Source organism: Eutrigla gurnardus, assembly GCF_963514095.1.
Source record: "Eutrigla gurnardus genome assembly, chromosome: 13".
In the NCBI taxonomy this organism is placed as follows: domain Eukaryota; kingdom Metazoa; phylum Chordata; class Actinopteri; order Perciformes; family Triglidae; genus Eutrigla; species Eutrigla gurnardus.
The window spans coordinates 2,690,088-2,751,102 of record NC_139936.1 but is presented as its reverse complement, the minus strand read 5'-3'; the positions used below and the strand labels follow the sequence as shown (position 1 = coordinate 2,751,102).

The window sequence follows — 61,015 nt, the reverse complement described above, 5'->3', positions numbered from 1 at the left end:
GTGTGGGGAAAAAACAAACAAAGCCCAACATGGAACCCATTCATTACATTCACCTAAATATGGGAAAAAAATCTAATTCCAAGATTTTTTTTAAATATATGTAAAAAAAAAAAAACCTCAATGTAGAAATGCTTTTAATATTTTAATGTTCCACTTTTCTGAAGCACGAAGAGAGATCAGTCGTAATGTTTAAATGGATTGGCTGTGTTCGGTTGGTTGCTACGGTAACATTAAGCTCAGACAACATTATTTCCTTCCTACATATCTGACCCGTTTCTCATTTCACCGTCTTTGATTTAATAATGCACCCAAACTCTGAAACCAGGAACGCCGCTGCTCGCTTTTTAACTTTTAACAGCCCTACCCAAACTTACCCCCCCCCCCCCCCCCCACTCTAAAGCCCATCACCACACGTCTTCGGTGCCGGAGAGACTCGGGTGCACCGAGTTGTCCACGCTCACCCGAGCGTCGTGGACCTCCGATGTGGTTGGTGGGGGGGGGGGAACCTGCACGAAATTAAATTCTCCACTTGGCTGACTGGGGTGACTCGTCCTGGTCCGCCGGCCCGCGCCTTCATTATTCCCGGGCTGATAACGGAGTGAACGGGATGTCTTGTCTGTTTAATGCCAGCTCAGCTGCTTCATGGGAGGAACGGGCTTGTCACTCTCTCCGCTACAACACACTGTATTACCATCTCCACTTCATTTATCTGGCCTCGGATTCCACAGACGCCCGTCAAGCCCCCCGCGCCACCACCCCCCCCTCCCCCCAAAGACACTCGCAATTCACCACCACTCAACCTTCTGCATCTTTTTAGGGGAACTATTCAAAATAACCTGTCTGAAATTTTCATTAAAATGTCATTTAGATGTCACAGCGGCGATCCAGAGTGGAAACAATAAAGGTGACCTTAATTGTAGTATTTCATACCTCATCCTGTTCTCTGTGGATGGAATCTCCATGAATGTGCAGGAAAAACAACCCTAACACGCCATCTTCATGCACCACACACACACTGACCACAACACACACACACACACAGAGAGAGAGAGGGAGAGAGAGCATGGCTTCCTGCATTCATGAGCATTGAGTTAAAGGTTTCTGCATGAGGGCACCGCATGATTGAACGTTGTGATATGGAAACACAGGCAGGCAGCCACCGTCAAAGACACGACTCGCACTTGACCTCGCAAACCACTCAGCCCCCCCCCAACACCCCTCTAACACCCCCACCCACTTTAGCGTCTCTAGAAGTGGCTTCCTCTCCTCAGCTTATTTTGCTTTGTGGCATTCACACACAATTAGAATGAATACATCCCTTTTCCCCCCCGAATGTGGCGGCGTGTAGCGTACGCATCATAATTCATACCCCCCCCCTAATGCAATGCTTTTAAGTGCGTGTGATGGTGCCGAGCCTTTTCGCCGCTCATTAAAGCTAATCAATAACAAACGGCGTTGTCTTATTGGCGCGCGGCGGCGGCTCGACGTTAGAGCATCAAACGTGATCGAAAGGCTTCGAAAACCGTCTCAGAGAGAGAGAGACAGAGAGAGAGAGAGAGAGGGAGACAGAGAGAGAGGGAGAGGGGGAGAGGGAGAGAGAGAGGGAGAGAGAGAGAGAGAGAGAGGGAGACAGAGAGACAGAGAGGGAGAGAGAGGGAGAGAGGGAGAAAACAATATTTGGAAGTCATTAAAGATCCAACGCCCACTCCTTCTTTGTAACCACAAAGCCAATAGCATTGTGGGACAAAATGCTTTCCAATGTGACAATTGATTGCTTTTTGAGGTAGTTGTTGGTTGATTTCATAATTGGTATAATTTTTCACGAGTACATGAGTGTCATGGCGTGATGGGCTTTAGATCCCTGGTAATGCAGTGGCCCGTACTTCAACCTTAAGATCAATAATGTATTAAAACCCAGAGCTTATTGAAATCATAGAAGGGTTGTTGTTCGTTTGGTTTCTTCGTGGGGGGAAAAGAGAAAAATGGCCCGATGAGAGGCGTTTTCGGCCTTGGCTGTGGAGTGCTGTTTTTCCCTCCGGAGAAGTCTCGGCGATGTGAAAACTCAGGACTCGGCGTTATTGACAGTTGCAGCACTTGATAACTCGGGAGTCACTAAATGAACTGTGAACACAAACTGTTCATTTCTTCTCATTTTGGGGCGGGATGAAGTCAACGATCCTACGCTGGTCATTATTCGCGGCGCCTGATCAGCGTATGACATCCGGCGGCTCGGCGGCGGCGGCGGCGGCTCCCCGCTGCCATCTCCTCCTGTTGGATCTCCCTGTTTTGACAGCGTTGGAGAGAGGAAACACTCTGTGAGGTGTCAGGTGAAGACTCCATGTGACAGATTTGGAGGGGAAATCAAGGGAAAGACAAACAGGCAGCTAAATGCCTGGGAAACGTCTCGGCGCTCAGACGGGAGGCGATAAGTGCTGTTGACGTGGACATGACAAGCTAGCAACAGTAAACCTCAGGACACGCAGTCCCACCGGAGGGCCCCGCGAGTGGACACCATCCTCCACCGCCGCCGAAACGTGCTTAACAGCTCTCATGAAGAGAATTAACAGGAAGTGGAAGCCGCCGCCGCCGCCGCCACACAAGCAGCCCTGCCTTTCTACTTCAAGCTCTTTGATGTTTCCCTTGTTTCTTCCCCGACAGTCAGCTTCGGGTTTGATCACGGTTTGATTTCCGGTGACATATCTGATACATATTATGAAAGCAATACAAGCCCCTCGTGGAGCGCCGGCGTCTCTCTAAACTTTTAACTGTTGCAGAGCGATATTTACTTTACATCTCCTTTTCCACCAAAAAGTTTCCTCTCAGCGACGTCGGTCTCTTTTCAAAGTGCTTGATGGCTGAACGCCGTCGTCTGACAGAGGAACGGGAATATTGTGCTTTCATTTCAATAACGTAACAGTAATCAGTATCACATAAAAGATAGATAAAAAATAAGCTCATATTGTGTCCATTGTCTTTAGTTTTGCTTGCTTTACACCCACGTTATGCTACTTTATCACCTACTCAACGTTTTGCTCACTTTATTTGACAATAATTATTGAAATTGACTTTGCATGTGAGGACTTAACACACAAAACATACCACGGGCTCATAAAATATGCATTTTTATTGATTGAACTTCCCGGCAGTTTGTTGGAGAGGTTAAAAAGGTGCTTCGACATTAATATGCTGACAAGTTAATGCATCCATGGTGATAATAAAAACAGTATAATGTGCAATTTAATAATGCATAATTACGTTTGATGCTTTTAAGTACACTTCTCTGTTGCTGAAACAAACACAGCGCTGACATGTTATCACCTTTAGAGTGGATGTGGCTAACGTGTTAGCAAACAGATTCTTCCATCGGTGGCCTGTGTGGCGTTAAACATAAACGCATAAACAGGATGCAGAAATAACTCCATCATGATGGTGATCAGTTAAAAAGTCCAAAGTCATGCTTTGTTAGGTCTGTCTGCAAGATTATAAGATAACTACTGTTAAAACGCTTGTTTCTGAATGGAGTCTGGTTGATGGTGCTAGGCTACGCTAACATTGTAGCTGCTTCCTCAACACTCCAAATAAGGTCATCTAGACATAAATACAGCAGAGACCTTGTTGTTTGGACCACAGACAGTCTCTGGTTCCTCCACATAGTCTGGTCTGGTCTCTGGACTAATGTGAGCTACTATCTAGACCTCTGCGGGACCACAGACGGTCTTTGGTTCCTCCACATAGTCTGGTCTGGTCTCTGGACTAATGTGAGCTACTATCTAGACCTCTGGGGGACCACAGACAGTCTCTGGTTTCTCCACATCGTCTGGTCTGGTCTCTGGACTCTGGGGGAACACAGACGGTCTCTGGTTTCTCCACATGGTCTGGTCTGGTCTCTGGACTCTGGGGGACCACAGACGGTCTCTGGTTTCTCCACATGGTCTGGTCTGGTCTCTGGACTCTGGGGGACCACAGACGGTCTCTGATGAGCGTATTTGGACTCTGCTCAAACAGACGATGGACAAAGTTCCCCTGATGTTGGATGTTTTACCGTTACGATGTCATGATGTCATGATGTCATGATGTCATGATGTCATCTGCCCGACGACAGTTGGTCGCTGACTGTTTACATTCCTCTAGATTGTCATGTCTTTCTTGTGCAGCAAACGAGCAACGCCTGCGTTTCCTGGTTGCATCCCCGTGTTGAACACTGACAACAAATGATCCTTGAATCCTCTCTAATCTGTGAGCACCCCGGGGCCTTTTCAACAGCACCCACGTCACCCAGCGTTCACCTCAGACGCCACCGGCCCATTCCAATGGATAAAAGACAATAAAGCACACTCCTTCGTCCACGCCACGGAATCGTACGGCGAATCAAAATTGGGATAAAAAAAAAAAACATTTGAATTACAGAACACAACTGTGATGTCTGCCCTCCTGGACCGCCACATCATGAATATATATTGCATTATGAAGATGTGATGACATTTAGAGCAATCACATTTAACCCTCTCCTCTTGTGCCTCTGTTTCTCCTTCTCTCTCCACTAATGCATTTTGCAGCCAGGGATGCATCTTAAAAGATTCAGGGAGAAATGTCAGCCGGAGCCTGAGAGCTGTGAGGTCATTTCAGACTGGATTCTGGAGAGCTCACACACACACACACACACACACACACACACATATATATATATATTTATATATAGCTATATATATATATAAGGCTGCTCTACCCCCCCTTCTCCATTTCTTCTCCTCTTCCATCCTGCCTCCTTCCACTCTAAACATTCCTGTTGGTTTACGTTTGACCATGTGACTCTGTTGGAGGTAACACACACACACACACACACAGAGAGAGAGAGAGAGAGAGGCTTGACCAGTTGGGCGCCGTCTCCCACCTCATTACCAGATGCAAATGAAACGGGTACACATGTTTAATATTTAGTGGCAGCAGAAATGTCAGGCTGGCACGAGATGGAATTAAACAGCACTGTCAGCGCAAGTGAACTCAAGGCTTTCTCAGCTATTTCACTTCATATTGAGTTACTGTCACAATTTATTTCACGGCGGCGGGACGACTCGTGTGAAAATGTTCTGCGATGCCTTTTAAGGATGGAAAGGGGGGGGATCGAGGAGGAAGTGTGAAGGGTATTGTTCAGATGAGGCGACAAAAAAAAAAAGAAGCTTTATTGTCTTAACAAAAGCTCCACTTTTCATCAGCTCCTCTTTTTTATTTAGATTGTAGTTCTGTTTTATTACCGATAACAGGCAGAAGCCAGAGCGGCGAACTCGCAGCGTTGCTAATATTATGCACATTGGACTACTGAGCCTACAGACCTCCCAAGAGAAGGCTTTGGTTTAACTAATCCTGATGATCCATAACCATATCAAATGTGTCATCCAGGCCACACCGAGGAGGCATGAAGGATTTAAAAGCAGTGTGGCTCTGCCGGCTGCTCGCATGAAAGTCAGATTTCCAGGAGCTCAAAGAAACGCTGAGAAACAGTAGAATATGTTGTCTGCAACACACAAAAAAGATCGGATGTTTTTGCAGTCTTGTCACCACACACGGATGCATATTATCAGATTCAGGGCGAAAGCGAGTTAATGTTGGTTCTAATCAGCATGGCAGATAACACCGGGACCCACAGGGACCTAATTAAAGATACTGTACATGAGAGGTTTATCTCCACGGCTCTGGGAGGAAAAGTCCCCACATCAGTTTATTGTGAGGAGGAGGAGGAGGACGAGGAGGACGAGGAGGAGGAGGAGGAGGAGGAGAATTAAGTGTATGTTCGGTTGTTGTCGTGGATGATATTGGATTTTATCGTGAATCGCTTTAAAACAAAAAAAAAAGGATTTCCATGATTGGGATAATCGTTGATATGGTTATGAGTGAATTAAAGGAAATTAATTTTACTTATATATTTTTATATATGGCCTTTTATGATCTCCTTCTATCTGATGTTTCTTGACAAAACGGTGATGTAAAGCAATATTTTGTTTTTTTATTCAGTTGTTGGGATAATCGTTAATATCGTGAATTAAAGCATTCAGTCTCTCACGTTGTTGCTATTTTATTTTTACATTTTATTTATATATTTTCTTTATATTTGTCATTTATGTAGTTTTTTTTTTTTTAGGGGAAAAAAAGAAGCAGAGAGAGGGGGGCAATATTCAGAGAAGAAAAGTCGCAGATTTGCTACTTTGTGCTAACAACCGGCATCTATGCTAGCTAACTTCCTATGAATATATGTTCATTTATTTGTCTAATGAATAATCCCAACATGTGACAACGCCTCGTTAAGGTCCTTAGGGTGACGATGTTGATGCTTATTGCTGGTTTTATTTATATGAGGACATGTTGTCATCTTATGTGTGTTTATTGATCGGGGTGATTGGGCTAAGATGCTAGCGGTAGCTTTCACTCGTTGTCATAGCAACGGCAAACATCCGGTCAAGCAACGTGTTTACTTCCTCTATGACAAGTCAAAGTCGCATCGTAATGAAGTACGATCTTCTAGCTGTGATGTAATTAAACTAGTTTCTTGACAAAGTGATGTTTTTTTTACGTTTAGCGCGATAATATCGCACATCGCAATTCTATTTGTAGAGGATTAGACTTTCATGCGTTCCCTCGTCGGCGGGTTGTTATTTCATGAAGAGCTGCGTTCTTGGGCGTTGCGTTCAAAGCCGTTCTCCTTTCATCGTGTTGTATTTAAAAGGCTCAGCGAGAGCCGAGGTGGGCTGACGGGAGGTCACATCAAAGACAAAGGAGACCTTGAAGGGAAAAAAAGTTGTGTTTTTTAATTAATTAAAAGTATTATCATGCGATATTGTGTGAGTGAATGGAAAATGAGAAAGTTTTGGCCGTGGACAGGCAGTCAATGAACTCCCACTGCCTTCTTTAAAAAAAAATAAAGTAGAAGAGCTTCATTATTCCAAGGTGAGGGCTTTAAAACAGCATTTTAAATGTTACCCCGCTGTTCAAGATCATGAAAACCTTTAATTTCATGCAAATGAACCGCAAGGAGCATGGAGCTTAATGTAAACGAATGCTTCTTTTGTACTGCTGTAGGAGTGAGCTGCAGAGAGAGAGAGGGAGAGAGAGAGAGGCCTGGATGAAAATTCCCAAGGATTCCTTAATTGCTATCTGAAATTATGTAAATCCCTCTGCTAGGCTGAGTGCAATTATCCAGCGCCTCTCGCTGCCAGCTTTACTAATGTCTAACAAAATATCGGTGGCTGACATTTAGACGTGGTAATGCAAATGAGAATTAATTTTTCTTCCAAGACAAAGGGCAGTGGAAAGATCACACCATTTTATACAATAAAGGCTGCGGGGGAAAAAAGTAGGGTTTGCAAGATGACAAAAAAAAAAAAACGTTGATCAAGAAAGTGAGCCAAGCATTGAGGGTCCATTTTGTATATCGGTGCGGCGTTGCTAGCGAATGAGATTATTTTCCCCTCATTCGGCACTATTAATCTATTTCTATTGCCAGGGAGAGGCATGCTGCAAGCAGCAGACATTCATTTAGGGTTAGAATTAATTGCAGAGCGTGCCTCATTTCTTAGTAATGATGTGGGGAAGCCTCCCCGCTCTCCTTTGTTAGAACACGCTGCTGCCACGGCTGTGATGTTGGACTGTTTGGGTCACACATTTCCATTTGTCTCCCCCAGGTACAGAGATGGATGTAGGCCAGGCACCGCGGCCCGGTGAGACCCCCCCTCCCTCCGAACACCTGTCCCGCTGTGCGTCGGCACCCCCAATCTTTACCAGGCCAAGGAGGAGCACCATCTCTCTCCGTAACGCCTCCCTCCCGCGGGACACCCAAAGGAGCCAGATGAGGAGGGAACCTGGGGACCCCATGTTAGCGGGGACAGGCGGGGGCTCGGAAACTGCATTTCTTAAACCAGAAAATCAAATTACAAACTGCTGACGTGGAGGGAAAAGAACTTGGCTATTAATATTTCAGTGTGAATACTGTGTGCAAGACGGCCCCAAGCTGTGAGAGCATTCTCAGATGACGGCAAGAACAACATTGGGATACGCCAACAAGTGCCTGTCTGCAGCGCTGCTACCACACACCAGCATGTTGGAACAAAGCTGCTCATGTGCTAGCAAACACGCCAGCAGACTACTGATGCACTCTGGGAGGAACCGGGATGGGATGAAGAGCCACAACGGTTCGTTTTTTATCTCCAATTTGTGATTTCATGTGTTTCTTTGGAATATGGGTTTACTGAACAATTATTTGTCACAAAGCAGAAAATGAGGCTGTTTTCTTTGCTCATGAAGGAAGTGACCATATTTGGACGGTGGCGGAGCGACGGGTGGATCTGCCCGAACACAAGCGTAAGAGCAGTACCCTTACTGGATCTGGATCCATCTGGATTCTGGTGTGAAGCCAAAGTAAGTTTAATAAAAATGTCATCAAGAACTAGTCGTCTAACAACATTGGTAGCAACCTGTCAATCAGCAGGTAAGCCCCGCCCCCTAAAGCATCCCCTGCTTTCTGGTCTGGTGGACTCTAAATGGACCATAATGTACTAAATGAACATCATGCTGGATTGAAGAAGACTTGAAACTAGAGATTGAGACCATAAACTCATGTTTACAATGTTTACTGAGATAATACATCAAGAGAGAAGTAGGACCATTTTCTCATAGACTTCTATACAACCAGAGAGGAGTCGCCCCCTGGTGGCCAGCAGAGAGAAGTAGGACCATTTTCTCATAGACTTCTATACAACCAGAGAGGAGTCGCCCCCTGGTGGCCAGCAGAGAGAAGTAGGACCATTTTCTCATAGACTTCTATACAACCAGAGAGGAGTCGCCCCCTGGTGGCCAGCAGAGAGAAGTAGGACCATTTTCTCATAGACTTCTATACAACCAGAGAGGAGTCGCCCCCTGGTGGCCAGCAGAGAGAATGACAGTTTAAGGCACTTCAGCGTTGGCTTCACTTCTCAGACCTGGAGGTTTCCCCCTGCTACCATCTGACTACAGGTGATGAAACAAAAGAGGTGTTTGTGAAGATAATGTGCAGTAATGTCTTCATGTGCAGAGAAGGAAGTCACTGTCCCTCAGTGTGTGTTGTTATCGGAGCGTCACCTTGCTTTGTTGACGTAGCTGTGTGTTTAATTAAACTACCATTAAGCACACAGGATAACACAATCCGCTTCCTTTCCCCAAATCAGCTAGCAGACGGATTTTTGTTTCCTATGATGTCAAATTTCTATACGGCGCTGCGTAACGTGTCTGATGTGCAGATATTCTGATTCCCTATAAATCATATTCAAATGGGCCGTTATCATCAGTCTGTTTCATATAGAGAAGAAATCATCGCGGGTCACGATGAATAAGGGTTTGGTGATTCACCACGGAGGGCCTTTACTTCGTTTCGGAGACGGCCTGTCCAATCGAGAGCTTCTACCTCGCATGCTAATGTTATCTCGCCTTCTCCACCTACTGCTAATGCGCTGCATTTGTAGGTATTTACTTTTGTATATAACCCTCCACGCCACCTCATATCGCCCTCCTCCTCCTCCTCCTCCTCCTCTCCGGGGCTCTCTAACCTCCATCTTCCCCCCTGCCCCGCCACCACCTGTACATCCATCAGAGGGCTGTCATGGCAGAGGGGCTTCAATGCTCCTCCGTGATGCGGCCATCAAGGCCCTCCATCTAACACAAGCCGACACATCATAATAACAGTAAGAGGCCTTTCCTGTCCAGTGTCATGCTTGGAGAGATTAGTTCCCCTCCACAAAACCCAGGTAATTTGCTTTTGCTGAAACACATTTGTAGATCGTATTCTTTCAGGTTAACTAGTTCATGAGAGGAGACGAGACACTTGCTGCTGCACAGTGTTTGCTTCTTCATGCCATTATTCCTCTCCGCCGTTTTAAGTACAAACCCAGCAGCTTTTCTTGCATTTGCATGTGTGCGTGTGTGTGTGTGTGTGTGTGTGTGTGTGTGTGTGTTTGCAGAGGTGGATACATGTAGTGGCTAAAAACGTAAGGAAATCTCTGCTTTACATGCATATTGTAGCCATCGGTCGATATAACGAAGCCAAATCATGACGCCCAAATATGGTTAATGTGCTTACTTCAGCATTACCTGATGTCTGTTTTACTTAATCTCATGCATGTTAATTAATATATAAATAATAATAATATTCATGTTAAATCCAATGCAATCAAGGAGATGAACTGAGGGACAAGTGGCTCCACTTTAGAATTATTGCTGAATTAATTGGACATTAATCCATATATTACGGTGATGTAAATATAAATAATAAATAGTAAAAAATATATATAAAATGTCTTAATAGCCTAAAAAATAAATGAATAATAATAATAACAAATATGATCATTTTTAGTGTTATTATTATTACTACTACTACAATTAATATCTTAATCATTATATATATATAATATCATGAGTATTATAATAATAATAATAATAGTAATAATAATAATAATAATAATAATGATACTTTTCGGAGTAAGCGGAGGGAAAACCAAAAGTCTTTGAGCAGGAGTTAATTTCCTTCTTTATTAATCACAGAGGGCTGCTCTAAATCCCCTCTGTGTGTGAATGGGCTGTGCTCCGTGTCTTCTCACATTTGCTGCATGATCATATTTCATAAACACTGCATTTGAATTTTTATGTACAGAGTATGCAATATTCATGATAAACTGAATATGTAAATAGGTAACCTTTATTTATGAGGCCCTGCCAGACTCGTACTCTTAAGTATTACTTTGGATGAGAAGACGGATAGAAAAGGCAGCGTTCGTTAGGGGGAAACACTGGTGTGGTCCTGGACTGATTGATAATTAACAGCTTAATCCATACAGGTTGGAGGTCCCTAAATATAGAAATGATCATATTTGTAGTTCTAAACAATAGTAAAATCTTCTTTGAATCCTGCCAGAGAAACAAAAGGATGTGCTTCTGCTGCTTGCTGACTTCTATTAGGATGTATAGCAGCGCTGCACGGAGCTGAGGATATCTACAAATACATTTGAATGAATCACCCACCAAAGGGCCCAAAACTAGTCAAGTCTGTATCTTTTAGTCACACATTTAATCCTAATGCTACATTCCATTACATTTCCTGGCCGTAAGTGCCTCGGAATTACCCGTCCCATCCTGAAGGAGTCCTTTTTCTTATTGTTTAGAGAGTGGTTAGCATGCCGGGGATGCTCCAAATACGATTTTACATCCACTTATGGAAATCCATTGTTCTTGAACATTTCCACATACAAACCAATATATGCTTTTTCTAAGAGGTCTAAGACCTCAATTACATCAAAGGCAGTTTGTCCTGCTGCCGGCTGCCTGCTAAAGGGCTTAAACAACTGTGTCAATGCTACCCCCTTGTGACCGCACTGCAGCAGGAGCATTTCCTCACAGCCATCCTTTATTGCAAGGAAAACTGGAGAAACGGTCCACTCCAATAACATAGAAAACACTGTTTTAACACACACACACACACACAAAAAGCGGACTTATTTAATGCAAACAATGTCAGCCTGGCTGACATGTTTCTGTGTGTTTAACACGCCTTCATCACAGCCGAGCCCGTGTGCTTTCTCCTCGCTCTGAAGGCCGATTGTCTCGGTTTGAACTGCGAAGCGAAGACTCCAAAAAGTCTGGAGAGATTTTGTTGTGCACAATGGAAGTGAAATGTGTCATCAGAGCAACTGATTGCCGGATCTCTTTCATTTACAGAAAAAAAGCAGAGACGTGTTGAGGGAAACGCTGACGTGCAGACAGATGTGCATGTCGGAGGCATGAGAGGGAATATTTAGGGGGGCAGTCGTGCTGCTGTCCTCGCTCAGGCAATAAAGCAAATACAAAGGCATGCAGGCTTTTATTGTATGCACTTGAAAGGAAATAATTAGACACAGATACATATATAATTCTGCAAAGCTGCATGGCTCACCTGTCACACGTTGCAGACAGAAAGTGTAGTTTGCTATAAGTTTGCTCTTCCTGCAGAGATGCACTGATGTTTTATTCTTTGTTATTGTAGCGGAGTCTTCACAAATATTCATATTTTCATTTGAAAATGAGTAACATTCAAACCTGGGATGTCCTCGTTGGCCAGAATGGCGTTAAAGTATCGAACATGTGCACATCACCAGTCTAAATCTGTGCCTCGTGATGGATGTAAAAAAACACCACGCCAATAATCTAATGATCCTTTTACCATGAGTTTCTGTTGCAAACTGAGATCCTAGTTGAGCATTTCTGAGGAGTAATTGAGATGACATTTCCCATCAACCTCACCAAAAAAAGTGGGAGGAAGAAGATCATCAATCAGAATGGATGTGCCGATACTAATAAGCGTGGAGGGCTCGCCGGCCGAGGCGTTGGCGGTCTGAAAGCAGGCGAGGTCAACGTGGAGCTCCAGAATGAATACACTGAAATGAAACAAACCCACCTGATGGAGAGGGGAGCGTATGCATAGTCAAAGAGATGCAGGTCACGTCACATGACCCAGAGCCTCGGCCCATAACTCACTGGGCGCCTACGAGTCCGTGTCGGGGGGGGAGGAGCCCCCCAGGTTAGGACCTGTCAATCACAGGACATGTGATTGCAGGAGTCCCCGCCTGCCCTCCCATTGACACCTCCCATTGACACCTCCCATTGACTTTCCTTCACGTAGATCAGTGAGCCTAAACCATTTCATTCAGGTTGACCCCCCCCCCCCCCCCCTCTCCTCCACACACACACACACACACTCTCACACACACACACACACACACACACACACACACACACACACACACACACACACACACACTCACACACACACACACACACACACACACACACACACACACACTCACACACACACACACACACACACACACACACTCACACACACACACACACACACACACACTCACTCACACACACACTCACACAATGGTGATTTGTGTCCCACTGGCAGGCTTCAACACACCTTTATCCGCTTTAGTGTATATTTCAGCCATCTCCCATTAATACTGGGAAGGCGTCTCCCATTAATACTGGGAAGGCGTCTCCCAGTACCAACGCCACCAAAAACAACAAGAAGAGGGAGAAACCAGTGTTTTGAGTTATTCTCCTCCCTGACCCTCAGGTTCCACGTACGTAAACACGTGACCTCATATCACGCCACGGCGCCAGTTATTTATGTCATGTAATCATTCCAACTCCCTCAGGATGCAGTCGGCACACAAACATGACCAAAATACATATTTAGATTTATTTGTCTGCAACTGTCCAATAAAACATATCCTTTTGCATTTCCATCTCTGGGCTCTGGTCCCAGTGGGAGTTGCTGGCTGAGAAATGTTGTGCTTTCAAGCTTCAGGGAACAGCGATGTGAGCAATGTTCAGGGTTGGGGAAAGAAAGGAGGGAAAAAAGAGAAGTGGTGCGCTGCCTAAGTGTTGTACTATAAAGAGAGAAGAAGTAGGCTTTCACGTCCCCGAAGCCTCCGAGGGTTTTAACTCTGCAGCGGAATGTGGGTGCAATCATCACACTCATCTCAGGAGACTCTCCACCGCTCACTCTTTTTCTCTCGTTTTCCTTTTTTGTTTGGTTTTGTTGTTTTTATGTCCGAGACGAGACGTCCGACGTAAAAAAAAAAAAAAACAGCATGTTTTCTATCAAACCGAATCAATTCAGAAATACTCAAACGAGCCGTTCCCACCCGTAGAAAATCAAATGCTCGACTTTTGTAATGAAACAAGTTGAAAAAAAAAGGAGGAATGAAATATTTTATGACGTGCTTATGAAGAAAAGACAGAGTGCCTTGATGAAAGCTGTGCCCTTCGGTGCATTGTGGATTCGAATCCTCCAGCCATACACACATGTTTGAGGGTGTTTGTGGCAGCAGAGGCATCCCCTCTGTAACCAGAGTCATAAATGAATTACTATTAAAAGGGTTACTCAAGGGCTACGTGGCTTTTTACGTAATTGTGCGGTGGTGAAAGGGGGTACGGGGTCTTTCCATAAAATTTCAATAAATTGTGCATTTTCTCAATGACTTGTTGCCCCGGTGCACAGCGACGGTGAGAAAACGCCGGCCCTGGAAAGAAATGGAGTGCAAACGCTGGCAGAGGCGACGTGATTGTGAAATGTGAACTGTTTAAAAAAGGTAGCAATATGCTTTTATAGCACGTGCATATTTCGGCTTATTTAAAATGTCATTAGAGGTCGCCCGCATTCGTGACGTCTGTGTAAAAATTGACTGCTAAGTGCGTCTCGTATTCACGGAGCGTTTCCAGGGCTAAATGAAATTCATGGCCAGACGGCCGCTCTCCCCCGAGAAAATCAAGAGCCTTTTTTTATTTTAACACGCCTTTAAGTAGAACACCGAGTTAACCGTGTTACCATATAATACATTTGTGGCTTAAATTATTTCATTTACCTCAACTAAAGCAAATTCAATCAGATGGATTTCAAGCCGGCTGACGCTGACGCAGGTGAGTGCTGACGATGTAATACTGCTTAAAGGCCCTGAAAGCTTCCCGTCACGCCGAACGCCGTTTCAAGAGTCTATCGTCTGTACGATGACGTGTTTCTCACCTCCGAGCCGCTGAAAGGTGCAGAATGATGGATGATGTCATGATGTTATTGGTTGATGCCACAGACGCAGGTCGTCGTAGGTTTGTGGCCTCGCGTTTGGCATATTGGCCGTCACCAATTATTCCGCAACCAGTGAAGGAAGTGACCATATTTGGACAAAGAAGACTTGAACCTAGAGATTAGGACCATAAATTTTTACAATGTTTACTGAGATAATACCTCAAGAGAGAAGTAGGACCATTTTTTCATAGACTTCTATACAACCAGAGAGGAGTCGCCCCCTGGTGGCCAGCAGAGAGAAGTAGGACCATTTTCTCATAGACTTCTATACAACCAGAGAGGAGTCGCCCCCTGGTGGCCAGCAGAGAGAAGTAGGACCATTTTCTCATTGACTTCTATACAACCAGAGAGGAGTCGCCCCCTGGTGGCCAGCAGAGAGAAGTAGGACCATTTTCTCATAGACTTCTATACAACCAGAGAGGAGTCGCCCCCTGGTTGCCAGCAGAGAGAATGACAGTTCAAGGCACTTCAGCTTGGCTTCACTTTCAGACCTGTAGGTTTCCGCCTGCTACTTACTGACTACGGGTGATGAAACACAGCTGTGTTTTACATTCTGGATATGAATCTAATATCAAACAACTATTATCTTTGTGAAGATAATATACAGTCATGTCTTCATGAGCAGAGAAGGAAGTCACTGTCCCTCAGTGTGTGTTGTTATCGGAGCTTGTAAGACGCTGATGTTAGCTAGTTAGCTATATTTAGTTTTCCTAGAAGAAAGGAAAATTGGATTTTGCTATAAAAATACAAAGAAATCGATCATTTAGGTAATTTATTCGGCATGTTGTAGATTGGGTGCACAATATGAAAATATGAAATCATTCCGATTAAATTGGCATCAATCAACATTAAAGTTAGTATTAATAATAGTAAAAAACTTTCGTTATGACATAGGTGATGATGCACAGACGGACGTCACATCACCTATTATGCTAACTAAGCCCCGCCCACTTCAAACCGCCGAGTTACCTCTCCCGTCACATGACTCGACCTCTGAGAGAACGACGGTGGTTCGGCCTTAAATCACAAAGCGAGTCATTTTTCCTGGCTGAGTGATATTAAAGCGTCCCGTCCTGCCTCCCTCAAACGCTCGGCAGCTGCTCTCCGGGTATCCAGAATATTGGTTTCTCCCACTTTCTGTAATTAGCAATGATCAAGAGGGATTATAAGCGGCGGTTAACAACATTGGACTCCTCAATGACCCTGATAGATGGTCAATTATAGTGATCAGGTCACGGCGTTTATTGGATTTAAAGTGGCAGTGATGGGCCCTTTTGGCCTAGTGTGGGTAATTATCACGTTTATGCATGATTTAAGGAGACAGTGTAGAACGAGAAAAGACTCGACTTAAATTGAATCATTTTCTTATCTATGTATTTATGCAAGATTTAACAATGGATGGTCATGAGTGGTGTAATGCAATGAGAGCGGGATTAGCATGACGTCCACGTCGTCGTCGCGTCGCGTCCGAGGCTGCAGGGAAAGAAATCACCACTTCACGGCTTGTGTTAATGTTTGTGTGTAAGTCGGTGTTTTTAAATTATCGTGACCACGAGGAGCAACATTTTTAAGGAATGCTCTAACTAAAACATCTCATGGTCAACGCCTCTAGTTCTGTTGGGGGGCGGGGATTATGCCGATAGAGCAGAATGCCACACACCAATCACAGTTGTCAATAAATGGTTCTCTTCCTCCCCGTCATCCATTATTCTCTGCATGGTCCACAGGAAGCAGTCTCCCTGCTCAGACAGCTTTCTGAATCCAGCACGCTTGAACATGATCAACGGAAAACGCCGCCGCCGCTCTGCTCCTCTGGTAACCGAGGAGATACATCAGTGCCTTGTTTATTTACTTTTCCCACATGGCAGGAAAGGTCAGAGTCGGGAGGATTATGCTGCAACGGACCGAGTGGAACTCAATAAAAAGCCCCGGCAATGAAAACAATATCATCCATATTTTAAAACAACTGGCACCGAAACAGAGGGAGCCTTACACTAGGGTGCCAATTATTCTACTTCTCAGCAAACCACAGTAGCTCAGGTGTACTCCCCCCCCCCCCCCCCCCCCCCCCACGGATAAAACCATTATTTCACAAATTCCACCACGTATGTTTGCTGTTATTTACAGCACATTCAGGTACATTTCAATCACGAGCCACTAACTAATCCTCCACGCCGAGAGGGGGGAGAGGGAAAAGCAGAAATGCAGATTTATTGGCGTTTAAATGCAGATGTTTCTCAGGCAGCGAGTGCGGTTGTTTTCATAGTCTGGGTTTGTTTTCCCTCCATGGACTTATTAAAGTCAGTGCAGCACAGTCTGTGCTCTATAATCCTGATGTATTATTAATCATGTCTTCCCGTGAAACCCCCCCTCCCCCCCTCCCTAAAAGAAAAAACTTCCCTTTTTGATATTTTTTTTTAAAGTGCAGTGAATTTGAAACGATGCCAGGTCCAAGGTGACAGGAAGCTTTATGTCCCTCCTGTTACAGAATCCCAAAAAGCAAAGGAAACCCGACACCGTTGTTAGCCTCTGTTAGCTCGTCCAAACATACAAGCATAACATAGCGTGAGTTCACGACCACCGTCATGAGTCACATGACCTGTTGACGAGTGTGAAAACACAGATAGCTGATCCTTCTGCTCGTGTCGGGAATTCCTAGCATTGGATTAAATTCTCATAAGGCCGATCTCCCTCGTCCAATCAGACTAACGACATGTTTCGTCACATTATTTCTCGTGGGAACTTTTCAGAGGTCTCCCTGAAAACACACAGCCGGCATCCAAAACGTCAGGAAATTACGTTTGTTTGAAGCTCCGAGCCTCGTCAGAATAATGAAAAACTAGATTTTTAGAAGACGTCTTCGTGACGTTTTGATTTCCTCGTTATGGAAGCGACGTCAAACACGCCGGATGTGTTTCTTTCTCATCTTCTTTTGGTTCAAGACAAAGTTTATAAGCGTTGATGGAACAGTGGGAGTCGTGCTCACATGTAACCGCCATCACGGCAGGTGCTCATGCCATTTTTTCTCCCCCCTATCTCTCCCCCCCTCCATTTTTTTGTTGCCTCGCTTGGGTAAGATGATAATCCAGGCCTCGTCCACTGACAGACTGCAACATGATTCACTTGGACAGTGACTGACTGCACATCCAATTTGTTTCAACTCCGGAGCAGCAGCTTATTATCTGAAATGCATGAGATGTCTGTGCATGAGAGGCGTGATCAGCTGGGGCATGCGCCGGGGCTGCTGGGAAAGTAATCAATAAGGGATTGTCTCTTGTAGTTTAGGCCGACACATTATGACAGAGCTGAAAATTAAACAGGCAGATATTAATAATAATGGAAATCAGAGGCTCACGGGTGAGATCGGAGGGGGGGGATGGGACTCAAAGGGGGGAGGAGGGGGGAGTATTTGGTGTTTTAGTATTTTTTTCATCCTCTGGATGTGAAATATGAGACGTGGCAGCAACAGTGACGCCTGAGTGTGACAGCGTTCCTCTCTAACTTATTAGAAACACTCACCGCGGTTATTAAAGGAGGTTTACACGTGTACCGGTTTTTACTGCAGCTCAGAACTTTTTCTGGCAGATGCTTTAAGCCCCTTGTGGGTTTGGCGAACGTAACAGATCAATAAAAGTTCATCCCGTAGATTGATGCTCGTAATAAGCAACAGCTGAACAAAAAAACCCTCTCTTTGACTGGAGCGTGCGTAATGTTATTATTTAATGTGGACTTAATTACCTTTTTGGTTCAGGATCCTCCTGCCTTGTCAATTAGACGTGTCAGCTCGTCTCCCATTGTTTGAAGCAACAAACGCTCCACTCTGGGTGGTGGTGGGGGGTGGGGGGGGTGAAGTGGGGGAGTTAACAAACTGCATTACAGGCCATTACAGATGCAGTGTCATTGATTATTTATACCCTTATAAAACGCCCCGGCTCCCCGGCGGACCACGCATCGCCTCGGCCCCGGCTCTGATAAAATGTTCCCCCTAAATCACGGCGCCGGGGCAAAGCGGCACATTCAGATCCATCAGAGGTCTGAACGACAAAAGTCCTGCGTGTGTAATAGATGTGGAAATCACTGCATCAAGAACACGGAATAAACTGTTGTGATAGCAGAAGCCTATCACTGCGTCTTATTAAAGGAATAACTCTTTGTGGAGGCTTTTCTTCTTCTTCTCCTTCTGACGTCTGATACTGTTTGATATGATTCATCCTGGATGGAGGAAGGAGGAGAGATTGGACGGTAGATCACGTCCCCTCTCCTGGAGGTTTTGTCCACGCCGGATGTTTTTGCATTAGTTAGCAGGGGAGCAGATGGCCGCTGCTGCCGCCGCCGCTCAGCACTTTTTTTCTTTTTTTTTTTCTTGGAACTTTGTGTTGTAGGTGTCTGCTCCAGAGCAGGACCTTCTCCATCCCACCAGTCACCTCGCCACGGGAATACCCCCCCCTCCAAGATATTAATGGCCATCCTCTCCGAGCCGACCACCTCAGCACAAAGCCCGCCTCGCTCCTTAATGACGCCAACCGTGACATTGTTCAAAACTCCCTGAGTAACATACAAAAAACACACGCCCCGTGTAGTAATTTGACACGCTGCCCTCTAAATATTTAGTTATTAGTGAGATATATCGCTGCCGGGGAGACGCATCCTTTATCATAAAGGTCAAAGGTCCACACGCCAGATGTCCCGTTACAAAAAAAACTGTGTGCAGATCCAACCGGTGTGGCGAGATGGTGACAAACGCGTGCCGACTGAATCGCAAAGAGGGGAAAGTAAGTCCATATTGGACACACTTCCCAGAGCACGGCAAGTATGAAAGAGAGGACAACATCTTGTGTCATCTATCTCCCTTAAACGCTGAAGCCGTGACAAAGTGGATGGAGAAATTATGATAAATGATAAGACGTATTTAGTCAATATCTGTAATTCTCTTTCTTCACTCTGCTGTGTTGTTGTTGTTGTTGTTTAGTTGAAACGACACGCGTTCATTTAAATAACACTTTGAAACGGCCAGATTGCGATCAAATTGAAATGGGCATCGTACATGTTAATATCAATATCTCCATCCGGGAGATGGATTGTCACGCCGCCTTCTTGTGAGTGTATATCTTATTTCCACGCTAAGAGAAGGGCAGACGGATACCGTGCTGGTTGATTTCTATTTAAAGCTAGAAAACACCTTTTAAGGCAATATTTCAACACGTCATTAAGTTTGAGAAAACCGTTTAATTCAACTAAAAATAGATTGCAAACACGTTATCACAATATCAGGATGGAAACCAAAACCCAAAGGATGAACTGCAGTCCTGATTGGAATAATAATGAAATAAATCATCTTATAATTGATTATGGGAAGGAGTCTGCATCTGTGATGTAATAGATGATGATGTCACATTTCTAAGAAAGTATTTGTACCTGCAGTATTTCACACATCCAGGAGAAAAAGGAAAACGTTTGGAAATCATGGAAACAAATGCTGAGAACTTACATTGAAATAAATCATTTTTTTGGACGATTAGACGATTAACCACATCTGAGCCATTACCCAGGGATCATTGCGGTGGGAAACATCCCATTTTCAAGGTTAAAATATTCCACCGATGGCAAACCGAAGATGGAGTTGATCCTGTTAATTCACCCAGGAGTTTAAATCTGTTGATTTAAACATTCTGGCTCCAGTTTTTAAACCTTTATTATGATTATGAGTCTTTTTTTATAACAAATCTGTTAAGATATTACAAATGAAGTAGTTTGCATGTTTGTAAACGGGTGTTAAACTCCAGTGAAGTTGGTTGTGTTTCCACTCAGGAGGATCGAGCAGCATTTTATTTCCCTTCATATACCAGAGTGAAATCCAGCGTTTCTTCTCCTCTGCAGCAGCAACAGCACACGTCTGTTTAACGGCTTTAACAATGGCTGCATGCGATCCGGCTCCGTTGCCGCGGCGCTGTGCAACGCCGGCTCACTCGTTAGCGTTATTAGTTACACCTGTGCTTCTCCTGCTTTAACGAGTCAAGATGTTCGACATGAAAAATGCCTCCTACTCCACTTTGAATTGGAGCTGCTGTTTAAACCTCTGGATCGAGGGGGAAGTGCTGCAGAGCTGAATGAGATGTGTGTCGGCATGGCGTAGCCTCTGGGAACCACGAACATGACAGGAAGATGAGTGAAAGGTGCCACAAACGCAACACAATCCTCCTTACCCGCTTAACCCCACAATCCAGGATCCAGGATCCTGAATCCAGGATCCCGGAAGGAGTAGAAAACATCTGACTAAAGGACGGAGGGATGATTGAAGGCCGTGGTAATGGACCGACTGGTGACGCGTCAGGTTTCCTGGATGTCATCAGTCACATGGCGGCGGGGAAACAGCAACAGGTCTGCGACTACACCAGCGATGACCTCTGACCTCTGACACACGAAGTCACAACAAAAGGAGAAGGACGAGGATGGTGGTGGAAGACGTACCCCCCCTCCCCCCGAAACACCCAAAAATGTTTGCAGAGTGGATATTGAACACCGTCGTTGAGGTTACTATTTATCTCACGCCGGCCAAGTTGGCACGCACATCTGGCGCCGGGTACTTAGTGCAATTATTTATGATTTCCTCCAAGATTTAAAAGCTCTTCGCCCGGCCTTGTAATGCAGTAACTGATTGCACTGCTAATGTAATTAAGGGGAGATTATGATGTCCACGTGGCACACCAGATGGTGGCATTCACAGCGATGGGGGAAGGCACAACTGGCACACCGCTGCACAAGGGCAGTGAGGCGCAGTCAGTCGGAGCAGGCCAGACTCCCCGCCAGACGGAGGGGAAGTATACGCCCTGCGTTTGTGTGTTGCTGCGTGCACGTGAGGACGCACGGAGGCCGTGTGTTTGATGATAAGTTGAGCGATACAGTGTGAGGCGGTAAGAGGCGAGCAAGGTAAAAAAATACCAGCGGAGACTTAACTTCAGCCTGCTGACCGTCTTATTCATAAAAGTTATGTATGACCTATATGTAGGGTTGGAAATCCTTGAAAACACTTGAATGTTAGTGTGGTGTTTTCGAGGTTTGAAAAGGTCTTGGATGTAGACTAAAGGTCTTGAAATGTGTGTTGTATGTGATGACATCTATGATAGAACAGAGAAAAGAAGATCTCCATATCTGAGGGACTGAAAACAGCATTTTCTGACATTTCTTTATGAAAAATGACTTTTGATGATGAACAGATGATGAAAATAGTTGGTGATTATATTTCTGTGGATCTGTTAGTGGAATTAGTTTTCCTTTCATTTGTGCTCCTTCTGTAAAAAGCTGTCTCCAAACATCATGTTGGTTGTTTAGAGGACAATAACATCTCATTTAATGTGATGAACAAGTGACATAATAAGTAGACTGAATACTGACCATTGGATTGATACAAATATGGAGTTTACCACAGCTGGAAGGGGCTGGAAAAGCATGGAAATGCACCTTGAAGTGCTTGAATTTGACTTTGGAACAGGAACCCTGGATATGATTGATATTATCTGTACAAATGGAATGCCGTGCTTTTAAGCCAAGAAAACAGATGGCATAAATGGAAAATTAAATCACATTTGGCAAAGCCATCATGTTTCAGGAGATGTTTTTTTGTTTTAATCCAAAGCAACAATGAGACCGGACCAAACTGACCTTTAATTAGAAGGAAAGCATGATATTATAGAGTCTTGCGAGGCCGTATCCTATGGGGGCACTAAGGCGAGGCTTCTTAAGGCTCCTTATTATAAGCAATTCAGGAGACACAGGGATTTTCCTTTTTTTTTTAATGTGTAGGGAGGAAGGAGGGGGGCGAGGGTCATATATGAAACGAGACCTGCAGGTTTCTACACGGCCCATAATGGGTTCACGCGGGTGACGGGGACGACGGGGCGCGGTAGATTTCCCAAGTTGAGATAGGGATATTATTACTCTCGGGGTGGCGACGCAGGAAATCTCCATCTTCCGTCCCCAGACTAGTGTCAGCAAATTACCAAACACGGTGAGTGACCTTTACGGAACGGAAAAAGAAAAACCTTGGCTGTTTTTCATCATTTGGTGGGCGAGAAAAGTCGCTCGCCGAGGTATAATTTTGGTCCAGGGGCTCTTCTGTCACCCCGCTGATTAGCACTCGCCCACCATGCTGTTGTTAGGACGTGCTACAAAACGGGGCGTGTGCCATTTCTTTTTTTCCACGGCGTCGGGATGAACCGCTGATTACGCCGTTGACTTTAACCCGCGAGACGTGACATAAAGCATAACTGGGAAACAAAGTGTGAACAAAGAAATCACAGTTTTAATGAACCTTTTCAAAAAAAGGTGCATGAAAGCTGCCACGGCCCGTCATTCATCTCCCCCACAATCCTCAGCGTGCGATGCGGCGCACATTAAAACACTGTAATAGCTGATGGCTTTCACAGTTAGCATGTGTTGCCGATATCTCCAGACTCTCGACGAGTGTTTCATCACCTATTCCATAATTAGACCATTACTTTAGCAGGTGTACCTCTTCTCAGCCTGAGCATGTGTTGTTTTTTTTCTTACCACTGACACCTGAGATTTTATCTTATCAACTTCAGCGCTGCCACAGATTCCACTGAAAACCAGCCTTTTTTCAGTCGGTTGTCAACACCTTGATGTGGAAGCGTGTGTGTGTGTGTGTGTGTGTGTGTGTGTGTGTGTGTGTGTGTGTGTGTGTGTGTGTGTGAGGTGGGTGGTGATGATGATGATGATGGGGGGGTGTTAAATCTGACAAAGTATTGCACAAAGAAATGTTCCTCCACCATGTTATTTTACAGACGGACTCTCGGTTTTCTCCGGTCTCCTGTTAATCACACGTAATATAATAATTCTCACTTTCTTATTAGGAAGTCCATACAGAGCATAAAGTCTGAAGAAACTCTTATTGCAAAAGAAAGTATGTACAGTAAACATGAAGCTGCCACCAGTAGCCGCTTAGCTTAGCTTAGCTTAGCATAGACTGGAAACCAGGGAAAACAGCTAGCCTGGCTCTGTCAAAATCCATCTACCAGCACCTCTAATTAATAAACAGGTTTTATTGTTTGATTCTGACAAAAAACAAATGTCACTGTGGTTGCCTAGGAACCAGTGGTGGAGCAGGAAGTAAAATAGCCAGGCACATACCCCCTTTAAAACCACAAGATATCATTTTTACTTTAGTTTTAATTGAGTTTCAATGAAGTCAATCACATCACATGTTGCTTATGCAGAAATACAAAGAACACACAAACAGAGCCAGTGAGAAAACCTGATGGTAGCCACAAAAATACCTTAGCCTTATATTGTGTCTGAGTAACGTTCCAGATATCATTTTTACACTCTTTTTATAAAACAAACAAGCTATAACGTGTCAATAAGTAAGCTTGAGACATGCTGTTATGTGGATTTAATTATATTTGGAGGGAGCCAGGCTAGCAGTTTGTACATGTTTCATGTGTTTGTGCTATGCTAAGCTAACCAGCAGTAGTTTTATATGTGATAGTGTTGATCTTCTCATCTAAGTCTGAGTATTTGCCAACATGTCCAACTATTAATTTAACATGGAAGAAAGTGAAGGATGGTAAAACAATAACCATGTTGTTTGCATTGCATCTTGATATAAGCTGACCTAAATGAAGCGGGGACACATACACTCAGAATGTAATATAGGATAGATACGAAGCCAGAGCCAATAACATTAAAATTAGAAACTAACACTTGTCTGCAAACACAGGCAGGATTTTTTTGCCTCTTTAATTAACATCAACCGTGAGTGTGTAGGCGGTGAAAGTTACCGGTCACATGAGGTTACAGTTTCCCTCCGAAAGTCTCCTCTTTACTTAATAGAGGCGTTATCAAATGTTTAAAAAAAAAAGGAGGGAAGCCGATCCCATCATGTGCAGCCATGTAAGCAGCCCGTGAATACATTTCACAGTGTGTGACCCCGATGAAGACACACACCGGCATATGGCAGCGTGTCACAAAACATGGCAACAAGTCTTTGATTTGAATAAATTGGGATAATAGTTGCACAATGAAATAATGTATTTGATTGTCATGATGCGGGGGGGTCAGAGATAATAAACCGGGCGAAGGGAAAGCATCTGTCGCCCCCTCGGTGTTTTGGACGGCCCACAAAGAGGCTTTCAAGTGTTGTACTCCGGGAGACGTACGCCCCCTGATGATGAAGCTAATACGTTGCTCTTTATCTTACTTTTATCTGATTACAGTCGTGACATGTGATGATTAGAGAGACAAGGGACTGTCAGAAGGCGTGACCCGTAGATACATCCACGTAATGATAGTCATTTAGTGAAGCACAACCTTAATTTGGTTACCATAGGCAAATTGGATCTCAAAAGTTATTGCAAAGAAATACACCCACAAGTCAGTGTGACATTGTTGGCCTTCATTCTCCATCAGTCCACACTGTAAATTGGCACAATGAACGTTCACACAGCGTTCTGATAAGATGTTCTCTGTTGAATCGAATGCTGCGAAGCCATGACTCAGCAGAATGTGTTTTTGTTTTGTTTTTCATTTGAGCTAAAAGAAAAAGTAATAATAATCATCCATCCATTAATCGATCACTGCTTATCCATAGAGACAGACAACCATTTGGAGTCCTCAATTAACCTGCGTGTCTTTGGACTGTGGGAGGAAGCCAGAGAGAACCCACGTTAACACGGGGAGAACATGCACACCCCACACAGGAGGAACCCGAACCTGGTTTTCAGTGGATAAATAAAAAAGTGACTTTACAAGAGAGCATGGCAGCTCACAACAACATACTACTGACAGTAAACTCCACTGGAATATAAGTAAAATAAGTAAAACTATTTTTTTTAATTCCTTTTCCTTTCCCTTTTTTATTAGTCAAACGTCAAAAGGAGATTATCTTGAGTGTGTATATATATTTATTTATTTTGTATTATTTATTTAAAGAAACTAAATTGAGTATGTTTCACTCCAGTTAATATGAATGGACACATTTTTTTTCTTAATAAAGAATATAAATATATATATATTTATTCTTTTTTGTTTGGGGAAAAATGTCAGAAGGAGATTCTATGTCGTATTTTTTTATTTATTTATTATTATTTATTACCAGTTTTCTTTTTTATTTATCTTTTTTTTTTTAATCTGCGGTACCCGGATGTATCTACTTCCGGTCGGTTCGCGCGGGGTAAAGTCCGAAGTTGAACAGGTGACGGCGCTCAGTAAACAAACGACACGCTACTTGGAGGTTTTATCTTCACTCCCTAACGACCCGGGCGCGTCCTCACTCTTTATCAGGTATCACTATTCTTTTATACAAGTTACGCAAACGTCCGTTTTTATACGTAAACACAGGTGAAGTGGAGCCCAGAAACCCGCATCGCGGTCTTTACGGTGACATCGCGTCTCGGACGAACCTGTTATGACGTTTTAACGACCACTGTAACAAACGGTAATGAAGATATAACGCGATAAAAATAATTTAGAGATGATGGCTGTTAACTTACAGAGTGGAGGTTACAAGCTAACTTATGTTGAATTCGCTAGCTGGTTTGTTGTTAGCTTACAAGCTAACAATTTAACGTTTTAAATCAAGTTAGCCTAGCATCCATACTGTGTTACAGCTGGTTAGTTGTTAGCTCACTGTTAGCTACTGTAGCTTAGAGTGAGCTAACAACATAAATCTAATACAGTATGGGGGTTATAGGCTAACATGTTACAACTTTTAAGCTAGTGTCCGTAAAAACTACAAAAAACAAGCTAGCTGCTTATTAATGAATAACATTATTCAGGATAACAGTTTAGCACGTTGTTAAATAAGTTTCTTTCAACCTCTAATTCTTATCCTTAAAATAGCTAATTCGTTTTTACTGAGCCTGCATAATACGTTAGTTTATTTATTTTATTTATTTAAGGTTTATTTAGTCATGGACAGTGAACATTAATATCAATATGTAAATGCACCACAATTAGCCAAAATGGCTATTTTGCATCTGTTGTCCATGTTAACAGGCCTCTGATGCACCTAAATATCATAAACTGTGCACGTCATTGTAAAAGTAAAATATAAAATGACATATTACACATAAAACTAGAAAACAGAATTAACCTACTGTAATAAAATGAAAGAAAGGAAGGAAAGCAGTATGGGGCAGGGATGGTATAAGTATGACAGTCACCAGCTAAAGCTGACAAGCAGAGTTAATTATTGAAGTATTAAAAATGAATGTAAAATTACATTAATATCCGCATGTACATGTAGTCCTAGTAAATGTTAGCTAGCTTCACCCTCTATTATTTACTTCGTCTCTTCAACACTGATGCGATGTGCTGCTGCTCACAATGAACATGATGTAAAAATCTTCTCCGTTTGATAGTTAATTAATATTATAATTAACAAGAGTAAACAAACTCACAGTTACCATCGTAGCCAAATAAAAGTATGTCACAGTAGGCTAATGTGCCTGTAGTGCCTTTACAGTTATGGAGATGAAGCTTTTTGTTTACTGTCGTCATCTTAAATACCGTTGAATACCACACACACACACACAGCATTCAGGTTTCTACACCTGGTGGGAACACACACACACACTTTGACTTGAGAGCTGGATGTTTGGGGCGGATTTTCCTTTGGTTCAGCCTGGATGAGTCTCTTAGTCGCAGGAAAACAAAAGCTCATTTTGTAACAAATTCATGTTACAAAGAGATCCCTCATTCTATTAGCTAATTTGCTATCCTGTTTCATTTGAATAAGTACGGCTATCTAACATTTGTTAAAGAGACAGCTGTTTCTGGAGTGAATCCCCTAATTTGATCAGCTTAATTGCAATAGATTTCGTAAACATCAAGATTGAATGCAGCAACTTTGTCAGTTAGTACAAGAATGCTTTAAACCTAATCTAATAAAATTGCGTAAGGGAACCATTGCAAAGCCACTTACCCAGTAAAAGGCTTGCATACCCATTAGGGAAAAATTCCCTTGGACAGAAATAGATAGCAATTGATTGGGACTTCCTTGAAAATATGTGATCGCTCTGCCTAATTTGTGATTTGGACATTGGGTGGTCTCCAAATGCTGTTTTTTGTCATTGGTCTCACTTGTCATTTGATTCCGGATTAAGGGGACACTTTTTCTTCTCGATCCTAATAAGCCTCATCAAGAAGTCAATAATGTGGTCATTTTAGTGTAGAAAAACCTTTTCTCCCTTTTAATGACCCCGAAGGGTGAAAGCCTAATTTCTTTGTTTCATTAACTCTGTTCAGTTCAGAGTTTTTAACTGGAAAGTGGGTCCTAAAATATAAAGTTTTGAGTTGTTTTTTGTCTTATCTTTTAAACCATTCTTTAAATATCTATATGTTTTGCATTTCATGGTGTATCTTATGTTCCATTTCCGCATGGAAAAGAAAACATGGATGATTGTAGTATTTTTTCTCTGGTGGAATGCCAAAAGCGTGATGAGGCTCTTCTGTTTTTGTAACGCAGCTTTGACATGTCTGAAGTGAGCCACCAGCTGCCAACACATCCCATCTCTGCACTTGGAGTAATCACTTCACTCAACAAGGCCCCTGATGGCTACTATGTTGTGAGTATTTTGAACAACTGTCTTGAAACGCATATGATTTAATGCACGTGCATTAAGCCTATAGAGTTGTTTGCATCTCCTTTACTGTGAAAGCCACATGTGAGAATAAAGCATAAGAGAGCTATGTACTGTTTATTATAAATGTTTTGCCACTTTATTAAAGGGCCGAGATGCTGCTGATCAAAAGGTCTGAATTGAAATATAATCCTTCTTTGGTTTTGCTCTCTGCTGTTGCGATTGATTGTGTAGCATAACTTACAACCAGGATGTTGGAAGGCTTCCAGTGGGGTTTTTTCTTCTTCTTTTTTTTTTTTTTTTTTTTTTTGCTGGAGCTGTTAGATGACTTATTCATAACGTTTACTTTGATGATTAGGAAGATTCCCTTCCTGACATTGTTGCTGCTTGCCACCAGTGTTAGAGACACGCTACAGGCAAAGATTTAATGATGTTTGGTTGATGCCCTCCAGAGTCATTTCAACTTAGCCCATGTTTCCCTCATGCCTGAGAACCACAGCAACTTGCACAGCGATGGGAGTGTTTAAGGATGCAGCGCAGCATCGGTTGGTTTGTGTGAACCTCTTGTGAAAGATCTGGAGAGGGTTAAAACAGAGAAGATAGTTGAACAAAGCACAAAACAAGCTCAGGGGCACATCTCTCTCTTCCTCTCTTGCTTCCTATTCAGACTTCTTCTTCTTGCTTTCACCCCCTTGTTTTCTCCTCTTCCTGCTCCACCCTCCACACCCAGCTTGTTGTAATCTCTGGCAGACGACGGTGGGTTGGCATCAGAACGGAGCCACCGGCAGGGAAACTGCGTTCACGCCACACGGTAGCGACAAACGGAGAGAGAGAAACCCCCGTCAGACTTCCTCTGCTGCTCCACTGCGCCAGTTCATTTCAGCTGATGTTCTGCAGGGCTAAAAAGCTCAACGCTTGTTTAGCACCGTAAATACTTTTACGTTAACCTCCCCCTGGCTGTGCAGCCGTGGTTCTGAAATGTTAGCAACAGTTTGGACATGAGATTATCTGTCGTAGACAAGACGTTACAATCGCATGCAAAGATTGTTTTCTTTGTGTCACTACCTGCGTTGGCTTAAAAAAACATGTTTGTTTTTGGGATCTTGATTTTAATTTAAAGTCAAACTGCCACACAAACAAAGACGTAGTGCAAAGTTTAAACTATTCCCTGTAGCTCTGCAAAAACACACATGCAGCTCTGATTACATGTATCACTTAGGTCATTTTTTTTATTATTTTGTTGTTTATTCTCTACACATGACATCTGCTGCACTTCTATCCTTCCTGGTAGACGGATCCATCCTCCGTTTCTCTCCCTGAGGTTTTCTTCCTCTGGTTTTTCCTGTTAAAAGTTCTTTTGGTTTTTTCGGGAGTGTTTCCTGATCTGATTACAGTGAAGTTGAACTGTAGTTTTGCTAAAATATGGAAAACGATTTAAAATGCAGTGAGAGTATTTCACCCTTATAGCTTATTGAGGTGATTTTTTTTCTCTCTCTGGGGTGTCACTCTCAGTAAGGCAATCTGATGCCCTGACTGAAATGTGAATATCTCCACCTCTTTATTTGAAATTGAACCCCTGACTTCTCCTCTAGTGCAACCATGACGTTGACATTATTGTTTTTTTTTTCCAAGACAATTTTATTTATAAAGTCCAATATTACAAATCATAAATGTGCCTCAAGGGGCTTTGCAGTACAGCACAGGACACCCTCTGTCTTTAGGCCGATGATTCGGATAAACTTCATGGTAAACACTATTCCTGCTAAACAACAGCTCACAATGTGACCTTGTTAGCATGTTGACATTAGCATTTAGCTCAAAGTGCAGCCTCACAGAGAGGTCTACATCATTTACTATAGTCCTCTGCAGAGTCCTCCCTGTATTAGTGAGTAGGGAGTAGTGAATGAGTGAGTGGATCTGCTTCCTGTCTGTGACAACAGGGTTACACTCCAGATAGCAAAGTCTATATTTGATAATATCATTTTAGGGATATATTCCAGGCTGTGTGAGATTTCCTTTGTCAAATAAAATAAAACATCCTCAGGTAATCATAAGATATCAAAATCATTCCTATAAATAAAAAAAAGTCAAGTACAAGTTAGCCTCCAAAATAAAAATTCAATGCCTTCCAGACTCTGAAGCACTATTTCAAATGCATTTGTCCCATCTTCAAGAACATCCTTTGAACATCACTATGTGGTCTTTCATCTGCAGACTTGAAATGCGAACGGAAAACATCAACACTCGGCATCAGTGTGCTAATGCAGCGCCGAGAAACAGGAAGTCTCAGGATATTACGCTGTATTGATTCCTCCCCCACACACACATTCACACGAGACTTCTTTTGGAAATCCTCCTTAATACCGACTGCTTACCGTACTTACCATACTTTTATACAGCAGATCAAAGGGCTGATTAACTCTTTTGCTCTCTGATAGGATGCGCTCACATCTCTGAACTTGAGCAGGTTGTTCCAGCACCGGAGAGCACGGGCCCAGATCAAACGCCGTTCCACTGGGATCAGGAGCTTTGCTGGAGCACCAGCAGCCACCCAACATCAAACGCCACGAGTAGACTCACGTACACTCGTGTGAATGTGTGCTGCAGAGGGGATACGTGTGTGTGTGTTTCAGGTTCATCTGAGCGTTTGACATGTTACGCTCATAAACTCGTTACTCAAATGCATGTTGGTTTGTAGAATCCCCGTGTTCTGATTAGAGAGGATGCTCATGCATGTTTCCTGAGTGAGCGTCCGTACTTCAGATTTTACATTTTTGTAAATAATCTTATTCAGCCATTTTCCCCCTGCTTCCAATCTTGAGCTAATCTAACGTTAGCTCTGTACTTTATGCACAGACTCCAGACTTGTATCAATCTTCTCATCTAAATCCCAGCAAAGCAAGCCAATTAGCACGTTCCACAAGATGTCAAGCTAACACTAAAAGTCACGTAACTAAAGTATCTGCTGCTGTATTCCAGCTGAGAGAAAGGATCCAGAACGTTTGACTCTCTTCAGGTTTTCCTGTTCTTCTTTTGAAGGGACTGGTTTGTTTCCCTGCACCTCTCTTCCCGTCTTCTCCACCTGTTTTCACTCCCCAGAGGGTTTTTGATTGTATGCCTTTTATATATTCTTTCACTGTGCTTCACAGTAACTTTCTGGTTGGCGTCTGTCTCCAGAGATCCCCCCCCCACTAAAGACTTGTTTCTCAGGTGGGCTTTCAGATCACCGTAAGCTTTAGATTTGAGAAAGTGGCAGTCAAATCTGTCATTGCATCTTAAATCAAATGATACAACGGCATTTCAATATCAGAGCCGTGATGTTTCTTATCAGACGCGTGGCAGCCTTCTCATTGAAGTCTTGTGTAATGATGGAGCCGTGCGGTGCCAGGCTCGACGGTATCAGAGAGAGGAGACATCGCAACTTTACACACACCTTTTTCTTTTTCTTTTTTTCCCCTTGTCGTGGCTCAGCCTCAGTCGTAGTTTGGCATTCAAGCCGCGTCGCAGCCTTGCTGCCGGCGGCTCTGGCAGGATGATGCCTGAGGTGCCTCGGAGGAGGACCGTGCCCTCGTTACTCCTCAACTTGACTTTGGGTTTCACAAAGCGAGCCCTTTGTTTACGCTGACAGGATGCGCTGGCTACTGACCTGGAAAAAGTGGCCAAGACGGGTTGTCTTGTAAGGAAGAGAGGGAGGCCGGTGATGTATAGGCTCCCTATGGGACCTTTCATGGAACTGCTGTTGGAGACGCCCCACAATCCCTCTCTCTCTCTCTCTCATCCCACTATCTATCTCCGTTCCCCCTCTAGCCTCCGCTCTCATCCCAGCTAGTCACTAGCGGGTTTTTCATGAATCCCCCCCCCACTCCCCCCATGCCACGTTTCCCCCTCACCCAGTCACCGAGGTCATTCATCATTATTGTCAAGGGGGTAATGTGTGTGGGTGGGTGCAGAGATCTATGACTTCTTCATTTGAATGAACCTCATTAGATTGACTCTTCTTTGTAAAGGATCCCTTTAGAAAACAACTCTGGCAGTTCTTTAGGTGATTCTCACATGATGGCCAATGGAACATGACGCTTCAGCCCAGCATATTTACGCGGCGGCGGAAGAGTCCCTGCGATGCGGCGTGCAAGGCTTTGTTTTTTTGCTCTTATCATCCCGCCCTGCATACCTACATTTACATAGCAATGTGGTGTTGGACCTTGAGCTTCACTCGCAGTGCCTACGCTGTCAATATGATGCAATCTATTCTTTTTCGCTGATCATTAACAGCTACGAGTGAGTCCTGCTGCACAAGGACAAGCTGTGTGGGTGTTTTCGGGTTTTGACTTATTTAGGCATGCACGTGAAGTGGCTTTAAATCCTCGGTAATTTATTCTCAGAAGACTTGTCTCATTAAATCCTGGAGAGAATAGAAAGAGGAATCCACACGGGGAATAGAGCTGTAGAACTATTTAAGGTGCATGTGCAGTCTTCTCAGTTTACCTGTGTGTTGCTAACGGGGAAGTACAGTAGGTTTTTAATAAAATAAAAATACATTCCACATTCACCCCAAATATAATCCGTGTTTTCCCACCGAAGCACATTGAAGTTTGGTTTCCTTATTAGAGCAGATCCTTGTCAGGGCATCTTTAATCAGCCTTGCTCCCGAGGGATGATATTTTTAGCCTGGTTTTTTTGGAGACTAAGACTCCTTTACCCACGCGGAGCACTAATGAGATGGAGCGCCAGTGTAGGCAAGCGTTAATTAAGGCTAGTATGCAAGGGAAGAGGCAAAAAGCAACACGCTCATGGCATACATACATTAACTTTATCCCACCTCCTGCTTGTTTTTTCCCTCATCTTGTTTTTCCCCCCCTCTTTTTTTTTTCCATGTAGGTTGCACAAACAACAGATGGCTCTGACGCCGACCTGTGGAAGGACGGTTTATTCAAATCCAAGGTCACTCGCTACCTCTGTTTCGCCAGAGAAACTGTAAGTGTGAATGTAAACTTCTCCCGTCCTGCATTCTGCAACCTACACGTCGTCTGCAGCTCCTTGTGTTTGTTTGCCAGCAGCAATTAGCACCGTTTCCCTCCACCACAATATCAGAATGCTGTTTGGTCAGGGAAAGACCCATTTTTAATAAATAAAAAAAGTGCCGGGTTGAACTTTTACATGTAATGGATTTGCATGCAAATTCCAAGATGAATAATACCTCAGTGAGATATTTTTCATGTTGCACGGCCTCCTGAGGATATTATTTATTATTTATTCATGAAATAACAATGAGCCGTATTTTAACTATTACAATTTATTCAATCAACAGCGTCCCTCTGGAGAAAAATGGTTCGCAGCCAGTGATTCTTGAAGGCTGATGCACATATAATTGTGGATAAAAAAAAACAAAAACAACATACTCCTTTTCATGTGAGGAATAAATTCCATAAAAAGCACCTTCAGTATGGCGGGGCTATATAGAGCTCCCCCCTAATTGAGCAGTATTGACTCTTCTGTGGCTGAAATGATCTTTTAGTGTTTCTCATTATGCTGTTGGGTCTTTTTTGGACTCATCTCCTGCCTGCCGCCTACAGCTGGTCCATGAATACCTGTCTCACCTCAGCTCATACAGCTTACTATCTGGGCTGTCTGCTCATTTCCTTGCACGGCTTGTAGTTAGGGAATGTGGACAGTGTAAACAGAATCCTGCAATTTTTCTTTTTTTTTTGTTATCATTTTGCATCAGTTCAATCTTAGGACTTAATCAGTTTTTTTCCCGGTGTGTCCTCTAAAAGCCAGGCAAGTTGGCAGCGCCTGAGCTCAATCTGGTCCTCTCAGTTTAGTATATAGCATACAAATATCCCTCCCCTGCTTCCTGTATATTATCTTAAAATATGTGTCCACATTGTTTTAAAGACTTTGACACAAATAAAACATGACAGAGCCATCAACAAAGGCTATTTTGTCTGCCACTCAATGGAGCTCCCACTGTAATTGTCTATGACAAAAACAGATTCTGTAAAATTAGCCCCTGAATTATGTGAGGGGAAGTAAATAGTTTGTGATTTATCATACTCTGGGTTGGAGGTAAAAAAGCCCCCTTTCGTCAGGCCCTGATGGAAGAAACTCTCCAGCAAAAGGGGGGAAAACACAAAAAATAAAAGGTTCCATGCATAGTAATAACATTCATCCATATTCCTCCTTAAGTCGGTATAAAAACTATGAATAAAAAATGTCTCTAATGGTAATGACTGTCGGGCAACACTAGCAGTGAAATCCAGCCTGTTTTCGGACGCATCAAGTCACGCCTGGCGAGCCCCACTCTCTCTCTCTCTCTGCTGCTGCTGCTGCTGTGTATTATTGCAATTTATTATGGCAAAAAATGAAAATGTAATGGGAGGCAGGGAAGAGTCATGCTTGAAAATGTCAACTATACAGTCCCTGATTGTTTGTAACCAGTCCCATTCTGTTGATTAGCCTGCCCGCTCTGTCTCCCATCATCCCACAGCTTCTCGCCAAAAGGTTGAGAATGATTACAAGTTCACAGATGCATTCTCTCATTGCAACCAAAAAAAAGCTATTAGAGAGCAATTACTTCGGCTATTTTGTCAACCCTTCTCTTTAGAGACTTCCTGAGCTTTTAGTCAATCATTGACTCTATTATCTCTACATTTTCTTTTTCTGTATTTTCTTTGTCTTACTGCCTGCGCTCTTCTTTCCTTTTGTTTCCAGGGGGCTGACGTTGTTGTGGACATGAAGCTGATTGACATTAAGGACGCGTTGCCAGAGGGCTTCACACCTGTGGAGGAAACACTGGACACAAGTAAGTGAACGGCCGACCACAGGCTCGCGGTTCCCCCCCTCCTCCCTGGTTGTTGTTTTGTTTTTTTCACCCTCCGACCAGTTTATGCGCAGGTCTTCGGGGGCAGCTTTGCTTGAGATAGTGAATGTTTTATGGGTGCAGGTTAGCTTAATTTATGGCAGTCTGTGGGAATAAAATAAACATTTTGCCCTGGAGGTACAAGAGAAGAGAATCATGAGTCATTGTTTATCTCAGCTGGAGCTGTGCTTTTCTTTATGAGGGGCTTATTTATTTATGTATTTATTTGGGGAGAGGACGAGTGGATGGGGGTTATCTAATATTAATGAAATGCATTCCCCAATGCTTTAGTGCTTTTTGAGTGCCATGTATTTCCCCCTCACTATCCATGCCTCGGAAATGTAATAATATTTTGGTGTGGGGAGTGAGGACAGCTTGTTTATTATTTTTATTATCATTGCATTTACACTGCACTTTCTAGTGTTGCAGGGAAAATAAATGAGCAAGGCACAGATGCAATATAGGAAAGCATGGCCATGTGTTTTTGTTTTTTTCTTCCTTCCTACCAGAATGAAGAAAAGAGATTATGTTTTGTTTGGCTATGGTGTAATTTAATGTTTTATTACTTTATGTGAATCCATGTTTAATGTATACATGTGACATTATGTATGAGTTTGTGAATATCCAGTTCAAATCCCTGTTGTGCACTAAAGCTGATGGAGGATTCACTTGCTTCTGTCATTTTACCTACTAAAATAATAAAAACCATAATAATGCACGTGGATATTGTGGTTTTCTGCTGTCCAGTTATTTCTCCCTGAGCAAAGCAAGTCAGACGCCGATATTAGCCCGCCTCTTATTCTAGGACTCGTCGTGACTAGTCTCTTACTCTGAGACTAGTAGCTAAATAGCAACGCATGAGTGGCATTTGTGGATATATATATATGTTATGTATGTATTTATATATGTGTGTTAATATATGTATATATATTATGTATGTGTGTTTTTTATATATATATGCATATATATGCTATTTAGTGACTAGTCTCAGAATAAGAGACAAGTCCTAGAATAAGAGGCGGGCTAATATCGTCGTCTGACTGACTGCTTGTCCAGAAATAACTGGACAGCAGAAAACTAGTTTATCCATTATTCTAGTTTTTTATTATTTTAGCAGGTATGTGTGTATATATGTGTGTGTTCCTTCTTCCTGTCTTGACACCTCCGTGTGTTCCTGACTCATCAGAGGAAACTGCCATGAGGAAGAGGAGGCTGTGTGTGAAAACCAGCCCTCATGCGGCGGCTGTGACGGCTGTATATGACATCCAGATCAGAGCAAAGTCCAACCATCTAGTTAACTACACCTGTATGGGGTGAGCTGTTTGGCACTGGGAAATACATGAATTCATGATGTAATGTATCTTTCATCAATCACGAGATTTGGTGATGCATTCACTTCATTTTGCATGAAGGAGTATTGGCTGTTTGAAACTCAGTAAAACCCTCTTTCTAAGTCTCTTCCTCATCTCTGCACAGGGAGATAAACAGTATGGGGATTTGGTACCGAACGGGAGATGTTCCTCAGCATCCGTCATCCCAGGAGACATCCAGCGCAGCTAACAGTGATGCTCCAGCCAACACAGCAAGGTAACATGAAGTTTACCTTCCCTCCTCGCTGTTTTTCTTTTATTTATTTCTTGTTGATACACTTCTGTACTACATGTACGACAATGAGGACACAAGCAACTGATCACTCCGGGAGCAATCTGCCATACAAACACAGGGTTGTGGCTGGACAAAGAAGGTAGCGAGGATGAACCGGAGAGACGGGGTTAACTAGACAGGAACCCCTGAACAAGAACATGAGTTCAATGAGATCTCAACTCTCCCACTATTTGAGGATCGCCGAGTCGTTGTGCTCCGCAGACAAAAGGAGGAGATGTAGCCCGGAGATCCAGCGAGCGACAGCTGCAGAGGAAGGGAGGAGAGCGCCGAGATCTCCGCCATGCCGGAGCAACGCGTGTCCCCCCCTCCTCCCCCCTCCTACCTCCCACACTTCCTCCGCCTCGGGCCTCGGAGCGAACAACGGAGCAACCCCTTTGTACCGCGTCCAGATCAAACAGCTCAATTATTCATCGCAGTGAAGAACTAGGGGGGATTTCCACAGCAAATTGTAAATAAACAAATGAGCCTCCTTGGGTGCGGCGGCGGCGGCGTGGAGAAGAGGAGGCTTGGCACCGGGCGCCGGTGTGTTTGCCAGCTTGAACGTGCTGCTCTCTGCCATCCTGTGCTGGGCTGAGGAAAAGCCACTTAGAAGCCACAACAGGCCGGAAAGCCAGAGCTTCTGTTCACACGGCCACTCGGACCAGAACGTCTCCAAACTTCTCTGTTTTGCAAAATCGTCCGTATTTTTGGAAATCGATGATCAATAATCTTTTGTGTGCGACTCTTAGCCGTAATCCTCTGTTCTTTTTGAAGCCCACTTTCAAGTTGGGCGAGGCTCAGAGGGTGGAATAAATTGCACCTCGAAGCGACTCTTCACCCCCCCCCCCACCCCTCCGCCTCCCGATGCCTGCTGAGATCACAGGCGGCTGTTTTTGAATGAACATTAAAATTCAACCCACAGTCAAGAGTCTTCTTTTGAGAGCATTTCCATCCATAATGCACTGACACATAAGGACGGGACTGCGGGCAATTTAGACGGTGGCAGTTTGACTATTTATCTGGCATCCTCCCTGTGTAGTTACACACAGTTTAGACAACCACACATGCAGCTATAAATATTTTCTTTAAAGTCACAGATTCGATGGTTTGACACGGTGATTTATAAACAGCTCTTCAACACTCACTGATTGCTTAAGTAAGTACAGTGCTGCAGTGTAACTGTCTGTGTAGCATCGCCCCACTATACTTTATTCATATTCAGCAAGAGAAAATTCTCTCCTCCATGCCTCCTTCAGGCAATCTATAACAACTTTATGGCCTTTGGAGAATAGCACCTCTTAAATTTAAGTGCTCTTTACAGTCAGTGGAAAAGATGTTTTAAATACAGTCAATAATGTGTAACTTTTTAATGACCCTTATAATTTTGAAAGCTGCGGTGATCCCTCTCAAATGTTAAGTTGCCTCGGGCAGCAGGAGCTTGTTAGAGTTGTGTACAAACGTACACCACAAATCATTTTCTTTCCTTTTTCAGCTGCAGTACACAGTAACTGCAGGGTGTTGCAACATTATGGGATGCACAGGAGTGATTGCATCAAGGTAAAGGTGTTACATTTGATGGTTGTATAGTTTTTTATAAGCTGAAACGTCTGCAGGACTTGGAAAGTTTTCAAAATGTTAGATTTTCTCTTTAAAAGCCCGGAGAAGAGACTTTGATAAAGTCAAAAAGTGATTATTTTTTTGTATGTGGGCTGTCAGGAGATCGTGAGATCGTGTCGGAGGCTGTGGGATCGTGAGTCACTGCTGCTAGCTGCACTAGCGAGGAAGCCCGTTAGCTCATAATAGACAAATATGGATTTCAACAGGAAAATGAACTCTAAAGAATTACAGCTGCTAATCAGGATTATTTTCCTCGTCACGGTGCTATGACTTGCTTATGTGTGAAAAGTAAACAAACCAAGGCGTCGCTACCAAACGTTAAAAAGCTGATGATATTTCATTTAATATCATACAATGCCACAGAAAAGCAGTAGATCCTTACAGATCTGTGAAGCTCAAACCAGCTAATGTTTTGCATATTGGCTGGAAAAAATTTAATTAATTTTCTTTCAATTGACTAATTAATTAGGAGCTCCGAAAAGAATGAATCATTATGAAATGGCGTATACATCTATCTATTGTCTGTTTACGGCTCTTGCAGATTAAGCTCAGGTTAATTAAATGAAATCCATCATGGAGGAGGGGGGTATTTACACTATATGTTTTATAATAATAATGAGTTCTTGGCCGTGTTGTCCCATCATCCTTTCATGCTTTTTGGCGAGTATCATTATGAAACAGGTATTAAACTGTGTCGTCTGTGGTATTAAAGTCTTAGGGAGTGTGAACTGTAACCTGGAGCCTCCAGAAGCTCTGCAACAAGGAAACCAATCCAGAGATGATTATTTTCTCCATCCAGTCAAGTTTTTATCCGTTGAAGTGGGATAAACACTAAACCTGCGATACTTACTTCTTATTGGCTCAGGCTGTCGCACCATATTGAGCCACTAAAAGCCGGCCGGCCCCCGTTAAGCAGTCGGCCGTTGCAAATGCGTTTGAACCTTGTGTGTTTAACGTCTCTTTTATCAAGTTCGTCTCGACCAGCGGGGCCCACGTTTCCCTTTTTGATTCATAGCCACAGCTTGATGTCAACCACTTTGGCTTGTTCTCTGTCAAGACCGACCGTATCAGCCGCTCCTTGACTCCGTAATGTGGAAAAACCTGCGCCATCCGGTCAGCGTTTTAATGCGTCCAGTAAAGTATCCCCCTCCTTCCTTCTCCCGGCCAACGCTGCCATTTGTTCTCCTGATAAAACTGTCATTGCTGAGGCTGATATCTGACCTCTACGCTGACTGCTAGCATAAATTAGCCTTGTCCTAATATTGCAATTTCTTTCGCTTCACTCAGAATCAAGGTTTTTGACATTTCTCTTAGAATATTAGGGCTATTGTACACATGGACACTTTTTAAATCAAACTGTACAGCGATAAAAACGTCAAGGCCGAGCATCTTTTTTTTTTTTTGCACACTGCTTTTCCCTACGCCGAGCGTAGAGAGTCATCAGTGTCAGAAATGGCGTGCATATCAATACGTCTTCTACCTGTGACACTCCACACGTTGCTGCAGCTCTGCAGGAGTATTGTATCAGCTTTCATTGCTCGCTGGTTAACCGAGACTTCCCACTGCACGCGACTCTAGCAGGAAGCCAACGCCGTGACTGTCGGCGTGTCACCTGACACCCGTCTCTGAAGTGTCGAAGAACAATCATTCCCCCCCGGCTCAATCTCCCTCATTACTTTCTTGTGTTCAGGAGGGGGGGAAAGTTGCAACAAAAATAAAAAAAAGTAGCTGAGATCAAGCGTGAGCGGCGTCGGGGGAAATGATCGAATGATCGGCCGAGATCTGATGAGCTCAGACTGTTCAGTGCTTTGCCACCAAATTCAGAGAGATCCTTCTTTTTCAACACCTGACACGGAGCTTAAAGGAGGATAATGATGGGTGAGGAAGCAGCTCCCCACAAAGCAGCACTGTCGGCACGTCGAGGAAGGTGTGGAGATGTTGTCACGGGGAAAAGCCTGGATGTGTGTCAAAACAAGAGCTTCCAGCTCTCTGCATCGCAGCTCCGGGGCTCTTCAGCGATATTACTCTCCTCCTCGTCGTCTTCCCTCCCGGCTGACTGCCGCTTCCCTCGCCTCCTTCTCCCTCTTCAACAACTCTTTCCCCTCATTCCACGTGGAACAACTCAAAGGACACGATACGATAAAAAAATAAATCAGTTGAACTGTAATTCGTGTTGTCAAGTAGTCCTTAGTGTCGCGGCTTGTAATATGATTTTAACTCGGGCAGATTTCATGGGAACATAAGACTCTTGATCTGCATTTAATTGCGTCAAATCTTTCAGGCCATGTTCCCAGTTTTGCTCTAATTTGATGAGGAACTACACTATAATTGAATATTCAAATTAGGAATATGTGTCAATATGGCTCTCCTTGCCTGGAATGAGGATTAATTGTTGTCAAAACTCCAGTGGCCGACATAATACGAGCCCCAACACTGCTGTTTGATTAGCAAACAGCACTCTGCCGTGTTTTTCTGTTTTTTTGTTTTAAGAATTAGTCGTCTTAATTGATTTGCCATATGTTACCCTCTCCAATGCACCTAAAATTGTATTTAGAAATCACCCATTTGGATTGGGATTTTGTTGTGTTTGAAAACAGATGGGAACAGCAACCCCGGAGGTTGCCTGTAGAAAAGCCTTTCAGCAGCAGCGACGTTTCTCCAGATACATAGATAAATAGCAGCCTTAACACCTTCTCTGTTCTTAGTTTATTGTGAGTACTAATGTAACGTTTTAAAACCTCACCCACCATCGGTTCATGGGTTGTCTCCGCTGCCTTGAAAGATGTGTACCTTTCTCCCTCCGCCGAGGAATCAACCTTTTGAAAAAGGTAAAAGAAGTCTGCATCGAATATGGCAATCGTTCCCCCGCAAGATTGATGCCAACCTTTTAAAAATTCACCATTGGCCTGGATTTAACATGGCCAAATGCTGATGTAAATGAGGAGGAGGAAAAAGTCGACCCTTTCATTGCAAATAAATCTGAGTTGCAGGCTTCAGCTCATAAATACGGCGGCCTGTCAGGATTCTTGTTTTATTGCTCTTGATGGAAATGATTGCATTTATTTATCTCATCCGACGAGATAAGGCTTTGAAAGCCACAACTCATGCACGGCACTCACCAAATATGCAGATCTGCCTTTTTGTCTTAAATTTCAAGGTTTTTGACTTTTACACCCCCCTCCCCCTCCCCAGGAAAGAATTATGTTTTCCATAAACAGGCCAAATACAGAACATGATACACTTCATTATTTGCAGCTTCACACCTGCTTGAGAGTCTGCCGTTCCTTTTTCATAATCCCGTCTTATTCTCCTTTTCTTTGTCTCTTCACAACAAACTTCACGCCTTCCTGTCCTCCAATCAAAGTCCTCCCTTCTTATTTAGTTTTCTTCTTTTTTTAATGATGCTGCCAACTACTTTGCATTATCATTATAAGATCGTTTGTTTTATAATGCAGTCCCGGAGCTCGTTTTACCTTCAGAGCATGTCATGCTATGCGCCCCCCTCTCTCTCTCTCTCGATCTGGAGGCTGTGAATTATTTTTTCCCTGCTTGCTGTGGATTTATCGATCCGTGGGGGTGAGTCACAGGGTGTAATTCATGATGCGTTGATTGATGAGGATTTCAATCTTATATGGTTTGTTAACTTCAACTGCCCACAAAGTGCATTCTGTGCTGTTTTCTGTAATACAAGGCCATGAAACGCTAAAAAAAACAAGACTTCCCCTGAATAATGGAATCTCTCAGTTCCTCCAGAATTTACACGATGCTGCTCCGACCCCCCCTCCCTCCGGTAAAGGTCTGCTCAAGCCTCTGGCCGGCTGAGGCTCGCTTTAACTTTTCCCACATTTCTCCTCTTTTAAATTCATCCTGGTATTTCACTGCTCTGTGTTTGCTTCTTGATGAAACAGCCTTTGTGTGAGGAGGGAGTTTCCATGCTGAATAAATTATCTCACATTATATTTTAATGTCTGAGCAAACGTGTCCTGGAAAGTCCTCGCCACGTACAGAGTTTAACATGCTTAATGGTGGTGGTCAATAATAAAGTATTGATAGGTTGATGTTGGTTTGTGCCAGCAGGAGGAGGGCGAGCAGGCCGGACTACCAGCACCAGAGCAGCGGGGGCTCCACCATGACAGGTAACTGGGCTCACACTAATACAATGAGGGATTTTAATAGTTGGCCTAAGAACGCTGTGCACTTTTCTTCATCTCAGTGTAGAGAAAAAAGGTTCAACGCTCATTCTTCTGCTCTCTATGAACACCGGATATCCTCTCCATGTGTATATTAAGGCGTCTTCCTCTGGTTCTTGATCTACAAACGCTCTAGATCTCCTCTGCGATGGAGCTTTGCTTATCCGAGCGAACGTGACTTCCCAGAGGAGCTCGGCATTACACTCAAGAGAACATTTAACAGCTGTCAGAGATGATCCATCACGGCGCCCGTGCTTACATATGTATGGCGTGCATCGCACCGGACGAAATTCTCCCTTCTTTCTCTCTTTTGACTCCAAAAACTACAGCAGCACAATGCTCCGGGACTAAAAAACAAGAGGAGAGAGGCTAATTCGTTAGGAAGCAGAGCTTAGCTGTGACAGCCTCCAGCCTCAAAGAGCGTGTGATCCACACGAGGTGAATGAGGCGGGCAGGTTTTTTATCCAGCTGGAGAGAGACACCATGTGGTGAGGATTCCTCCTGCTGCTCAGGCAGAGGCACACCCAGGCTACGAGCTACACCCGGCCTTTACAGCACAACTATTACACAAGCATACATTTTTAAACATAAAAATACATTCACATTTTTCTAAAAATAAAAAAAAATACATAATTTTGCTTCCATCAAATTATAAGTTGTAGGCGTGAACACACAGCCGAGTGGTGTGTGGCGCCGGGTGTTCGATTCCTCCCACCGGGACGGGGTTTGAGTGACAGTGAAGAACATGCGCACACACACACACACACACACACACACACACACACACACCGTGGAGTTCGATGCCAGCAGTCGAGGTTCATCTCCAGACTCCCGTACACCTCCACGGCGTTTCAAAAGCAGGGTGGGGATGATAATGGAGTTAGTCCGAGATGCTTTCTTGGCTTTATTTTTCTTTCAGAACTCTCGTACTCATTTACGGGCATCACACTGTGAACTGGAGGGGGGGGGGGGGGGGGCACGGCTCCCCTTCATTAACAATGTGATAGCCTGCGGACCAAGTGTGAGGTCATAGCCGACAGCCTATTTTTGTTAATTGTTAGCGGTGGCAGCTCTGGTGTGTATGTGTGGGTGTGTGTGTGGGTGGGTGTCAGCTTGTGTGTGTGTGTGTGTGTGTGGGGGCTGACAGCTGGCCAGGTTCGAGTTGGTCTAAAACCATGTGCGCTCTGTCAGGGTTGTACCGGCGCCTTCTTTAGGATTGATGAATTGCCTGCTTTCTTGATTAAACCCTCCGTCACTTCCCAACAAAACAAAAACCCCAACAGAAAAAAAAAGAGAGGGAGAGTTGAGGGGAGGAGAGGTAACATGTCTGGGAAATCTGTCATCCGCAGTCACATCGTGTACAGATGTGATGTGCAGGCGCTTTGACATTTATTACCAGAATATTAAAATCTAATTCACATTTATTTTGCACCTCTTTGACAGTTCAAGCTCATTTGAAAAGTTTTCGTAGAACCCTTTTTTATTTTTGCTTTTCTTGACCGCGTCTCTTTGATCCACGCCGAGTCCCTTTTTGCCAATTAGGTCCGTTATTCATTCATGACAGAAAAAGCGGCGATAGTTTAAAGGTAATTAAAGGAGCATTCATGAAATGTGTCTAAAAATAAAAAAAGTATACACGCTGGATAGGAAATAAAGGTGATTTTGTGTGAAGCTCTAGAATAAACTCATGTGACGCGTTGCCGTCTCCCGTCATTACCTGCAGAGTAACATATAGTATTCAGCAGACGTCCACCTGATAAGAAGGTAAACGTAATAAAAAGTAATACATTAGCATATCTATCGCATTAATCAAAAATAAATCCTGACATTGGCCCTGATCTAACGTAATATGGAGAGCAATTATTTCCCTATCCATTAGAGGAACTTCAATTAACAGACACGAGACAGTTCATCCTTCAGACGAGGAGGAGGAGGAGGAGGAGGAGGAAAATAGGAGGCTCGAAATTAACTTGGGTTTGCAAAATATCTTGGCAGGATGACAGTGATTTTTGATTTTCAGGAAACAATATTAGAATTCTTATTAAACTATGTGCATCTGCTTTTAATTTGCTGCAAATAATTGGAAAATGCAATGGAGCTTTCCAATTAAAGCTCCACTTTATGCTGTTTAATAATACCCTCATAATATTATAGCTTATGAAGTGACAGGTGAGTTGGTGTATGAATAAAACATAAAGCCCTGTAATAAGAGACAGAAAAAAAGAGAGAGGGGGAAAAAAAAAAACCCGGGACAGTTGTTGGGGGCTTTTAAATGCTTGACATAATTTGCATATATTAATCTCCTCTTTTCAGCCTTATCAAGTATTCCTCTGTATTTGAAGTTAAAATAGTCGTGACAGGCAGGGGTACGCTTCGTTTTTCCAAGGATTTATTACTTGTATAATTCTGGATCTTTAATAAGCCAATATGACTGATCCTCTGAGTTCTGTGGAATTTGGTTAATTGTTCCAGATGGTGCTCACTGATTATGCAAAATTACTTTCTTTCTCCTCTTTTTTACCCTCCCTCCCTCCAACTACACCATTTCTTGATTGACTAACATGGAGAAAAAAGATTATTTTTGGCGCCGCACTTTCATTAAGAGGGTTCTCATCAGGTTTCAAACAAAAGTTCCATCTTATCTGCCTGTGTAGTTGTAGGCGAGGCCGTGTGCAGAGGGAGCTCTTATCTCCAGCCGTGATGGATCCCAAACCGCCGGGGTTATATTTTAGAATAACACAATTCTTTAGGCTGAGGGATTAAAAAGCACCACCTCTGGATAGTGACACAAAAGTTATTATTAGTGCACGTCTCTGGTTTCCTCTCCCAGAGATGGATGAAATGACTAAGCGGCGGTTAGGTTCGGTCCTCCACTTTGCAGCTCGCTCTCCGTCCGCAACTCACTAACATTCTGTTTTGCATCAGCTAAACCGAGCTGAATGAATCATTTATGGAAGTGTTATGGGGGAGTATCGGCAGATTTACTGCCGAGCTTTTACTTTAGATGGAATGGGATTTTCTATGAAACCGATCTTGATGTCTGAAGTAATGCCAAAGCTTACATCAAGACATGAAAGGAACGCTCTTAAAAACCCACGTTTTTGCTTCTTAATTCCCCTGGTCAGCAAAAGGCGAAACAGTGAGAGGGGGGGGGGGGGGGGGGGGGGTAGAAGTAGAGAGAGGGAGGGGGGTTCAGCAGGAGGATAATATTTACACTTAATGTACAATTACACACACACACACCCTCAAACTGTTTGCTTCTCCCGGGCAACGACTGAGATGAAGGACTGCTGGGTTTCTTCATAATAATTTGATGGCTTGTAAATGAAGCGGCGTTTAAATTTGCCTTAATTCAGATTTAGAATTTGAGCTGTTTGTGCATTTTCTGTATTCAAACAGCAGCATAGTTTCCACGCTTTAGGGGGAGAACAGCAGAGCTGATGCTGAAGCTTAAACAGGCAAGAGGGCAGGAGAGGTATGCTCAGTCAGTCAGTGGAGTTTTTATGTCTAAGGCTGATGACTTATTGTGCAGAACACATGTAGGTTTTCACCAGATCACCACAAATGGAATGATTGGTTTCAGATCTCAACACAAGCTTTGTTTCCTTGGAATTAGTTAAATTGGGCATGAAAGTTTTTTGTCTGGATATTCTGGGGGTGTAACAAAAAAAATGGTGATTTTGCGTTTATCAAAACTGAGAAACGTCTCCAACATTTCCAAAACTGTGAGAAATCTCGGTTCGGACATGGCCGAAAAGTTCAAATATCAGAAAATAACTTGACCCCGATCTCGTACTGGCCGTAGAGTCTGTGTCTTGCCTTCACACAGTTAATGCATGAAAGTCAGCTTACCCAAATGAAAATATCGTCTGTGTTCTTGTTATTAAGTACTCTGATTATAATCACACATTTTAATGCAATTGGGTTGAATGAACTTTGCAGTTTGCGTCGTTATCTCGGACGAAAAGTGACTTTTGTTGTTGTAAAGTAAGTAAAGCCTGTGTGCCGGAAACACTGACATGTATATTTAAAAAAACATCCTCTAAATTCAAGTGGTGTTTGTCTGAAGTAGAACCGCTGACCTGAAACCATCTAATTCCTGAGTAAAACACCTTTAATACTGCGCCCGGAGCCAAAGAGGATATAAAACCCATTGTTTTTATGTTGTGTGGACTGTGTATGTGTAGGTTAAATCCCCTTTTAGGAAAGCTCCTGCTGTCGTTTACCTGACCGATCGGACTTTCCAGGTTATTTCCAAAACCCCATCGATCCCGGTGCGACGATGCCATCGAGTATTTGGGGATCAATCCTGAATGAGTCGTAATGGAATATTTGACGAGAGCCCTGAGGCCTTTTTTTTTTTTTTTGCAGTCAAATAAGAGACTTGAAATGTCTGAGCATGTGCAGGCCAGACTGGACTCTGGAGCCTCATCCCTCATTGCTTTCTATCCATCCCTGAGATAGAAGCGGTGCTCCATTAGTTTCAGTGTCCAGACGTGGACAGACTCAATGGATGGGCCTGTCGCCGCTCCCTCGTTTGCCCCCATGTACAGCAGGGTTTGTTATCACACATCTAATTAGAACTTGATAAAAAATATTTCACAAAAAATCCAGTCATTAAATATAGTTTAAGGAGATTTATGGTCAAATATGCCTTAAAGATCTTTTAATGGCTCTGCTGACTTGTTAAGTTTGTAATTAATGATCTTCTAATACATACTGTGGTGTGATTTAGAAAGCACAATGAGATTCTGGGAATGAAGTCGTTCTGGAAAAGGGCATCTGGGGCTCCCAGAAGCTATATTAAATAGTTCTGCTCAGACTGGTTTTGCTTAGAGCCATGAAGTCTGCTGCGGAAAAGAAAGTTCACACACATCAGCGTCTTTCACATCGACGGGCCGTTTTCACGTTTGGGATGTGAGGAACGCAGCGTGATTATCAAACACTTCCTTCATCGTTATAATAGTCCATTAGTGTGTATGGAAACGTCTCGGCTCCTCTGTAGGGGTTCGTTTTTATTTAACTTTCTAAAGGAAAAGGTCTCCTCAGAGTCCACAGTGAAACCAATAAACAAATGCATACGTATCGAAGCGAAGGTGCATTCCACTAATAAGAGTCGTTTCATCAGGAGAGTAATGGTGTCCTTATTAGCATAATTAATGACAAACGGCGGTGCAGCATTGGTGGATTGGTTCTTGGGGATGATAAATTGGTGGATGCCCAGGTTAGTGGCTGCCAAGGAGGCCTCTTTGGCTGTCATCCCTCCTGCTTCCACTCTGGCACAGTCCATTACTCACCGTGTGAGATGCCACTTTACATTGCCTGGTACCGTGAGCACGGAGAACTTAATAATGCCACCGCAGCCGCCCAGGGCCCGCTGCTTTTACCCACAGTCCAGAGGGCAGGCGGCTCGGCGAGGGTCAGGGGTCACGGGGAGCCGGGGTCGACGCGGGAATCCTCTCCTGCAGCTGCACCGATCAAAACGGATCAGGAGTCAGCCCAGCTACTTGAGGAGGGAGGGGGGGGGACCGGGGCCACATGACCCCCGTCTCCGGTGCTGGTGAGTGTTTCTTGTTAGGATTTCTGGGGCTCGCCACATCCCTCGCATCATTACGGGTTAGTTTGCCCACAGAACCGCTAATTAAGAGGGGATTTGTGTAATTGTGCCTTCTGCTGTGTCCCATCCGGCACATGCAATTTACTGTCAGCCCTCTGCCAGCTTTTACACTTGTCCAGAGAGGCGTACCCCATTTATACACACATTCTGCTGCACATTTACCAGCAGCCACAGCTGGGGATCAATGCCAGTGCCATGGCAATGTCTTAAAAGACACCGTGCTGCTGATTAAAGTCTGATTGTCCATTTAATTTCACGAGAGCTCTCAATACCTAGCCAGCCAGAAGGACTGCCTCTCCCCCTGCAGCACCGCCTGCCTTTAAAAACACACTTAATGCAGGGTTTTTTTCTAATTACACCAGACCACTGAAATAAAATTAACTCTTACACATATATATACGCATGACATACACAGAAGAAGTTATCACACACCTCCTCAAAGCGTTCGGTGTTATGCTGCCCGTGTTTGCGGCCAACTCACCGTAGGTGTTGCTGGCTCTGCCCACTTTTCTGGAAGACTGATGGACCGGCGCCCGGCTGGGGCTGCCTCCTGGCTCCAAACCCACAACCAGATTTCAAGGACTGCTTGTCACAGATGGAAAAGTAAGTGGGTCATTCTACATAAGCTTGCCATTTTGCATCCCTCTGGTAGCAAAAAGAAGGTGGGGGGGAAAGAGCTGAATATTAATATTGGAGAATTTGTACTTTAAATGGCATTGGAATCACATTTTCTTTTTTTTATAGTATTTTCATTTGTCATATAAAGCACTTAGCACTCGTTCAAATTTGACTTTGAAGGCTTTTTTTGTTTGATAATGCATTTGTTACATTTCAGAATGAGTTAAATAAGATTATATGCCACCTTTTTGACAAATATTCATCTTGCAAGCTCGTGTAAAATGATTCCTCTGTTTTCCCTCCACAGTGGCCGGCTGCACACTCATCCCTCATACTAGAAACATTTAGATTTGTTTACATTTGGATGAGGTGAAATTAATATTTTAGTACCAACTAACTGACTGTCAGGAGAAACCAGGGGTGGGGGCTACGCAATCTATTTAAGTATCAACGTTTTACGCTTTTCAGAATGTTAATCGACTCCCCAGTAAACATTTAAATAATTCAAAAGTTTAACTTCTGCTTTTTTTTTACAAGTGAGATGTTGAATACATTGAAAAGTTTTTTTTTTCCTTCGCTCGTCTTGTCTGGAGGGCTTGAAAAAAAAATGTGGTGTAGGAGGAGGGGGGGAGATAAAAGAAAAAGAATGGGTTTCATAGAGCCGTAGTCATTAAAAGAATCTGAAAATAGCAACTCGCTATCATCTGTTCTCATAGCACGGGTCAGGAGCTCTGACACCTCCAAAATTCCTCCTGTCAGGGTAGGGGGCCATTTGTATTCTCTCTCATTAGGCAATTTGACTAATGACCTGCCGTGGCTGCAGAGCTACTGAGGGACCCGGAGCCTTTCTCTTGCAGCAGCCTGAACACACACCCTCTATTGGAATGGCACAGATGGCATGCCCGGGCGACAAAATAAACTACAATATGTCTCGGAGATGCTGTCAGTGCCCGGGCACTATTCCTCATGTCAAAGAGAAGGGGGCTAAGGGCTGTGAGTGGGCACGGAGGGGTCCTCCTCCAGCTCTGTTCATCTACTCACCATTATCTGCAGAGGTGACAGAGAGCGGTCTGCAGCTAGAATAGCATTTCCATGGTCTGCATAAAGAATCCGCCTTCAAATTGAGAGCCGTGGCGACAGGGAAGGTGTTGCCGTGTCTCGCCTGGCGACATCCAGTTGTTTTGGGGGAATGTGAAATACGGCAGGTTCCAGATAAAAGCTGTTTTTTTTAGCAGCTTTTGCTTATTACGTCTTATTACTTCACGTCATACGAGATGCTCATTTTTGCACTCTGTGACTCTCACTTAATTCAGGTGCGAGGGCCGATTCAGCCAAGTAATGGTACCAGACAGAGATCAATGCAACTCTGCAGAATTAGTGAAGTGTAAAATAAAAGTTCATCAACATTCCCAAAGTGTTTCTCTTGAGTTGTGGTTCAGGTAATGCGTGGTATGCTCAATCACCCTCGCATATTTTTCCATCCGTCAGTGTCGGAGCGCAACTCAGTGTGTGTGTGTGTGTGTGTGTGTGTGTGTGTGTGTGTGTGTGTGTGTGTGTGTGTGTGTGTGTGTGTGTGTGTGTGTGTGTGTGTGTGTGTGTGTGTGTGTGTGTACCATGTCTGTTAGAAGGAGCCTGTGAAATGCAATGTATGGCGCCTCCGAAGTCCTGGGTGACAGTGCATCCAACAATGGAGGAGTGAGGGATTAGTGCTCAGCCCGGCGTACGAGGGAGCCCTTCCCGCCCTGAAACAGCCATTCATCTGTGCCCGGGGGCTGCAGATGACAATGCAGCCATTGCTCATCGCACCTGACGGAGCCATTAATAAGGCAATGATCCACACGGGGCCCGTGCTGACTCCGTTCTTTACACTACAATCACTCAAGCCACGGGGTCCTCCTTACTTAACGCCACCTCTGCGTTCGCCGCCGCCGCCGCCATCATCATCATCATGATAGTCGTTGTGCCAAAATTCCTGCCAGATGTTTTCCTATTGACTGCGCTCTCACACACACACCCTCCAAAACGCCAAATAACTACCCAATTCCCACCACTGCAATACAATCGTGGGTTAATGGAGTGTAGCCGGGCGGTTTGAGCAGCTCCAGCGTGCCTCATAGTGGGATTCCCGGTCAGAAGATTGGATTTACATTATTTTTGCCCTTTGCACCTTCGGATTTCTCCGCGGTATTCATTTCTTACCGCCAAGTCGTCTCCGGCGCCTCTCCATTTATCTGGGTGTAAGATAGCCTCCCAAGTATAGATGGTGCAGGAATACAAAGTGAGATCTGGTTTTAAATGTAATCCTTGAGCAATAAAGAAACTGTGGCCTTCAGCGCCGCATTCATCCGTCCGCGCCGCGCAGATCCATCAGCGGCTACAATCTCCGCTTCCAATTGCCGGCTATTGATTCAAATGTGTTCTCTGAGGCTTCCGGCCGGCCGCGGCGCTCCCAGCGACGCGCCGCTGCATGTTTGTTCACTTGTTTTTATGTGCTTAAACAAGCCGTTGGACCAACGAATCGCCCTGGTTTGTTCCATGCCCAGAAGTGGGAGTCCCAGCCGGGGGCCTTGAGGAACCCTCGAGTGGAAAGGAAGGACGATCCTTTCACTGCGGGCGTCAGGGTCGGCCGGTTGGTCACTTCAACCCGGAATGAAATATCTGAGGACATTTCAGTGGTTCCCAGAAAATGAAAAACCCTGATATTGGTGATCAGCTGATTTTTCCTCAAGAGCCCCCATTGCTATTTGTGATTTTAAGTTTAATATCTCAGCAACTATTGCATGGGTTCCCATTGAGCGTGATGCAGAGGTCACGTCCCCCTCAGGATCAGAAGTAATAACTAATTTAATCTTTATGACTAAAATATCTTTTAATCTTTATGACTAAAATCCCTGTAAACCTAACTGTATTCCCAGCAGCCCAGACATGACGATGTAGGATTTTATGGTGGGTCGTGATTACAAAAAAAACAATAAGTTGATCGTTTTCCATTTTCAGAAAAATTGTGAATATCGTCATGAATTAATTGAAAAGGGTGTCAAAGAACAGAATCTCACATTGTTGCCTTTAAAAATATATATTTACACATTATTCTTTGTCCTTTCACCCAAACAAAAATATATGTTCTATCTGATGCAAAAAAAAATGTTACTTGACAAAATATGAGGTGAAGTCATCACAGTATGTTTTGCTGCCATTTGTGGCATGTTGCTGCCAATGTTTCTAAGCATAAATTGATGATTATCTGGATATAACATATCCCAGTTATTTTGACATATTCCTTTCGTCCAATGCCTCGTCCCGGCTGGAACTTTGGTCTCACCTGCTTTGCGTCAGCCTGTTGTGTTGTTACCGACGGCATCATTTAGCTGAAGGAAGGTCGAGTCCATCCTCACAGAGCTGCTAGCAGCGCTGCAGACTCCCGCTATGACGACATTTCATTTTGTATGCTTTTTTCACTGTGGGAGACGATCGGAAGCCAAGAAACTAGAAAGGCTTCCCTGTGGTCGTGAGGGTGAGGGTCATGCTTTGATTACAAAGATCACATTGTACTCCGCCCGTGTGGAGAGTGCCAAACCCGCTCTGGACGCGGTGTAATAACCAGAAGAGGAAAAGCAAGTAACATAAGTGTCAAAGTGACGGGGTATTTTCGAATTTCAGACCCGTACGATATTGCTGTGAACAGGAAAAGGCCAAGAAGGAGTGTCAGCTCCAAAACGATGACTCATGAACAGCTCCGGCTTACATTTACGAGTTCCTGTTCCTGTGCCAGCGGCCTGATGGACTGTGGGTAAAAGGACACCCGTTGGAAGCTCGGCCTCGCCACGTTTCTTTTTTTTTTTTAAGTTTCGTGTCTCCAGATCAGAGTTTTCTAAAGGAGCCGAGCAGCTGCAGTTTTCCCTTCAGTCTGGGAAACGAGGGGCTTTGTGTCCCCTGTCACCCTGTGTTAATTTGGGCCCTAATGTATTTTATAAACAAAGGGCTGCTCTCTAGCCTGACAGTCGTGACACCTTGATTCCAGTGCAGGATGCATGCAGCACGGGGTTACACCATTAATAATCAACTGGCAGCCATCACACCATTTTAACCACGATCATTATGATAAAGGGCATACACTTAATTACAGGCCTGCTTAATTATAGCTCTGTTGAAGCTCGTTTGTTTGGTCAAATGCTAATTATACCACCACGCTCTTGGCAAGTCCTCATTTCAATCCACTTTTTTTTTTTTTGCCGGGGCTGAACAAGCGCGCCCTTATTTTCATGCAAATTTGCTATCTGGTGAATGTTTTGTCTCCCTTCTTTTTCCGCTTTTCTGTGCCTCGTGAGCGCGTCTTTGTTTCCGAAGGTGAACATCTCTCAGACAAGACGGAATCGGGGAATAATCAAGAGTAATTAAAGTGGAAGAGGGCTTTGGAGGAGAGAGAGTGGAGGTGCTGGAGTACAGAAAAGCCTTTCATCTCCTCTCCGTCGACGGAGGGAGGGGAGGAGTCGGCTGGCTGGGGATGTTGATAGAAACCCACGCGTACTCTTGTGGAGTATTACAAATATATATATTTATATTGTCAACCTCAAACTTTGTTTCTTGGTACTTTTCTTGCAGCTCTGTACGACGTGCCCTTCATGGTCCATGGCAAGTTCTCCGAAAACCCCACAGAGGTAAAACCTTCTCTGAGGATAAAATGCAGAATGACTTTATTAGGAATAATGTTAGAGGGATGGATCATTACGCTAACAGGATAACCTGTTGTCCTGTTGGACACATTCAGTAACATGGGCCTTTTTAGACAGCCGCTCGTCCTCCTTCCTCTCCTCTCGTCTCCTTTCCTCTCGTCTCTCCTCGTCTCCTCTCCACGTCTCCTCCCCTCTCCTCTCCTCGTCTCTCCTTTCCTTGTCTCCTCCCCTCGTCTCTCCTCGTCTCCTTTCCTCTCATCTCCTTTCCTCTCGTCTCTCCTCCCCTCTCTTCTCATCTCTCCTCTCCTCGTCTCCTCTCCTTGTCTCCTCCCCTCTTGTCTCCTCCCCTCGTCTCCTCCCCTATCCTCCCCTCGTCTCCTCCCCTTGTCTCCTCTCGTCTCTCCTCGTCTCCTTTATTCTCATCTCCTTTCCTCTCGTCTCTCCTCCCCTCTCCTCTCATCTCTCCTTGTCTCCTCCCCTCATCTCCTCTCGTCCCCTCCCCTTGTCTCCTCTCTCTCCTCCCCTCGTCTCCTCCCCTCCTCTCCTCTCCTCGTCTCCTCCCCTCGTCTCCTCTCTTCCTCCCGCCTCCTCTCTCGTCTCCTTCCCTTCTCTCGTCTCCTCCCCTCGTCTCCTCCCCTCGTCTCGTCTCCTCGTCTTCTCTCTTGTCTCATCTCCTCTCCTCTCCCCTCGTCTCCACGTCTCCTCTCCTCTCCCCCCTCGTCTCCTCCCTCGTCTCCTCTCCTCATCTCCCCTCGTCTCCTCCCCTCGTCTCCTCTCCTCTCCCCCCTCGTCTCCTCCCCTCGTCTCCCCTAGTCTCCTCTCCTCGTCTCCTCTCTTCCTCCTGTCTCCTCTCTCGTCCCCTCCCCTCGTCTCCCCTCGTCTCCTCTCCTCGTCTCCTCTCTTGTCTCATCTCCTCCCCTCGTCTCCTCTCCTCTCTCCTCGTCTCCTCCCCTCGTCTCCTCTCCTCTCCTCTCCTCTCTCGTCTCCTCTCCCCTCGTCTCCTCCCCTCCTCCCTCGTCTCCTCTCCTCCTCTCCCCCCTCCTCTCCTCCTCTCCTCCCCTCCTCTCCTCGTCTCTTCCCCTCGTCTCCTCTCCTCCTCCCTCGTCTCCTCTCTCGTCTCCTCTCCCCTCGTCTCCTCCCCTCGTCTCCTCCCCTCCTCCCTCGTCTCCTCTCCCCCCTCGTCTCCCCCCTCCTCTCCTCCCCTCCTCCCTCGTCTCCTCCCCTCCTCCCTCGTCTCCTTGTCTCCCCTCGTCTCCTCTCCCCCCTCGTCTCCCCCCTCCTCTCCTCCCCTCCTCCCTCGTCTCCTTGTCTCCCCTCGTCTCCTCTCCTCCCCTCCTTCCTCGTCTCCTCCCCTCGTCTCCTCTCCTCCCCTCGTCTCCTCGTCTCCCCTCCTCTCCCCTCCTCCCCTCGTTTCCTCCCTCGTCTCCTCGTCTCTTCTCCTCGTCTCCCCTCCCCTCGTCTCCTCCTCTCCCCCCTCGTCTCCTCCCCTCCTCTCCTCTCCTCCTCTCCCCCCTCGTCTCCTCCCCTCCTCCCTCGTCTCCTTCCCTTCCTGCAGACTGATGAATGTGTGCAGTGAGGCAGGGCCGGCTCGATGGTTTCCCTCTGGCTGGCGGCGGTTGTCACTATGGGCCCGTTTGTATTGACACTGAGAGGGGAGAGGATTAAAGATTTTAAGCATGCTTACTTAGCCATGAGCCTAACCGCCATGTTTCTTGTGTGTGTTTTTTTCTTCTTTTTCTTCTTCTTCCTCTCCCTCCCCTCCCTCCCCTCCCTCCTCCTTCTCCCTGCTTTTGATTTCAGATGCAGCAAGTCAATTTAATGGGCATTACGATCAAATCCCTGGCAGAGATCGAGGAGGAAGTGAGTAGAGGCTGCAACGCTCGGCTGACGCTGACGCCGCTGGCCCAGAATGCAAAGCAAACGGTCTTGGGGTTGTAATTAAGTGTCTGAGACAGCGAGGCCCTGTTGGCTCCACTAAGCCCCAATTGAATAAAAGCATGGCCAGGCCAGGCAGCCCATTCTGTCTTAAAAGCTCCGTCTCCGCTTCCAATACACTTGACTTTTATTCCCCAATTCTTCTCTCAAACAGCTCAATCTAGCACCTCGCTCAACGCTGTAGATCTAGGGGAGCCTTTTTAATATTATTATTATTATTATTATTATTATTATTATTATTATATAATCCCCCTCCCCCCTGCTCACATTCTACATGTTTAACTTTTCAAGTTTCTTCATCTTCAGCATCCATTTAAATATAAGGAATAAAACCTTTATAGATCATGCAGAGCAAATAAAAGCACTACACAAGTCCTCCCCATTTCTGATGAAACACTGTAGCCTGCAGGCATTCGGAGGAAGGAAATCATCTCGTGAGCAGCCCATGTGAAAGAAAGAAAGTCTGTTCACGTGTGTGTGTGTGTGTGTGTGTGTGTGTGTGTGTGTGTGCTTTAAAGAGAGTGACAACCCCCCTTCTCTCTCATTAGCACGGTATCTCGGTATCAGAACTGCCAGAAAGTGACAGACCACTGTAAAAGAACAGGTGCTGTTAGGTTTGGAGACGTGTTACAGAGCAAACACTCCCTCATCAAACCGGGTGTCTGTTCTGCACTCTGCCTCTGTCTTCTGTCACATACTATCCAAATCACACCGAGTCGCCATCTTGTCATGTGGTCATCTGAATGAGGCTCATTGTCAGCGGAGGTATTAATGGTGTGTGTGTGTGTATGTGTGTGTGTGTGGGGAGACAGGCCCGGCTGCTCATCCTATATGCTGTTGTCTTTTTTCTTTTTTTGTTCCTCTCCTCCTTCCTTCCTTCCTTCCTCCTCTCCTCCTCTTCCTTCTCCCAGAGTGTGATTAGCAGGAGGACACATGGCGAGCTGAGCTGGGGAAGGGAAAGGGGGCATGAGAAATCATTAATTACAGCCGCGCTGGAGCTGATGAAGTAAATGTGAGATAGTGTAACACAGGATTTAGTGAAGTGGACGACAGCACAAGATTAATGGCGGGGCCGGGCTGATGAGGATGAAGTCACAGCTTAGCTTGATAATTAGTTTCCAAGTGGAAACATCCCTCACCATGGTGTTATTTCACTTCTCCTACTATTATTATTATTATTATTATTATTATGTTCTGTGGAACAAGGAGGGGAACGTGATGCCTGTCGGACTTCCTTTTCTTTGTCTAGCGTGTTTTTCAAAATAAATGTCCTCTGTTAGCCGTATCTTCTGCACAAGTAGCAGCTCCTTTTTGCTCATTTAAAACTAAAATTACAATATAGGACTTAAATAAAAAGAAGCTATTTTTAGTGTAACTCTGCTCCTGTTTGTCTAAATACTCTTTGAGCGTTCCTCTTCTTCTTTTTGTCCAGAAGAGGTCACTGTCTGTGCTCAACTGGAGGCGCTTTTGCAGCTCATACCCTAATTGCCTCTTTCTAAACCCATTAAAAAAAAAATATAGATCCATGACAGAGATGTACTTTTTAAGAATTACACATATGCACATGTAATTGAGGAAAACTGTTGTAATCACAGCCACAGTTGCAGATAAGACCACTTCCCTAACAGGCATCACTTAAGCCGTGTCTCGGATGATGTTGGTTCCAGCAATTAGGCATTCTTTTCATTTCCCAAATGACTCACAAAACTTGCGGATATTATAATTGCTTTTAGCCACGCATATCTAATTTGTGTCTTTTTAAGTGTTAATTAGTACGCGATTTAAAGTGACGTCTTTATGTAGTTTGCTCCGCTGAAAAATGTTGTTGGCGGCTGGCTAATGATTTTCAGAGGGGAGTATGCTGGGGTGGATGGAAGTGTGTGTGTGTGTGTGTGTACACATGACAAGGTTTTTCATTAGCACCTATGTATGATGGGCTCTCAGTGTTTGTAGGGAGTCGTCCGGGTGTGTTTGTGCAGTGTGTGAACGTATGGAGGATCGGTACTGTACCGGGGGGGGAGAGAGCTCCAAATAGAGGTGGAATTAATGAAGACAACATGTCACATATTTTTGGCAGTGGAGCAGGGACAGGAAATGAAGCTGGGCTCGTCTGGGTGACTGCCGCCCATGTTCTAGTGTGTCACTGTCCTGTCAGCCTGTGTATAAAACTGGCAGACATTGATACATGCTCTCCCTGATAACACCCCATTCCCCCATCCATCATCCCCACACACACACACACACACACACGTGCACGTAGGGTTATTTATTTACTGGGCCAGATGTTGAGGACTGGGTTTGGTGTGGTGGTGGTGCTGGTGGTGGTGGGGGGGTCTGAGTTTCTTCACAACTAACTGGCTTGTGATATGTGACAGGTTGTGGGTAACTTGCAGCTTCCAGTAGTAGATGAGGATCGGGGAAGGTGGCGTTCTGACGGGGAGAACCAGGTCTGATGGGAAACTTGTTTCAGTGATCATGCAGCATCACCTAGTGCCGCGCTGCAGTAATACAGCTGGAACTACACGACCACACAACCAGGATGTCTGCTGGTTACTGTGGCTTCAACAAACGCTGCACTCGTTATCATTAGGATTGAAATGGTCTGTGTCTTTCTTTCCATCCTCATCAGCTTAATGAATTACATTAATAGATTTCAGGAAATAGATCACATCAAGTCATATGAGTGTTTCTGAGGACTGCTCATGTTCTCTGGGATTCACCGATCCAACCTTTCTGTCCTGATTCCAGTACCAGTCTGAGACCGGTGCTCTCTTCTGGTTAACAAGCAGGAATGACATAGTTTTTATTTGAGGCGACATTAAAGTACTGATTTTTAACAAATACATAGTCGGAGTTCCCACAGGGAATAGTCTTTTTCAGACAGGGAAAGAGGATTTAATCATTTATTTTTCTTGACTATCAGGTTTGTGTTTGCTTAAATTTTAGTTGCCATTTTTCAAACTGTAATATTTCCCCACACTGTATTTTACTTGACCGGGTTATTTCACCAGTTTACCCCCTATTCCCTGAGTGGTTGTTATGGTTACGTGGTTTTTCAGCTCGTCAACAACAAACAACACAGTTAATGTGCACCGTTCCAGCAGTGGAAACTTTAGGTTTTCTACTTAAAACTCACAGATTAACTGTGGCTGTGTTTTGTCTGCTTGGCCTGTTTTTTACTTCATTATTGCTCCTGGAAATTCAGCTTTTTAGTCGGTGAAAGTTAGGAAAAAGTCAGGGAATCTGACTTAGTGGGAACCCTGAATAATAATTAACATGGCTCTGCGGTCTGTCGAGTGTGGCCTTTGACCTTTGGTTTCCTCCATTTGTTGTATTTTGGTTTGTGGCTCCAAAAAGGACAAAATATACATCAGACACCAAAATCTACAAATATCCTCTCAGCACAGCTTTATCTTTTTAATAGAAGTGAGTTAAAGTCATGTTATTTACAATGAATGACTTTTAATGTCCATGTGTCATGTCCATGCCAGGCCACAAGGGGGCAGTGTTTGTTAGTATTTTTCTCTATCTTGCTGTGTTTAGGCCTGAACTTTTAAAGTGGGGGATTGTAACATTAAATAAATACACTTTTAATCAATAGTTCAACTAAATATGAATTTAAAACATTCAAAGAGTAATTATTGGGGTACTCATATTGATTTTATAAGCTTTTTAAAAATATAAATATACTTAATTGCTTTGGTATTGAGGTGATGCATGTTAAAGATGCTTTTTAATGAAACATTTCCATTGATGGTCGTCTACTTTTCCTTCTTCTTCTGCAGTTTCACTACAACTTCAGCACCGAGCGAAGCATCGCCGTGTGACGGCGTTCACGTCCTGCCAGGCGGCTGAAACGCTGCAGACGCACCAAAGACAATGTTTGTAAAATAATACACTAATGAAAGTACAAAAATATGGATGTTGTGTAATTCAAGACAGGAAAAAAAAAAGATGTTTTTACCTTTTTTTATGATTTATTTTTGATAATGTACAACTGTGCACATTAAATTTTTAGCAGATTTTCCATCGTATTTAATCTTTTCTGAATATTGTGTTTCGTGTCGTCGTGCTCTCACATCAGGCGTCATGCCCTGAAATAAACCAGCTAATGAACATCCCCACACGGATTCATGAGAGCCCGTTAGCCGTGACTCACGTTGTGCTCGTCAGAGGAACGGGGCCGTGTCGACAGTCTGGCAGCGGAGAGGCCGCCTCGTCGCACGCTAGCAGGCAGCGCCTCCTTTCCAGCAGCAGCATCTTTCCGTCACAAAGTTCATCAGCGGCGACGAGCAAACGCAGGAGCCCGAAAACCACAGACGGCGAGCCGCCCACGCCGGCGGCGGCGGCGGCCTGCGGCAGGTCTCTGAGAACACGACGCCTTTCAGCTCGGTGAACATTAAATGTGTTATTTCTATCTACAGCCTCACTGAGAGAACAGCGGGGAGACGTGAGTTGTTGCAGTATTTTAATATCCATAAAGTATACTGAACATAAGAAAACATTTCTCTTTTACACTTCAACATCACCGGCGTCTCACTCCGGCTCACACGTGGCGTTTGCAACTCATTAAACTGTCCCAACCCATGTGCACATGTATGCAGGTGTAAACGCTATTAGAAGCTCACTAATGGATTAATGACTGTTGTTAATTAGACTTTTGTGAACTTCTGCAGGTATTTTATTTATCTTCTCACCCCCCCGGACTAAAACTCCTCATGGCTGTTGGCGTTCACAGGTGTTTAATGAAGCGGATGACAAGAAACCCACCAGTTAAACTCCCTCGGTCTGAAGAATCCTCTGCAGAGGGAACGGCTGATCACGCTCCTTCATGAAGGTGACACTCATGTCAGCGAAGCCCTGGAGCACAGCGACACCCCCCCTCCCCCCCACACGCATCCAGATCCACACACACAACACACAGCAGCTAATAATACTCCTATTTTACAACCACTAAATACACATCATACGTCCGGGATGTCATTCTGCATCATAAAAAGTAAAGCAATATTCTGGAATTTTCTTTAAAATAAAATATATTTAAAAACCAAACCCAACAGCGATGGGCGTGTCGCTCTCTGCCACAGAGCTCGTGATGTCCAAACACTATTAAACCCAACGAGCCGCCCCATTGTGAAATGTTAGCTGTAATTTATTTTGTCCTGTTGCAGTAAACGCTCGACAAATCTGCAGCTGAAAATAGTTCCTTCATAAATGCACTATTATTTCCTTATTTTAAATAACTACACTTCCCGGGGAAATTATATTATTATTGAGTATTTATTAGTGTGTATTTTAAAAGTTTGGGGAACAAAACGGCTCGAGGCTGAGACGTAGTATTTGTGTTGAGGATTACAAAATAAAAGGCTTTGCCTTTAAGAAGTGAGTCTGGCGTTGCAGGTCGGCGTTGGGACGAAGACGCCGTGTGTTCACGGCTCGAGCGGCGGTGAAAAACCCTCCAGATGGGCACCGAGCTCTCAGATCCACAGCTCCCTCCCTCCCATCAGAAAGCCGCCTCACATGGTTTCACTTTTCCTTTCACTCCCCTTCATGATATGGAAAATAATGATGATTTTCAGAGACCACACTCTTAAAATGAAAATGGAAACAAGCTTCTTTTTCT

The 61,015-nt window shown here is 44.2% G+C and overlaps 1 protein-coding gene across 2 annotated transcripts; it reads left to right on the top strand.

The window, feature by feature from the left end:
* The first annotated feature begins 25,829 nt into the window (after positions 1 to 25,829).
* On the top strand, positions 25,830 to 60,297 carry LOC311022605 (multivesicular body subunit 12B-like). Of its 2 annotated transcripts, XR_014598119.1 has the most exons (11): positions 25,830 to 25,939; positions 28,125 to 28,224; positions 33,118 to 33,213; positions 34,951 to 35,041; positions 36,285 to 36,411; positions 36,575 to 36,685; positions 42,434 to 42,495; positions 53,387 to 53,442; positions 55,258 to 55,317; positions 59,178 to 59,842; positions 60,131 to 60,295. XR_014598119.1 is itself a non-coding variant. In XM_084023985.1 (10 exons), exons 2-10 carry the CDS (start codon positions 28,132 to 28,134, stop codon positions 59,217 to 59,219), a joined length of 738 nt encoding a protein of 245 aa, XP_083880111.1. In that variant the 5' UTR covers positions 25,830 to 25,939; positions 28,125 to 28,131; the 3' UTR covers positions 59,220 to 60,297. The 2 variants fall into 2 exon arrangements, 1 of the variants encoding a protein (XP_083880111.1); XM_084023985.1 differs by having other exon boundaries at positions 59,178 to 60,297.
* Positions 60,298 to 61,015: the final 718 nt, after the last annotated feature.

Coding starts and splice junctions, on each gene's coding strand:
- LOC311022605 (XM_084023985.1), top strand. CDS start 28,132: ATGTCTGAAGTGAGCCACCAGCTGCCAACACATCCCATCTCTGCACTT. Junction 28,225..33,117: donor CCCCTGATGGCTACTATGTT/GTGAGTATTTTG, acceptor TTTTCCATGTAG/GTTGCACAAACAACAGATGG. Junction 35,042..36,284: donor GGAGGAAACACTGGACACAA/GTAAGTGAACGG, acceptor CTGACTCATCAG/AGGAAACTGCCATGAGGAAG.